Source organism: Euphorbia lathyris, chromosome 5 (assembly GCF_963576675.1).
Source record: "Euphorbia lathyris chromosome 5, ddEupLath1.1, whole genome shotgun sequence".
NCBI lineage: Eukaryota > Viridiplantae > Streptophyta > Magnoliopsida > Malpighiales > Euphorbiaceae > Euphorbia > Euphorbia lathyris.
Window position 1 is genome coordinate 7779591 of NC_088914.1, and position 72089 is coordinate 7851679.

General features: G+C 31.4%; 2 protein-coding genes, 1 long non-coding RNA gene and 8 other non-coding genes across 12 annotated transcripts; all 11 read left to right on the forward strand.

Annotated features, from left to right (window-relative positions):
* The first annotated feature begins 1767 nt into the window (after window positions 1–1767).
* Window positions 1768–3686, forward strand: LOC136228965 (uncharacterized). Its single transcript, XR_010688935.1, has 3 exons — window positions 1768–1833; window positions 2656–2724; window positions 3302–3686. It is a non-coding gene; the product is annotated as an uncharacterized lncRNA (long non-coding RNA).
* Window positions 3687–14022: 10336 nt separating this feature from the next.
* On the forward strand, window positions 14023–24367 carry LOC136228734 (uncharacterized). 2 transcript variants are annotated; one of them, XM_066017198.1, is made up of 22 exons: window positions 14036–14133; window positions 14238–14474; window positions 14573–14658; window positions 14766–14867; window positions 15112–15218; window positions 15294–15394; window positions 15917–16004; window positions 16566–16654; window positions 16732–16871; window positions 16978–17143; window positions 17264–17399; window positions 17533–17629; window positions 17816–17945; window positions 18669–18728; window positions 18813–18931; window positions 19491–19615; window positions 20419–20643; window positions 20815–20975; window positions 22460–22623; window positions 23084–23166; window positions 23254–23339; window positions 24118–24367. In XM_066017198.1, the coding sequence occupies exons 2-22, from the start codon at window positions 14268–14270 to the stop codon at window positions 24259–24261; spliced, it is 2616 nt and encodes an 871-aa protein (XP_065873270.1). In that variant the 5' UTR covers window positions 14036–14133; window positions 14238–14267; the 3' UTR covers window positions 24262–24367. The 2 variants fall into 2 exon arrangements, with proteins under 2 accessions (XP_065873269.1, XP_065873270.1); XM_066017197.1 differs by having other exon boundaries at window positions 14023–14474.
* A 15227-nt stretch (window positions 24368–39594) lies between these two features.
* On the forward strand, window positions 39595–43289 carry LOC136230477 (large ribosomal subunit protein uL22y). Its single transcript, XM_066019551.1, has 7 exons — window positions 39595–39676; window positions 39773–39809; window positions 39950–39990; window positions 42290–42520; window positions 42598–42700; window positions 42784–42851; window positions 43008–43289. The coding sequence occupies exons 1-7, from the start codon at window positions 39674–39676 to the stop codon at window positions 43074–43076; spliced, it is 552 nt and encodes a 183-aa protein (XP_065875623.1). The 5' UTR covers window positions 39595–39673; the 3' UTR covers window positions 43077–43289.
* LOC136231702 (small nucleolar RNA snoR74) lies at window positions 40181–40310 on the forward strand. The gene has a single exon (XR_010690071.1). It is a non-coding gene; the product is annotated as a small nucleolar RNA snoR74 (small nucleolar RNA).
* On the forward strand, window positions 40552–40680 carry LOC136231708 (small nucleolar RNA snoR74). Its single transcript, XR_010690076.1, has one exon. It is a non-coding gene; the product is annotated as a small nucleolar RNA snoR74 (small nucleolar RNA).
* Window positions 40822–40950, forward strand: LOC136231703 (small nucleolar RNA snoR74). Its single transcript, XR_010690072.1, has one exon. It is a non-coding gene; the product is annotated as a small nucleolar RNA snoR74 (small nucleolar RNA).
* LOC136231709 (small nucleolar RNA snoR74) lies at window positions 41103–41232 on the forward strand. Its single transcript, XR_010690077.1, has one exon. It is a non-coding gene; the product is annotated as a small nucleolar RNA snoR74 (small nucleolar RNA).
* LOC136231710 (small nucleolar RNA snoR74) lies at window positions 41331–41460 on the forward strand. The gene has a single exon (XR_010690078.1). It is a non-coding gene; the product is annotated as a small nucleolar RNA snoR74 (small nucleolar RNA).
* Window positions 41561–41690, forward strand: LOC136231704 (small nucleolar RNA snoR74). The gene has a single exon (XR_010690073.1). It is a non-coding gene; the product is annotated as a small nucleolar RNA snoR74 (small nucleolar RNA).
* Window positions 41788–41917, forward strand: LOC136231705 (small nucleolar RNA snoR74). Its single transcript, XR_010690074.1, has one exon. It is a non-coding gene; the product is annotated as a small nucleolar RNA snoR74 (small nucleolar RNA).
* LOC136231711 (small nucleolar RNA snoR74) lies at window positions 42011–42140 on the forward strand. Its single transcript, XR_010690079.1, has one exon. It is a non-coding gene; the product is annotated as a small nucleolar RNA snoR74 (small nucleolar RNA).
* Window positions 43290–72089: the final 28800 nt, after the last annotated feature.

Consider the following 72089-nt stretch of genomic DNA (forward strand, 5'->3'; position numbering starts at 1 on the left):
TTGATTTAAATAAATTTCCAGCAGAAGGAAATGAAGTTTTTGAAAACCGAGAACTACACAAGTCGTTACAATGAAGTTGAAGATTTACCTTCCTATGTTTTATTAAGAATATTAATAGTCTTTCATTTATTCTGCCTTTTATTGTTGGGATCATTTTCTTTCATGAATTTTAAGTTACTTATCTTTCTTTTTCACTTATCCATCAATTTATCTTGTTCATCCATGTTTAAGGTGCCAATTTTAATCCATTTGGGTAATTTAAGCATTTATATTTTCGGTTTTATACTTTGAATTTAGGAATAGAATTTGGATGTCCAAATGATTTTGTTATGTTTGTCCATATGAATTTTATGTGTTTGTCTAAATGATGCTGTAAATAATTTGTCAATCCAAATTTTAGTTTGCAGCATTTTAATCAAGTGCGTATGTAATGAAGGCTTGTAATTTTTCTTTAAAATAGGAATGGTCTTAGCTTTAAGTTATCTTATGAATTTTATGCCAATTTAAAATTATGTTCATCTACATAACCTTGAGGAGATCATTGTTTTGACCCTATTAATAATATTGTTTCCTCGTACTGCTAATTTAAAATTATGTTCATCTGTTCCTGAGTCATTCTCAATAGTGTGCCTTGATGTGGAGAGTGGAAATTGGAAAAAATTTAGGAATGAATTTCGTGTAGAATTGACTTTGTTAGGCTTGTGAGTGATGGAGAATTAAGGAAATTGAATTTAATTGGTGGAATAAAGTACAGTTTTTGGCATATTGATATGTTGTACACATGGTTAGAGATATTGTATTCTAAATTTCCAAGTTGAATACTTGGCACATACTGTCTAAATGCCCATCATTGCTTGATAAATGGAGTTGTGGTTTCGAGTGGTTTTCTTTTTTCCACACATGCCATTGATTGAAATTATTTGTCCAAAAACTAGCAGTCCTCTAACTTTGTCAAAAAAGCATCATCTTTTTATATTTTGATCAACAACAAAATGACATGGTTATTATAGTGTATAGTTCCATCTACATAGAGTCACACATATCAATATATAAAATGGTAAAGGGTATGCAGATAAAACATAAAAGTTGAATATTGTAGCAACCAACAACAGTAGAGGCAAGGCAAGAGCACCTGCAATTTTCTTTCGTACATTCAAATGATTACAGTAAACAAAAACACAATATTCCTGCATAAACAAATTAACAAAAAAATTATGGGATATTTTATAAGAGTAGCAAAAGATAAATTTAACTAAAGGAGAGCAAAATTTTTATTTAAGAGAAATAATTCAGTTATAAAACAACAAAAATTTAGAAGATTCATATTTTAAGAAACAAAAACAGATACAGAAGCATCAGAAGTAAAATTGTAACATCTCAATATTGTGCATTCATGACATTTAGACACATGCATTACACAATATTAATTAGAGAATTTAGAAATAATTTTACATCTTACATGTCATTCACCCCATGATAGATTCAAATAGATAGTAAAATTGGGATAACATGTAAATGTAGAAAATAAAGGTAAATGTGTCTTCAAAGCACATAAATTAGATGATTAGTTAATAAATACACAATTAGAATAATAATTGATTAAATATAGTCTTAGTGAACACTAATAATAAGCGTAACAGTGAAAGGGGATGCGGTTGGAAATACAAAAATTGGTTTGGGCAAATTCGTAAAAAGGTAACCTAGATGGATAAACATGAAAATATATATAAAAAAAAGGGGAATAAGGTTCAGATTTCTCCAGAACCCTTTAGATTAAGAACTCTTTCAAAAAAAAAAGAGAAAATGGAAGAGAAGAAGGAGGATAAGAAGAAGGTATGTTGTTCAATTGTTTTGTAAAATCAATTTCGTGTCTTTAGAGTCCGATTTTGAGAAGCTTAAAGAAGAGAAATTTGTAAGTTTATATCTTAGTTGAATTCCAAAATTCATTTCATGCTATTTGGGTAAGTATACTAGGAGATATGGTAGTATCAATCAGACTAGGTCTAATCTGAAATCTGTACTTGATTTGTTTCTTTTTGTATAGTTTGGGACATCTTAGGTTCCGAATTTGAGGAAGGTATAAAAATGAAAATTGATCCTTTATGTATTGAGTAAGGCCTGTAAAGTTTGGGTAGTATTGAATAAGTTAGTGAGAAACTCACTAAGGAAGTGTAGGTGTGCTATGTTGCATAGATGCTGAAATAGGGTCAGGTTGTAAATTTTACTGTAAATTATTTAGAGCTCATAAAATTCTGATATTTGGATATGTTATACCTCTGTATGTCTAGTTTTCGTACCAAAAAGAATCAGAGCAATAGAAGTTATACGTTTTAAGTTATGAGTAAATTAGCAAAACTGGTACATGCGAGTTGATGCTGAGATAGGACTTCAAAAGAAATTTTGCCATAAATCGGGTGGCTCTGGAAAAATTATAAAATTTTAATATGATCTTCATATATGAGTCAGGAGTACAAAAAAACAAGAATTAGGTCAGTTGGTTTAGTATAGAGAGAGTTACAAGGTTTTTGGTATTGGCGGGTTATTGAGAAATATTATTTGATATTGAAGTTTATGGAATAAAAGAATAATAAGAAAATGAAATTTGGTAAATAAAGAATGATGTCTCTTTAATCATATGTTAAACTATACTTATAGGTACTCAAAACTTTGAAGATATTCCAGAGGAAGATACAAGTCGTCGTCAAGGAAGCTAGCGGCTTAGTTGTGAGTATAAACATGATATGAATATTTTAGCTTCTGAAGTTGTGTTTGAAATGTTGATATGAATTGATACTTTGTGATATTGTGAGTTGTTTTGCTATGTTTGATGTGAATTGATACTTGATTGAATTACTTATGATGGAATGACTTAAATGCAAAGTATGTGTACATGCTGCATAAAACGTAAATGGCGTTGTGGCATACCAGTCTAGACACTTATGACTACTTGATTATATGGACTACTTGGACCTATATGGTCAGATATACGGACTACTTGGACCTATATGGTCAAATATATGGACTACTTGGACCTATATGGTCATTTATATGGACTACTTGATTACATGGACCGAAAGGTCGAATTATGAAATTACAAGGCTGTACAGCAATACATGTGTTACCGTTTACCTGCTACTTGATCCCAGGAAGTGTCTAGCTGGTGGTGTCACAACAAAATTAATAAAAGGCTTATCATTTACATATGCATGAATTTGTACGTATGTATATGTATGTGATTTGTAATTCATTGATTGTTTATATTCACCGAGTGGCGACTCATATAAATCGCTAAATTTTTCAGTTGGTTGATGAAGTAGATGAACAAAAGTTTCTAGAGGGTTCAGATATTGTAGATAGCATGGATGAAAGGTCGGTTGGCTGTGTTCCATCTCACGCTCTCTCCTCTCATTCCCAGCATGTAGAATATTTGAAGTGTGGGTTAAATATAAACATATTCTGTAATATATATAATCATAAATACAGTTTGTAATATAAATGGTTATATATATGTATGTGTTTATGTATGCTTGTAAAAAAATATCAGGCTTTGAATGACTATGAGATGTAGAATAAATATTGTCTGATATGTGTTAAAAATAACTTATATTACTTATATGGCTAGGGTGTTACAAAAATCATCACAGTAATTTGAGAGACAAAATCTAACTAAACTTGTTGTTTTGAATACTGAATTACTTCTTATACTAAGGCAGTATCACATTTGATTTGAGAAGGGAGTTCACCTCTACCTTCCAACCTTGCTTTGTTTATATGTGGAATTTTATAACTTTGGGAACCTCTTGCCTTCATGATTTCTGTCATGCATAACTGCAAGGTCAAAAATATATAATCTGATTTCATAGCAGGAAAAGATTCGAATGACTTCACTACAACACTAATTAGCTCATCAACAGTCTTTGGCGCCTCTTTATATTGCAATGACTAAATAACAGCGAAAAAATCAAGATCTAAGACATTCAAATCAGCCGAATTTGCAGGTTGACTACTTAAACGGATGTCAAAATCACTTTCTGTTGCTGCTCGGTGAAAATCGATATCATCATTAGTAATGTGTGTTTTGCATTATCTTGTTTAATAAAAATTGGATTATTCGACTCCTCCCTAGGCCATTTTTCCTTGATGGCAAGTAGTACCTTTTCAATCATATATGACTTTATAACTTGTCTATTAACTGAGGTTAGCGGCTTTGTTTCTATGGTCCCAACAACCATGTTAATGCTATTCCTTTTAGTAGGCTCTTGAGTGAGATAAGGGAACACACCAATTTTTCCATAGAAAATCTCATTTCTTTTCGCATCAAACCTTGGTCGGGCTAAAGCAACCAAAACATAACCTTTTCGATGAAGTTTTTACTCTTACATGTGCGCAACAGTTCTTCTTCAATGGGAAGCAAGTAATAATTTTCTGACTTTTTGGTCATAAAAAAACCATTTTTCATCTATATGAACCATATTATACATACCTTTGAATGTTGGTTCATGTGGTATGGTACTTGCATCAAGCATCGGCAAATAGAATTGTAATCTTGATCTTTTGTTTTCTTCTTTAAGAAAAGGCTTTATAGTATTTGAATGACATCATATCTCTCCGGACTGTAGACGCCTAGTTAATGTAGTTGTGCTTATATTTGTAGCCAAAGATAAAGATCGAAGAGTTGTTCATCTATGAAAAGGAACATTTTGAATTTGATCAAAATCAATTTCTACTCTCTTGCGACCATAATTTTTTGTCTTTATGTGCGAGTTATCAACATTCGCATCACAATCTTTTGCTTGTTTCCAAATACATTAAACAATGCGCATTAATATAGAAAATGATGATGCAACCATTGTTGTTACTTGTCTGCTCAGTTTTCCATCAACACTCTTTTGCAGTAACATCTCATAAATAGCTTGACGTTTTTCATTACTCAACATTGCTTTTGTTCTTCTAAACGTTGATAGTGTTTCCACATTTTCACTACCTTCATTGACATCTATTAAACCAAAAAAAACATAATATAATTATGCTAAAGCATCTATGAAATTGGTATCTCAACATTAATATGTACAAATAAAACATCAATATGTTAATGAATAAAAAATTAAAATGCTACAGGCCTCACACATGGTTCTTTACCTATTAAAATTTCTGAAAGATGAAAGAATTAGGATTTGTCATGAAAAATTGGAAGAGGACAAAACATATGTTGAAAAAAAAGCTAAGGCAAGTTCATCTAGTTGGTTTGTTGTTGTTAGTCAATTAAGTTCCACAATATCTCTTAATTGACACTTGAATTAGATCTAAAAAGCCAGAACCGTATGTGCAATGGAATTAAAGAAATTCAAACTCATAGTTACAGCTAGAAATATTTGTCTCGTTGTGTATTAAGGAATCTTTAATTTATGTAACTAAATGACTAATAATTCCTCGCCTTCTTGAGACCCAATTATGAGAAAGAAACTATTCCAATGTTAGATTCAGCAGACATCTTTCTTACATCATACCACTCATAACTTAATTACATTAAACATTACATACAAAAACTAGCAGCATTAATTTCATAACTTTCTATTAATTTCCACTATATCTCTTAATCAACTTAGTGCAGCAAATAATCAACTACTCCTATTATAAAGTTAGCAGTCCAGGTTAAAAGCATGAACTGATACCTCTCCATCTTTTTTTTCTTTTTTTGATTCAATAATCCAAAAAATAGTTCCATTCAAACCAAAACTCATTACAAGAATTAATTGAAAATAAGATAAACAGTGAAATCATTAAAATACCATAATTCAAATATAGTTCTCATTAGAGTCCCAAAGAATTATTAGTTCAGAACAATAACCCAAAAGAATTATTAATGCAAAATAACAATCCAATAGAATTAAAAGTTCCATTTATGGATGACAATAACCAAAAGAACTACCAATTCTAAACAATAATAGAAGAGAATTTACATTTCAATTTTAGAATGAATATAACATACCGAACTCCAAAGTTGCTTCTAATTGAACCTGAGTTGAATCACAATTTCTTCCATTGCTTAAATCCGATAATGGAGAGTTTGGACTGATGTTGAGGTCTGGAAAACTGAAATTAGAGTTTGCTTGAGGTTGCCCATCATCATTGTATTGCACATTTAAATCAATTTCTAAGAGAGGCAATCTTCTAGCCATATTTTAAGAAGGAATATTGAACATGAATTAGTAAGAATTTGTATGGAAGATTACAGAAAAAGAGATGTTTGTAGGGAAAGATAGTATCCAACTGTTTAGCTTCCCAAGTCTTCATGCGTAATACAAGTAGATGAAGATGAAAAGGCAATTAGTAAGGGTAAGAATGTAATCTGGATCAAGTATTAAAGTCCACTACGCCAAAACCCCGTTCAGACGACGGTTAGAAACCGTCGTCCCGCGAGATATAAATCTGTCACAGGGCTCGCTGCCGTCTATTGCACCTTCAGACGATGGTTAGGTTCTGTCATTTGAAGATACTATACATGACATCAGCCTAGTTTTGTACTGTCATATGAACATTGTTACGATGCATCTTTTTATTTATTAATGTCACTTTTAATGTCATCGCATGACATACTAATAATTAAAAATGTCAAGTCGCTATATGGGAAATTGGCATATTGGTATTCGCGGTGACAATTTTTATAATAATTTCTGTCGTAGTAACTTGTATCAGATGGCATAGGTCTTAATCAATCATGTCAAGAGATTTATTTTAGATGACAGATTCTTTTAATTTAATGTCTTTTTATTGTTGTTTAGATGATATTTTTTTAAACGTAAATGTCACTCCTTGCCTTCTTCTTCGAATGATTCTGGAAATGAACAATAATTTATCAAATGAACAAGAATTTCTGTATATCAATGATTTTAATTTTATTGGAGACTAATGCTCATAATCTGTTTACATTTGAACTACACAAATTTCTGAATGTAGTAAGGTAAAAAAAATAAGCAATTAATGTACATCTCCAAATCTGTCAATATGTAGTCAGAGGCGTGGTGGTGTTGATTGGAAAGCCAAATCCAACTTGAATTGAAGCATATCTAAGTCATCATCTCCTAGAATCCCCAAAGTCTTGATATCTGCAAAACCAATGGATGATGCTCATTAATTACGTACCGTATACAGATAGACCTAATTAATCTCCTTTTACCCTTTCTCCATTATGAGACCATTCACTTACCCACCCACATTATAAATAGGAAGCGTTTACCAATTCTCAATAGTCACCCATGGAAACCTAACACTATACTTACAGTTTGTTATTTCGAGCATGGATAGACTTGTAAGGAACCTATATCGTAATGTTGAGTTTCAGATTGACCAACTCCGATATGAGGCACCCAGGTGGCTTGTCAATATATATGTTCCTGACCGGCGGTAATGGATTGCCGTGATGAATGGCCCTCCAAACACCCCTTATGAAGGAGGTGTATTCATAGTCGACATGGAATTCCCTGTCGATTTCCCCTCCACACCTCCAGTTGTAAGAACATGCATAAACTTGTTAACACACATAAATCAGTTCATATCTTTGTAAATACACTCATGATATTACTATTGTTCGCATGTCATATTCAGGACCAAAATTTACCATCCTAATATCGGACCATTGGGGCATGTTTCTATGCCCCAGCTACTTGATCGCCCTGCCTATAGTATTGCCATGGTAAGATGTAAATCTATGTATTTTTTACCCGTAAATTTATCTATTCATGTTTGGGGTCTAGTTTATCTACTCATGTTTGGGGTCTAATTTAATTTATCTATACATTTTATAGCTGTTGTGGAATATTTATGGACTGCTGGTAGAGCCCTTCATTGAGGGGCCATTTCCTGGCCAAGTGCGAATTGTTGAACGATACATCAGCAACAGGGCAGGTTATGTAGCAACTGCCAGGAGATGGACTGAAGAGCATGCAATGGATATATGATGTGCAAATAGCAAGCAAGGGGGGCATTATGATGTGACGTGCGAATAGCGTACAAGGGGGGCGTGATGTGCGAATAGTAAGGAAATTTGGATGCTGGGCAACCATTGAGTTAGATTGTGTGGACTACTGGATGGGCATAGAGCCAATCTTGAAGAACAGAATGATTACTGATTACAAATGTACTTGGTAATCAATCTGATCTTCAATGTTGGCTCCATGCCCCTCCAGTATTCGACATCATTTAACTCTAATGGTTCCCCATCATCCCGATATCCTTGTTTACCATCTGCACATTCTTGAAGAAATGAGATTTGGATGTCAAAGAAACACTGAGCTGGATGGTGTGGACTACTGGATGGGCATAGAGCCATTCTTGAAGAACAGAATGATTACTGATTACAAATGTACTTGGTAATCAATCTGATCTTCAATATTGGCTCCATGCCCCTCCAGTACTCCACTCCATCCATCCAGCTCCAGTGTTTCTTTAGCATCGAAATCTCCTTTCTATTCGCGCATCATGCCCCCCCTTGTACGCTATTCGCACGTCACATCATAATGCCCCTCTTGCACGCTATCCTTTTTTGATAGGTAATACAAAGTAGACAAATTATTCAAGTAGACATATATATGTATATTCAAGTGGATCATAACATGCTATAACAAAGTAGTCAACTTATTCGTTTATGTCTATTAAATTGAATCAGTTCTACTTCCTAACACATAACATGCTAAATTGATATGAAACATATGTCTATCCCTGAATCAGTTACTTCATAAACAGAACATAAAACAAGCCAACATGCTTCATACATAGACACATAACACATAACATGCTAAATTGACATAAAACATATGTCTCATCAGCATAACTCATGTTAAAATAGAAAAGAATCAGGCAAGTTCATCATTTTCAGCTTTAAGAGTATGCATGATCAGCTACCTTCCTAAACATAATATCAAGTTCATAACTTATGCTGATAGCATCGAAAACCCATCAACATCCTAAATGGTTTCAATCAGATAACAAGCCAAGTGAAAGGTATATTGTAAACTTATCTCATCACCATCCTGAATGGTTTCATAACATTTTCAGCTTTAAGAGTATGCCTAACATGTTATAACAAATAGACAACTTATTCGTGCATGTCTAAAACTTGTTCTCATAGCATCATAAAGCCACCACTATGTACCTGCCACTTGGATTGTACAATTCATGATGAAATTAGCATGGTGATGAAGTGTATGATACTGTCACCACAAGCTTAGTCATAAACTTGTGTTGTTAGAATCATACAACTTCATCACCATGTTAAACACTTTTCCATAAGCATAACAAGCCAAGTGACATGATACATAGTAATGGAGATTTAGGAGTATGCCCAACATGCTATAACAAGTAGACAACTTATTCAAGCAGACATGTATATTCAAGTGAACATGCTATAACAAGAATACAACTTATTCCTTACTTATCATCATAGGTCATGTTCAAATAAAAAAGAGAATGGTGATATCTTATCATTTGCAAGCCATATCAATACATGCAATTAGCCTAAATTTACCCTTTAATACATGCTTCATACATGCTCAATGACCCTTTTACAATGTTCCTCTCATACTTGATGCATGATTAATAAGCTACATGCCCAAATGAACAATCGTACACATACTCATACAGAACCTCAAACATAAACATCAACAGAACATCAAACATAAACATGTTTCATACACATACACATACACATACTCAATCACTTCTATCAGTATAACTCATAGGTGTAAGAGTATTGCCAATCATAGTGAACATTCAAAGCTTTAGAGTATGCCTAATCAGCCAAATGCTTAATGATCATTCATACATAAACTCCATGAGTCCTAACTTCCTAAACAGTTATATCTAATCAATCAGTTCATACCAATCATTTCATCATCACCCACAACATCATACATATATGTAATCGTTCAGTTCAAACCCACATAACAATATATATGTATATACTCAAAATCAGGCTAGTTTCCTAAATCAATGAGTTCTATGTTCATATATATACACATACTCATTCAGATAACAATCCAAGTGGAAGATATATTGCAAACCTATCTCAGCAGCACCACCCACAACAACATCATACATGCAACCAATCAGTTCAAACCAACATAACAACAATATATACTCAATAAGTTAAAGAAATCTTCCCATATGCTAAACGTAAGAACTGATTGACAATCTCTTCAGTCAGCCTTCGCATGTAGCATTCTTACTATCCCTGCAAATATTATGTTCAAATAAAAAGAAATCAGAACATCTTCAGCAACCGACACTGTATTGCCCTAGGTTAAAAAAGATAATGACCCAAGAATTTCAGTGGTGAATCTAACAATGAATACAATAAAATCAGTATCTAAGCGAGAGATCTAACCCTTTAAATCATAGCTCTGAAAATCAATAGATCCTTATTCCAGCTGCTGAAATCGACATACACAAAAGTAAATCGGATGAGGAAAAGAGAGAGTAAGGAACAATGAAAATCAATAGATACTTACCAGTACCGTGTTTATAGCTCACCTAGTGATTGCATGTTCAAATCAGCCATGGAGATAGAGAGGGATGAGAGGGATGAAGCTCTTGCGTAACCTAAACTGGGGTTTGAGATTAGAGAGAGGATTTATATATCAGCTGAAATTTCAGTCAAACAAGAGCGCCTAAAATTTGGGGATTGGCCGCGTAAGTGAAATTTCATTTGCTGCTTTTTTGTTTTCGACAAACAATGACATTCATTTATTAGAAGTGTCATCTGTTGAGTAAGTGAACGCGTGTTTTCTTTGGATGACAGGATTATGTAATCGTAATGTCATCTGAGAATCGAGTGCATTTTTTATTTCGCTTTCAGATGACATACAGTTAAAATACTATCACGAAAAATATTCAGACGACACGAAAACAAATGTCTGTCATGTATCTTGTGTCATGTGAAAGGGAAAATTGCATAGTGGTCATTCTTAATTCATGTGCCAAAGTCTAAAACGACATGTAAATAGGAACAGAGGGAGTATAAGTATAACTTGTCAAGTGTGATTCAATTTATCACTGACATAAACTCTAACTCATGGTCGATTCGGAGATTATGGAGGTTTATGGGCGAAGTAGAAAATGAGGGGTCTAATAAATAAGTACAAGCAAAAAACAAAGTAAGAAAATCAATTATGTAAAAGCAAAAGGACAAAGTATAAAAAATAATTGTGATTTGCTCGATTTGCAAATGTAGTCACGTGGTTTAAAAACTTACAAATAGGGGTTTGTGGTTGTTAAGCTTTCAGTTGAAGCATTTGTAAGTCAATTTTTCGGTCAAACCATATTTGTGGTTTAGTAAATTTGCAAAATCAGACCTTATATATGAAGTAATTTGCAAAGTCGGACTTTTTAATTACTCAAAATCATTCTATTTTAGAGTAAATAGTCATGAATTTTTTTTTATACTGAGTGTCTGAGTTTGCAAACTGCAGAAAGCATATACCCCTATTTGAGAACTTTAAAACTACAAGACTATCTTTACAAATCACCAAACCACATGATTTAAGTTTTTACCTTTTCCAAAGAAAAATTGCTTGAAAATTACGTTTTTCTTTATTACGCTTAACAAGGGATCTAATAAAAACATTCAATCTTATATGAAAAAAATACTTTATTTCACTTTAAGTATCCAGTTACTGGTACAAAACATTGTCTACAAGCAATTCTAAATCCAAAATTATTGTATATCAATATACTTTAAAAGTAACATATATGTACTTTTTTTATATGTAAAAATGTTACTTTTGGGTCATTATCTCATTTGGATCGTGGATGTGTTGTTTAGACCTTTAAATTCTTATTGTTGCATCTTTTGAAATTTAATTTCTATATTTTTTTATAAAAATATTACTTTTGGGCCTCTCTATCTGATAACTGGTAATGAACTCTCGATCGGATTTCTTCCCTGCGGGGGGCGCCGTTGGGATCGGCGGGGGGAAACTCCGATGCCAAAGTCAGTATATAGTGATAGGAATAAACTGTAATGACAACGTAAGGTTTAGGAGAGCGTGAATGTATACCTCAATAGCTTGGGATGTAAGCTATTTATAGTCGTATAGTTGTAACCCTCGGTAACTAGAAAGTCTCCATTAATGCCTCATTAATGGCGGTTACTGATCTTATTCAAGTATGATCGTTAGCTCATTAATGGTTCATTAGTGCCTTTATCGGGAGTCGGCTCAACCGTTCATGGGGCGGATCGAGGTAGGATGGCGGGTCTCCCATAGGTTTGACTATGGATAGCGTGTAGAGGAATCCCTGTGATCCGCCACTTTGTTAGCTTGCTTGATACGCCATAGCTTTCCCGATTACTTAGATACGCGGTCGTTTTGGTTAATATCCCTTTCAGTCCCGTGGATAATATCTCGATGTTATCACTATCCCTTGGGCAGGCGCCCTCCTACACAGACCCGTGAACGTCCATACTCTAAGTAGACATTTTATATATTTTTTTGGCAATTTTTTCATAGTTGTTTTAATAAAACAGTAGACATTTTAGACATTTTTTGTGTGATTAATTTGTGTTTAGTAGACTTAAATATTAATATTTTAGTAGGTTGTTTGTAACTAAGTTAATAACAGAATAAATATTTTAGATATAATTGGTGTTTGAAATGTCAAAATAACAAGTCAAAGTAAACGTTGTTGTTTAAATTGTATGTTAGGTAAGGATAAAACCAATCTTGTTCAAGGTTAAAATTGTACTATTTCATATGTTATTGGTAAATATGCACTTTATAAAAAAAATAGGAGCAAATTTGGATCTCATCCCAGTAAACAATAAATATTTTATATTAAAATATTAATTTGGTCCTACAAATTGAAAGTGACGTCAATTACAAAGTAATTACAAGATAAAATGTTTGAAAGTAGAATTGAAATTATATTGATGTGGCAATATGGACCCATATCGTGTAATTGCGGGATGAAGATACTCTTAATTAGAACAACTAAGTTGAGCACACGGCAAAATCTAAACACACTCTTTGAAGTCCATGACATAATAGAAATCTTAAGGTTTGGAGCAATGCTCATTTTTTTGCCTTTATTATTCTTGTTTTGTGTTGTCTTCTATTTCAGATTGAAAAGTTGCACATGTGACCTCAACTTCTTCGTGAACTCCGCCTCATCAAGTTAATTAAGTCTTCTCTTACTTTTCCCTTCGATAGATTGGATCAAATTCAACTTTGATGATGCTTGTCTTTGGTCTTTTATCTTTGAGGGAGTTGGATATGTGATTCGTAAATCGTAATTCGAATGGTCAATTCTAGAAGGCGAGATCTTCTTCCCGCGCCATGCTGTTGGGATGCTTTTACTAGTGAAGTCTTTAGCTTTAAATATGCTCTTAATTTCTTAAAGAACTTTCCATTTGACAGGATTGTGTTCAAATAAAACCGCTAACTTCATGTGAATGTTATCCAAGGTAATACTATTCTTAAGTCTTATGCAGAGAGTTTTCTTGAAGATTGTAAGATGTTGCTAAATATTTTAAGTTTATATTTGTTTCTTTTGTTAGTAAACCAACAAACCATGTTACCTATTTGTTAGTGCGGGCAATAGACTCTCATTATAATAAGTTAAAATGGAATAATATTGGTGTTTAGTTTTGATGTGCTCGTTGGAATTCATTATAATCTGACTTAATATGTTTTAAATGGTTTATAAATAAATTTTGAAGAATATTATAAATTAAGATTGATTTTAATAATTACGATTCTCAAGTTGTTTAAATAAGATATTTATAAAAAATTTAATTGGGAAAAGATTAGTGGAAAAAAGCCTCCAATCATTTAAAATAATTTTTTTCTCCAAAGAATTAAAATAATTTTATTGAAATAAGATAAATTTTAAAAGGTGTAAAAAGCCTCGTATCATTTTAAATTAATTTATAAAAAGCCTCCAATAATTTAAAATGATTTTATTAAAATAAATTATGAAAATAAATTATTTTATTGAGTGAAAATGAAATTTAGAAAGATCGACGATTACGATATCCTATGAAGCCTCGAAGATGTGCACAATAAACCAGTTCCCACTTCACGCTGCAACGTTAACAATTCGCTACTTGTCAATTCCAGGGGAATTTGTAGCTCTACTCTGGTAGTTTCTTCACCGTTCTTCCTAACATTATAATATAGCCAAGCAAGTTTCTCAGCAACTTCCTAATTTTCATATTATATATATAACGAAATCTCGCACGGAAGGTGAAGTTCTAAAGAGCGAGGTCGAGAGAGATGGCGTTTAAACTTAGCTCCGGCGATGTCTCCGGATTCAAATTGCTTTTCTTCTTAGCGGTTATGTACGGTCTAATGTCGGCACTTGTTTACTCTATACTTCATATGAAGTTCATTGAGCCGCTCGGAATTGACGCTCCTCTTGATCGCTTCTCCGAGGCCAGAGCCGTCGAGCATGTTCGAGTTTTGACCCTAGATGGTCGCCAAGTGAGTCCACTTTTTGGTTTTGTTATCAGTGGTTTGAGTTAAGATGTGAAATGCATGTGTTAATAGAGTGATTTAGTATTGGTTTTGGTTATTGATAGGAAGGGCGTCCGGGGTTAAGAGAAGCTGCTAATTATATTAAAGCTCAGTTGGAGATGGTGAAGGAGAGAGCTGGATCGAACTTCAGGTTGTTGTTATTTTGTTATTGGATTTGATGTACATAGGTTCTGCTTTGGTGATTTTTGAAGTATGTTTGTTTAAAGTTCATTCAATTGAATGGTTTTGATTTTGCAGAGTTGAGATCGAAGAGAGTGTTGTTAATGGTTCCTTCAATATGGTATTTTTAGGACACAGCATCTCTTTGGGCTACAGAAACCACACTAATATAATCATGAGGTACATAATACATTCCTTGTTTTTGACAATAGAATTAAGACATTGAAGTCTCCTGAAAATTGCTGCTTATTTTGATTTTACTACATTCAGTTAGATTCAATTGCACTTTACATATATATGCAATAAATAAATAGTGTTACTATGAGATTAATGAAAAGTATATGTGGTATTAATGATTTTCAAATTAATACATGCCCGAAAATAGCTGGCAAAAAAGTGTAAGGTAGTTTCATCCTATTTTCAGGATCTCATCTGCAGATTCGAAAGACAACGAGCCATCTGTTTTAATTAATGGTCATTATGACAGTCCGCTTGATTCACCAGGAGCTGCTGATTGTGGTTCATGTGTTGGTAAGCACCTTAGGTACCCTATCTGATTATATATCTTGGGACTTTTTGTGTATAATCATTGAAATTATTCTGCAGCATCAATGCTGGAACTAGCAAGACTTACTGTAGACTCTGGTTGGATCACCCCTCGGCCCATTATTTTTCTTTTCAATGGTGCAGAAGAACTTTTCCTGTTGGTATGAATTTACAGCACCAGTTTGAAACCCAAAAATTTGTGTGTATATATTTTTCTTCTTAATGATGGAGAAGAACTTTTAGTATTGTCTGAAACCCATTATTTGTGTCCAAATATCTTTTTCTAACGATGCAGAATAACTTTTGGGCTTGGCATAAAATTATAGCATCAGTCTGAACCCAAGTATTGGAGTTTAAAGTTTTGTTTTATGATCTATGTTTGGACCAATTAAGGTCTCAGCTTTCCAGTATTTTTTTTTTTCTCAAATCTGTTGAGGTTCAACATGCATCGGTTGTATCGGAACTGTGCTTTTAGAGTTCTAATGTGGGTGAGAGCATGAATTTTAAACCACTTCACTGAAATTTGATTGAACTGGTTGCGTCATGGATTTGTTTAACCATACTACTAGAATGAATTTAGCCATCATCAGATTCATGATAGCCGAATTGATTTACTATTTTTTAGTTTATTCTCTGTCAAACTTCTGATTTGGTTAGTCTTAAGTTAACATATGATGTTTCAGGGTGCACATGGCTTCATGAACACACATAAATGGCGTGATTCAATTGGAGCTTCTATAAATGTGGAAGCATCCGGTACAGGAGGACCTGGTATTATATGATCCAATCCAGTGTTATTCTTCATAATTCTTTTAAATGATGATTCCTTTATTTTGGAAAAAGTGATGTGGATTTTGGGTCAGAAAGTGAAGAGTGGCCTGTGCCTATAATATGCAAATCAAACAAATTTTTAAGGATATTACAATTGTAATGTAAGATAAAAAAAAAAGGGCGGCCCGGTGCACTACGCGTCCCCGTTGAGCGAGGGTCCGGGGAGGGGTCCCACCACAAGGGTGTACTGGGAGCAAGCCTTCCCCTACCAATTTATTTGGCAAGAGGCCGCTCCTAAGACTCGAACCCGTGACCTCTTGGTCACACGACAACAACGTTTACCGTTGCGCCAAGGCTCGCCCTCTACAATTGTAACGTAAGATACTGCAAATAAAATGATTCATGTATATGGTCTAGTAAACAATCTGTTGTTCTTGGAAGTTAAAAAAAAAACAAAAGTGATAGGTTGAATTCATCTTCCTTTGCTGATAGATGTAGTTTTTGTTTTTTTGTTTTTCATAGAGATACTAATTTGATGTTGATTTATTGTTTTCTTAACAGATTTAGTCTGCCAATCTGGACCTAGTGCTTGGCCTTCCCTGGTTTATGCTCAGTCTGCAATTTATCCCATGGCACATAGTGCTGCTCAGGTTGTTAATTTCTTTCATTTTGTCCTACGAATATGTATTCGAATTTCAATTTTCATTAATCAACTTTCTCTGCATAGGACGTTTTTCCTGTAATTCCTGGAGATACGGATTACAGAATGTTTGCTCAAGATTATGGAGACATTCCCAGCCTGGATATTATCTTTCTTCTTGGTGGTTATTACTACCATACTTCCTTCGATACATTGGACAAACTACTGTATGCATTACATCTACTATTTTGGTATAAGATATGCTTCAGTAGGATTTTTTTATTTTTTCATCCTTAAGCACTTTTTCTGATGCATCTAATGGTCTAAAACTAGACCTGGAAGCATGCAAGCGCGTGGAGATAATCTTTTCAGTGTACTTAAAGCGTTTACAAGTTCTTCTAAGCTGCGAAATGCCCAAGAAAGAGAAACTCTCAAAGCAACTTCCAATGATTACAAGGATGAGAGGGCCGTTTTCTTTGATTACTTATCATGGTTCATGGTATTGGAAAATTTATGATGGATGTTATGTATATATTTCTCCTTGCTCTTTGATTACATTAGTATACATTCTTAGATTGAATTAGTACTGATGTCTTCCTTTTAATTGTAAATATTTCAGATATTCTACTCAAGAAGTGTGGCTCTTGTGCTTCATGCCACTCCCATTGCCATCTTTCTTCTTATGCCATTATTCTTGCGTGTGTTGGATTCAGGGTTGTTTTCTTGGTTCACAACATTCTATGATTTTGTGAAAGGTGGAGTCTTTATTGCAATATTTCCCCCTGACTGCTCATGCTTTGATAATAGCTTATATATTGCATTTGTCGAACTCTCCACTCTTAAGCCTGTTATTCACATTAGCTTAATATTCACAAATTTATTTTCCAGGGTTGATGTTACATGCGGCCGCAGTTATACTGGCAATTATTGTCCCAGTTATCTTTTCCATCATGAGATTGTTTTTCTCCGGTCATGCCATGAGCTGGTGTGTTTGTTCTCTGATTATGTTGTTTTACCATCCATGAGCTTTCCAATTCGATATTTTTCTTACCTAAAAGAGTTAGGTTGGATTCTATTGACCAGAGTAGCAAAGAATGCTTTCTCTATAAATAGATAAGTGATGGTTTATGTTGTAATATTGAACTTCCACAAATGCTGTATTCAAATGCAGGTTTGCTCATCCATATTTAGCGTTTATGATGTTCGTTCCCTGTTCACTTGTTGGTTTGTTGATTCCAAGAACAGTTTGGAAGTGTTTTCCCCTCTCGCAAAACGTTTCAATTCTCAAAAAATCAAAGGAGGTATCCTTCTGTATATGCTAAAGCAATGATAAAAGAATGCCAAGTTATTATATAATTGTCATTGAGATTTTTCTTTTCATTATTAGGAAATACTTTATTATAATCTCCTAGGCATTGAATAGACCATAGAAGCCACTCAATATCAATAATTGACTGTAAAAGTACATAGTTTGCTGATTGTTCTATCTGTTCGGATAAATTTTAGTGTTCTCTGATAAATTTCAGAACAAATCAAGAAGCCTATATGAGAACCGGATTTGGAATTTGAGAAAAACAAATATATTGGAATTAATACAGCTGACGAGGCAATATATTGTCTGCTGTGGTGCTACGATCATTGCCCGGTATATGATCTCTTTCTACTAACAGATTCTTAAACTTAATAGTTAACTAGAAAATGCTTCTTGGAATGGAAAAGGAGTTGCTTTTTTGATTAGGTCCAGGACTTGTATATTTTTTTTCAAAAGGATGATGACTTTATGAGAATTAATTTCTCAGTATCTCTTAAAAAATGTTAATTATGGGTTATACTTCCCAGAGAGCATACGGAATGCACTCATTAAAGATTATTATGATTCATGGATTGATTCTGTGATACAGTTGCGCTGAGTCAGAGTTTCTATGAGTTCATATACCTATTTTTCTTATAACTAATTAAATTGTGGTTTTTTTTACACCCGTATCACTAGAATCTAACTAACTGGTCTGACATGAATCTTGCAGGAACTATCCACTGAAGCTTGGTATTGGGGATCATTTGGATTTTATGCTTGCTTAACTTTGGTACAGAGTGCTCTAATCATTATTTTTATTAAACAAATCAATTCAGTTTCTTAAAATTTAATTAGCTGACTTTAGATAAAGTAGGTTTATCTTGTAGCTGGGCTAAGTGGAGGGTTCTTGACATTTTGCACGTCAGCTCTTATGCTTCCTGCGTGGATCTTCTTCAATTTTTATATCAAGGCTAGTGGTCATCAAACACTCAGGTCTGGTTTCAGTAGCTTGCTACTGAAGTCTTTGTGACGTATTGTAGGTTTCTTTCTATTATTCCAAACTAGATATGCTAAACCTGTGAACCTGCTTCATAGTCACTTTTCGCCTATTTGGTTCTTTGTTACATTTATTGTATTTCTTGTTTGATGTCAAGGAGCCATTTATCCCAAAAGCTTATGATGTTAGTTAAGGTGAATAGCTTAATGTCTCTGACACACACCAGATGAAAATGCTCCCTTGGGCGTGAAGAGTATACAACACGTGTCCACTTTACCATGTCTTGAAATTTCAACAGTAAATGGCATTGTTAGAATTTGAACCCTCCACCTTTTGCTCTAAGAGGCTTTGATGGACTGATACTATGTCAAGGAACCATTTAATCCAAAAGCTTAAGTTAATAGGTAAAGGCTAAAAATAGCTTATAATATCTGACATATGGGAAAGGTTTACTTTTTGTCAAACATCTGGTACTTAGCGTTCTTAATTTCTTGTCAAAACCTGTCCTATCTTATTTAAAAAACTGAAGCACTCTACTGACATTTTTTGTTTCAGGTCAGCAGCAATCTACATCATAGTTCTGATTCCAACTCTTATGTATTCGGTATATTTTGGCGGGTTCCTTGTCCAGTTTTTGATTGAAAAGATGGGCATGATGGGTTCTGTTCCTCCTCCTTATGGTTCGTTTTTCTGAACTTATACACACACATGTACAATATAGAATAGAAGTTAATTTGAGTTTTTACGCTCTGAGTATCCCTTGTATGAAAATCAGAGGCCAAGGGAGTGTTTCTTTGACTTGTACTGATTAAAGATAATCGAACTGCTAAGTTTGTTCAGTTAGCATAATACCTATATTAGGCTGATTCCAAAGATAATTGACAAATATATATATAAGTAGACACCTGATATAAATTAAAGGGCAGAATATCATTGTTAAGTTATTTCAGCAGAGCCCAACCAATGGTTCAAAACGTAACTGATAACATTGTCTCAAGTGAAAACGCCTATATCAATAAATTAGTCAAAACAGTTGCACATTTGTAATAGATTCAAGTTTGCAAGAGAACATTGACTCTTGGACTTTTCTTATCAATCTTTCATATATCCACTTTATTTGCTCTTTTGAAGGAACCTGCATTCTTTTAACCTATTTGGCTATTTCAAATATCAAGATCTTCTACGATTTTCTGGCTTGTATTATTTATTTTTCCCGTTATCCATATCAAGTGCTTTTTCTTTGAACCCTATGGATAATAGAAAATTATGTACTTCTGCGCAAGGCCCCTTCTGCATATTATATTTCATCACCATAAAACTTTTTTTCAGCAACTTCTGATCAAGATTTGATGCATTTATCTTCCAAGATCATAAATTTACTAAGGCACTTGTTAGTTTTTTTTTTTTTTTTGGTAATATTAATAGTTTGGTACCCAGTAATTATATGCTTCATTAATGACAATCATCAATTTTGTACTTGCAGGGTATTATGTTACTGATGTTATAGTGGCTGCAATAATAGGAGTTGTAACTGGTTGGTGTGCGGGCCCTCTATTACCTGTGTGTGGCCATTGGTTGGCTAGGCGTTCTATTTTGCAGTTCTTGCTGCATGTTAGCATAATCGGATTGGCCTTCTCATCACGGTTCTTTCCCTACAGCAACACTGCACCTAAAAGGGTTGTTTTTCAGAATACAATCATTACATCAGGTATGAGGAAAAGCAGTAGTCAGTAAAATATGCAAAACTTTGATCAAGTACGACAGACTGCTGCTGTCATTCATATGTTCTTTTAGTTTGTCTTTGCAAAGTATTTGAGGGTTCTATCCTGTCTCTTGTCAGTTATATTGTTTTGAGATCTTTTTGCCTTTGGATTGGCAGATGCAAGTAGGATTGTGGACTGCAGTTATGATTTTTCTGTAGTGGATTCCAACTCGCTACCTTTTCTTTTTAAACATGCACCTGAAGTGGCTAAGGAATTGCAAATTGGTTCAGATTTTTCTTTCAAAAATGCTAACCTGTCTCACAGAGAGACTTGGATGGTATGTTACTTTATCTAATTTCTTGTCAGTAGGCAACAAATTTATGAGTTTAGGCAGTATTTTGTGCCTTACAGTTACAATATCATTGCTGGTGATTAGAATTCATAACAGGTACCCTAAAGAGATAGACGGTATGCTAAAGTTACTTTCTCTTATTCCTTGTCAATAACTAACAAATTTATGATAGTATTTTGTGGGCAAAACCCATGATTAAGCAACTGAACCTTTGCTATTTCAAGGATTAATCCTCATTTATTTTTCCAGATGCTCATGCCTTACAATATCATTTATGAAAATTAAAGATCAGGGGCTTAATCATTAATGAACTTTCATTAATGCCCTGAAGTTCAGGGCTTAATAAAAATATTGTAAATATTATGAGCTTAATAAAAAAAATGAAAATATTAGGAGCTTAAATATGCTTTCCCCCTGTAAGAAAAAAGGAGATGCATTGACGTAAGGTGCGTATATACGGCGTTAGTTAGTATAGCCAATTTTATGATGTATCTTTTTATTAGTCCTTTTTGGAAGTGGAACTCTAAATTCATATTAATTCAAATGCATGAAACACAGAAGTATCTCAAAGTTTTTATTTTTATTTTTCAATTCTTTTTTTTAATTGTTGCACATATTGTATTATTCAAAATTTAGAAAAAACTGAAAGAATTAATTATTAATTCTCTTTTAAAAATAATAGGATGATTAAGTAAACAAATGACAAAATGTACGATTAAGTCCCTGAACTTTTAAGGATTAGGTCCCTGGTCTTTAATTTTCACGCACATTGTTGACGGCTTAGCTAACCCTCTTTTAATGAGGGACTTAATGTGTAGGAAAATTAAAGATCAAGTGGCCTAATCCTTAAAATAGTAAAGTGTAGCAGCTTCATCTGGAAAAATAAATGATCAAGGGTGTAATCCTTAAAGTTAAAACCATGAAAGTTTAGAGGTTTAATCATGTATTTTGCCTGTTTTGTGCCCTAGAATCTTGTTACTAGATATACCACACAAATTACTGCTTTCCCACCAAACAATGGATTCCTTATCCAATGTTTTGGAATTTGGGTGTCTGCATTAGCCTTTATTCTCTCTCTCTCCCCCCCACCTTTCTCCACACCTAGAAGCACAATGTAGTATTCTACCCCTAACCCCCTACCTCCCTAAACCAACAACAAAACACACACCCACCCACCCATCCAATATCTGAACTCCATTGTTTAAACAACCATAAAGCATTCGTGTGCATTTAGTAAGTGTGAGTCTTTCCATATCTCACACATGGAGCGCATACCAATTTCGATGTTAAACTCTAGATAATTATGCAAAGTTTTGTTTATGTTCGTAGGATCTGTGTATTTTTATGCTTTTTGGTTAAGCAAAGATTGAGTTTCAACTAAATTTTTTATTTAATACTCATATGGAAGTTCATCAATGCTATAGATATAGCATTTATTTGACAATCTTATATCTAATTTATTTTGGTAGGCACTTTTTCCAGTATCTCTGCTGTTCGCCGAAAGTTTGAAGTTCCCTACAAGTAGTGATGAAATTTTGAAGCGGTATAGATTGTTCCCCCATTTGTCTAATTACAAGCCTCATACTACTTCTAGCGGGGGATCTCGAAGAGTTCACTTGGAGCTTTCCTTAGGGTACGTGAAACCATATGATCTGCATGGAATTGCTTGAAAACTTTGCATTCCTTTAAGATATAGAACTCTGTTTTTAGATATATACATCACTTCTGTGAACGTCTAGGTGCAACATGGCTGTCATTTAATATTTCATTTCACTTATTAGAAAATTATTGAGTGATGGTTTGCTCAAAAAATATGCATTGCATCTCTATGTTGTTATGAACTTGTTGCTACTGCCTATAATTTGATCTCTTTCATTTTAAATCATGAAGCCCATCTTATGGCTTTAACGCATTACTTATTGTTATAGTATAAACATACATAAATATATCTAGCTGTAATAGAAGAATTTTCGGGAGCAATTATATTTGTCCATTTCCTATCCTCATTCTTGTATACAAACTCTTTATCTTTCAATATATGAAATGGAATGGAGTAGTTTTCTCGAGAATAACACTTATTATGTTCTTTTCAGCGACTTAGAAGAGGTCTGGGTTGCTGTCCTTAACATTACTGGTCCCTTGTCAAGTTGGTCATTTGCAGAGAACATCCTTCCAGGTATGAACTATTCTGTGCTATGGTTTCAATGTAACTGATTAGCTTTGTTATGGAATTCATTATTCATCCGGGTTGAAATTTTTCCAGCTCCTGAAGTTGTTGATGGGGGGCCGCCCTCGTATATATGTAGACTTAGCGGCGGAAGCAGGGATAAATGGACGTTCTGGTTAGAGGTGCGTATTCTGTTCCTGTTAGAATTGTCTTCCAGAGCATAAAACTTAACTCCTCTGTGTATCATCACTTCTGTAATCCTCACCCATGCATTTACTTGCATTCCTGTTCTCCGCTGAATGACACACGTACATTAGGTTTGGGAATTTATGTAGGTGGGTCGTGTCTGTGTCGTGTTAATTATCGGGTTAGTGTCAAATGAGCCAACTCTAACCATACCTAATTTTTTTTTTGTGTCCTAAGTGTCAACTCAATCAGTTTAATGTCGTTTTCATCTCGTGTTCGCGTGTCACATGTAATTTTACTACATTTGTTAATGGTGACATTTAGAAATATAGAAGGATATAGTAATACTTCTAAATATTTGTCATTTTTGGATTAGCAGGTCAATTCCGACCCTCCAAAAATTTGCCTCAAAAACTATTTAACAAACCCCTAATTTGCTGATATTACGTTAGGTTCGTGTAATGTGTTTTTCACACGTCACCTGTAATTTTACTATATCTGTTAATTAAGTATGACATGTACACATATGGTAGACTTGTGTCGTGTTTGTGTTTGTGATTAACTATTGTAATTTTATTTTGGCATGAAAAAAACACTCATGTCATTTTCGAATCAGCAAGCCAACCTTAAACCAATCCAAAAAGCTGCGTGTCAATCCAAAAAGCTGCGTGTCAATCCAAAAATGAACTATTACATGCTTAATAAAATACTAACACACTAAGTTTCTGTGTTGGGTTCGTGTCATGTAATTTCTTGTAACTGTGGGAACTGCAGGCTAGCAATCCTGGTGATTTAAAGGTGGAAGTTGCTGTGATAGAACAAGTTTTGGTTGAAGGAGCCAAAAAATTGAAAGGTCTTTTCCCTGACTGGGTGGATGTCACTGCTTATTCAGGCTTTTTGTCAAGTTATATCTTTTAATTTCTTTTTATACCTGCCAAAACTTGTACTTGTGCAACATTAATTTGGAAATCAAAATTTTGTCCTAGATAACAACTCAATCAATTTTGATTTTCTGGTTACATTAGCCGTCTTGGTCCTAAGTTTCTTTGCTAAAACTATATTTATGAGAGTATTAGAATATGATGAAAGATTCCAGCATTTTTTTCATATTATTTTCTATGAATGGTTAAACATATTTCTCATTTGAGAGCTCGTTTGGCATTGATGTGACAACGGAACCTGCTGCAGCAGAAAGTAATATGGAACTGCTGCAGCAGAAAGATGCAGAAAGTAATATGGAAAAAGATGATAAGTGTTTGATAAATACAGTAAAACCTCTATAAATTAATACTCGATAAATTAATAAACTCTTTAAAATAATAATTTCTTCTGGTCCCGACTTGGGCCAGTTCTAAAAATGATCAATTTTAATAAATTAATAAGATAATAATTTTCTGGAACAACTCCTTATAAATACATTGTATTATTAACTCTATAAATTAATAATTTCTCAAATACATATGCAAAATATATATAGATATACATACTTGGGATAAGTTAGTAAAATATGAATCTATAATATTTTGTTTTTTCTTGAAATTTAAATTTAGTTGAATTTCATCTCTAACTATTCTCATTCAAAAGTTCTGGTGTATTCTTGTCAAATTTTAACAAAAAATTGTAAAGAGTGGATGATGCTATAATTGCTTCCTTTCTTGTGACTGGTTTTAAAGGTAACAAATCATCTTCAGCTTCATCCTCAATTGAATTTTGCATAATGCTTGATACAATTTCTTCTAAATTTTGGACTTGTGAGCATTCATTGTTTTCACCTGGATAATCCAATATTTGATTGACATTCATTTGATTGCGGTAACCAAGCTGACCAATCATTCCCTCAAGTTCATGAATGTCTTCTTCCGTGATTGCTTCCTCTAAATTCGTTGTGACATATTCATCCATTGTACGAATTTTGCAATGTTTGAAACAATTAATAATTTAAAATTTATTTTAAAAAAATTTAAAATCACTCTATAAATTAATAATTATTAATTTATCGATTAATTAATATCTCTCTAAATTAATAAGAATCCATGGTCCCAACATTATTAATTTATAGAGGTTTTACTGTACATGATAAAAGTTGAAAAAGTTATTTTTTGCTATAATTTTTTTGTTTTCCTTAAAAAGTATAAATTATAGTTTTTTCTTTAGTTTTTCTTAAGGATGTGAATCCTCCAGTTTAATACGAGTTATTTCTTTCCTTAGAAAAAGTATTGTGAATGGCTAGGGTGTTCGAAATGCAACCTTTTCTTCTTATTTGACATTTCCAGGGTCATTTATGGCTAAATTATTGTACACCAGAATGTTCACAAACAAGAGACGATATGCTTATGATACTTGTTTGTAGAAAAATATTGTGCTTTGAAAAATATTAAGCCAGAATTTTTTCGTTGAAAAATAAAATATTTTAGTGTTTAGCTACGACATCCGAAAAATAATTTTTGGTGTTTATGTATGTCTTAGGAAAATATTTTTCCATTATTAACTTAAAATATATAATGTAATTTTATTTTCAACTAAAGTTTAAAAAACAGGAAACCACATTTCAAAAAAAAAAAACAAGGAAACCAACGGTAAAAAAGAATGTGAAAAAATAAGAAAAAAATCGAGATAAACATGAAAAACGAACCAAAATGAATGAATGAATAATTTCCCTTTTCGTTGTTTTTGTTTTTTTTTTACATTTTCTAGTTTTTCAATTTCATGTTTTTTTTCTTCATTTTTCCCGTTTTCTTTTTTTTTTCGTTTTCATTTCATTTCTCATGTTTTTTTTTGTTTTTTCCGTTTTCGCGTTTTTTTCTGCTTTTCATATTTTTCTCAATTTTTTTTTTATCATTTTTCATGTTTTTCACATTTTATATGTTTTTACATTTTTTACCATTTCCTAGTTTTTCACTTTTTCTCCGGATTTTTTTTTTCGTTTTCCCTGTTTAAAAAAATTATTAAATGTGTTAAACAAGCAAACCCGACTAACCCGTAAAGAACAGAGCATCTTCACGTTCTCTCCTTACCCTGTTGCAATTTCATCAATCTCACATATGCGAATACGGTTTTTCCTTACTATTGCTATCGTTTTCACATAAAAAGACAATATTTTGAACTACAACAAAATATGAACAAAATACATTATCCTTCTTTACGCATAAGTTACAAGCTATGGACAAAATTCAAAGATTTCTATGCCTGATATGGCAAGCCTTCCAATTAATTCTTAATTTTCAGTAACAAGTAAACTTAAAAATCAATGAAAATTACTTTTAAAAACCATCCTGTAATTTTCTTTTTTCTTACTTCTTCTTCATCATCATTTAAGATGATTAAATGGAATTTATCATTTTATTATTGATTGAATTATAATAATTATTGATTAATTAAAGAAATATATTTATTAAATTTGGTATTGATTCCAATTTCGATCATTAACAGACAAGCTCTTAAAAAGGAATCAGATTCCAATTCTAGAATGAACCCAACAGAATAAATAAATATTCATTCTCATTCTGATTTCACTTATTCTGATTTCGATTCCGATTCCGAAATCTGAACCAAATGAGTCCTTAGTCTGTTTATTTCGTGTTAACAACTTTAGATATCATCTCCCTTGTGATTTCAAAATGCAAAATTTTTTTCTTACTTCTATGTACTTTTTTCATTTTATATATGAACTTTTTTACAAATGTATATATATTTGTAAATTCATTGATTTGTTGTTTTCTTGATCTGATGAGTTTAAACTAAAATGGGAATTGCATGATTTAGTCTCAAGGCAGTTGAATAATTTTTAATTTAATTAAAAATACATTTTTATTAACGAAAGACTGGTAGAAGATGGATTTCATATCATACTTTGATAACTTTTGAATCAAAAGAGTAATTTGAGAAATTGAAGTATAATTTTTGAATTTCATCAAAATTGATCACATATAGATACACGAGTAAAGAATGATTTTGCTGTAATTAACTGAACTATTTTGTACATAAAGAGATTAAAGGATCCAAGGAAGATCCAAAGACTAAGGTGCAATGTTGTCATAGACGCCTGTTGATTGGCCGATATCATTTGATATGGATTGATGATGTGGCAGGAATGAAATCATCTTGGGGATTGATGTCTTATGATTGTTGGTGTCAATGAGTGATGTTATATGATTGCAAGAGAAAAAGGGGAAGAATAGAGTTGAAAGTGTGTCAGGAGGGAAGCTTGAAACGTAGCGTTTGTGTTTAGCAAAGAGGGTTGAAACATTGAAACGTAGCGTTTGTGTTTAGCAAAGAGGGTTGAAACACATCGTTTAGTATGTGTCTATTTTACTGCAGAAAGTTGCGTATCTAATGTTGACAGTTGTGACCTGGACATTAGTCAAATTGTGTTTCCGTTATTTGAATTTTATCGTTGATATCACCCCATCAAACTTGGCATGTAGACCAAGTTTGGATACTGTTGGAGTTTAGTGTCCTATAGACAATTGTTCTAGGATACAAACTTAATGTAAATGAAGTGTTCTTTATATCATTTGTTTTAATGAGATATATGTTTTATAACTATATAAAAAATCCCTTTTAAGCATTAAATAAAGTCTAATAAAAAGGAAATCCGTAAGTTTGTTTAAAGTGATTATAAAGTGTTCATACAAGCATGAAGTGAGACGAAACTTTGTAATAAACTAATAAACTTAAAACCACCCCAAGTCAAGCAATATGTTTAGGATTGACATATCGCGGTTGAGACTTGCATGTAACAATGTCTTCTGTCCGACAGAAAGCTGATCTCACAAGCTTCATATATATAGATATCTGGACAGTTACATGGATCCGATGAAAAGTAGTTCATTAGGATTGGGGACCCGACTTGAGATAACAGGATGGGTAGATTCTTCCTTGTCACCTGTTCATCTCATTAGTATTAATAGGTATAAATAATCCTCAGACTCAAAGGAATGTTAATTGGTATTCTAGATTACAGAATGTGACGCTTTGACTCTGGTGTAACACGATCCTTAACAGAGATGACTCTGGGGTGTGAACAGCAGACGTTGGGTATCACAGGAAGTGATTGCGGGATCATTATACATTGGATTGAGCATTTATCATTCCCGATAAATGGGAGATATGTCCATGGATCGCTTGTGGAAGTCTTGACTCTAAATCCTTCCAAGGTGATAGCTTAAGATTGAAATGAGATTTCTCTTAACCTATCTAATTGGAGTTGACTCGGCCAGAACAAGTAAAACGAACGTCTCGCTATATGTGACTTGACATCACCCATAGTCATAAGATTCAGTTCAAGGACGTAGTTGATAAAGGATCGAATTATACCGTAACTAATACGGAAAGGTCAACGACAGAATCAACCTGTCTTCTTATAGCTCTAGGGGAATGATTACGGACTTGCTAATCACATACTCTGTACATCATTCCGTTATGCAAAGATTAAATATAATTCTTTGAAAATTATTTAATAACGTTGCATACGGCTAGAAGCGATAAGAACCTAATGGGTCACACATAAGACTTGGAACCCAAAAGAGAGACAGATGCTAATTAATTGACGGAAGCCCAATTGAGCCCAATAAGGCCCAATTACCAAAGGGGGGTCGAAATTTATGTATGGAGATACATAAATAATTAATTTGATTTTAATCAATTCTAATTAGATTGGGATTATGAATTAAATTAATTAAAGGATAAATAAGTTAGGAGTTTTAATTAGATTAAATTACTCCTATTATTATCCAATAAGGTTATTGTTATTATCTTTTATATTTAGATATATTAATAGATAATATTTAAGAATTCTATTCCGAATTAAATTCTTATTCAATAAACCTAATTCTATCTAACTAAGGATTAGAGACAAGAAAGATTATATATACCCCTATGTAGATTTTCGAAATCTACTCCCAAGAACAAGCTAGAGAATTTCGAATTCCACCCTAGCAACAAGAGAGAGAATTTCGACCCCTAGCTCGAGGACGAGATTTTCCACCGCTTCCTTCCATTCAATTGATTTTCATCTCTTTCTCTTTATCCTTGATCTTGTGTTGATTAATTAGAGACAATCTACTTTGGTTGTTAATAAATGGTTGATTCTAACTTGATCTTCTGTTGTTTTGCTTTGTGCTCGGGAACTCGAAGTAAGAGTTGTGGGCACTTCATTTGCAACGGTAGATAGAACATCTAAAATGTATTTCTTCTTATCCCTCTTTGTATGAAATAACGGTTAACGGATCTTGGGGTTAATGGAAATAGGTTAAATTTTTTTATATTTCCGCTGCTATACGTTAGCCTATTTTTCCTTCAGATACCAGAGTGGAAAATTGAGTTGAATGTTGTGCCTTGGTGAAAAGGTTTGCAATTTGAAGTGCTGACGGAATAGACATAGGATGAATCAATCCAAGCTCTACTTTTTCTCGAACGACATGATAATCAATGTTGATATGCTTTATATGCTCATAGAATACATGATTTTGGGCGATGTGGAGAGCAGAGGTGTTGTCACAAAATAACAAGGAGGAATTTAAAAGTTTGATATGCCTAGATCTCTGATTAAGTTAAGTAATTGGTGTAACTCACACGAGGTCGAGGATATGGCTCTGTATTCTGCTTCTATAGAAGATCTAAAGACCATGTTTTGCTTCTTGTTGCACCAATAAATCAATGTTGTGCCTAAAAAGATGGTGTACAGACTGCCCAATTAAATTATATGAGAATGCTTAAAGGACCAATTTGTTGGAGGATGGGAAAAATAATCCAAGGCCTGGTGCATTTTTCACGTTTCTTAATATCTTAATACTATGTAATCTCTTTGCAAACCATATATTGTTGGTTTTGTGAGTTTTTTAGATAGGTTATTTACTATATAGGTAATTTCAGGTGTGGTATATGTGACATGGAGTAATCAGCCTATTAGGTACCTATATTGGGTGATGTTTGTGAGGGGTTTGGTATTGGGTGATGGGCTGTGATTTGGTAGAGCTGGTGTTTTGGTAGGTTTACATCCTAGGAAGCCATTTTCATTTAGAAGCTTTGGAGTCTATTTTCTTTGGTACATATGTATTCGTTTGTTACTTTTGGCAAATTCAAAGCCTCAGAAGTAATGTAATAGACCCATATCTTTAATGTTGAATAATCTATGGAGATGGTCTTTGATGAATTTAATTTCTTGAGAATCATAGCCAGAAACTATCACATCATCTAGGGCTGTAAATGAGCTGAGCCGCTCATGAGTGACTCGGTGTTCGGCTCGATAAAAGCTCGGCTCGACTCGATTCTTTAATGACCCACTTATGAGCACGATTTTCAAGCTCGGTTTGTAAATGAGCCGAGCTTGAGCAGACCAAAGCTCGGCTCGAAAGCTCGCGAGCAAGCTTGATTAGAGGCTCGTGAACAATCTCGATAAAAGCTTGTGAACAAGCTCAATAAAAGCTCGTGAATAATACAAATTATATTTACATACAATGATAATTAAATATAATAAAAATTATAATTTAAAGCCCATAGAATTAATTAGAAATATGTGGCCTTAAAATAACAACCCTAGGCCCATAGACATCATGAAGTTAGAGATAGATATGGGTAGAATTTCATTTGTTTTATTTTATCTAACCCTTACAGTTACAGCCCTACAGCTAGCCGCCTCCCTCTTCTCTTCCTATTCTCTTCTTCGCGATTCGCAAATCGGACCATCATCTTCTCTTCCTCTTCTCTTCTTCACAAATCGGACCATCCTCTTCTCTTCTTCGCGAATCGGACCATCCTCTTCTCTTTTTCGCGAATTAGACCATCCTCCATTTTCTGTCTTCCATTTTGTCTCCATTTTCGGTGAGTTATTTCTCCTTTTTTGTGTTAGCTTTGTTAGCTAGAACATGTGTTTCTTTGATATGCTATTTAGTTTAATCAATTCCTGGTGTCCTGATTTTTGATATGTTGTTTAGTTTAATTAGTCTATGTTTAGTATGTTTTAGTTTAATCAGTCCTTAGTGTCCTGATTTTGAAGCAATAAATTTCTCTGTAAGTAGGGATTCATTTGTTTTAGCTGTTCCCTTAATTACAATCTCAAATATAAAGCCATAGTTTATGTGAATAAAAATTAGCATGCTGTTTTAACTTCTTTTGCACTTGTTCGGTCTGCATTCTTTATGTTCATTTGGATTATTTGTATGGAAAGGAGTTCCTGGATTTTGAAGGGTCAGGTTTTGATCTTTGGATTTGACAGAATGAGTTCCATATTTTATTTTTTGCTTTGCGGTCTTGCCAAGTTTTGTCTTTTAGCATTTTCAGCATAGATGGAGAATGGTTTTACATTTTTCTTTGAGGTTACCTTATCTGAAAGTTTTGTTCCTCACTTGTGTGAAATTTAATATGAAATTAACTGTAACATTTACTACAAAATTAATTGTAACTCGATTGGAAATAACCTTAAACATTCTTTCATAGTTTGTAGCATGAATGGTTTGTGTAAAAATTTAAATTAAGGTAGTGTAATTTGAGATGCATTCATTCTGTTCCTTTTTCTTTTTTCCTTGCTTGGTGGAAGTCCAAAAGCTTATTTATACAATCTGATGTAAACCCCTATTAGTATGTTGAGATATCAATTTTCTATACATAAGCCCAATTTAGTAAACTATGAGGTACACTAATGTATGAGGTACATTAACTTGTTGATGTTCAAAAAGTGAGTGAACCAAAAGTTCTTTAACTATAAAAATGAAAATTTTAATAAACCACTTCTGACATGTGCATTTGTTGGCATAATGTAATATCAATTATCAATAAATTTATAATAATTTCTAATATTCATGCAATTGTTGGAGAGGTTATATAGCTTGAACTGCCTAATCTTTTGGTTGTCTGTTCCGTATGTAAATTTTATCAGTGTAATATTGAGGCAAAGTACATTTTTAAAGCCCCTAAATTTTACATGTTGGTTAATTAATTTGTGGTTGTTTCCTTTCTTTGTAGGGCATTATATGGCTAATTCGGAGCAACTTTCTTCCACTCCTTTAGAAGAAAACATCGATGAAGAAAATCTAGATTTAGTAATCCCGATTGGATCCCCATCTGAGGTTGAGACTGCAGAGAATGAGCAAGAAGTATATCCTTTTGATAAAAAGAAAAGGAAAAAAAATCGCCCACTTGGGAGGAGTTTAAAGAAGTCAAGTCTCCTGATGGGACTATACGACACGAGTGTATTCATTACAAAGCACGAATGGCCAAAACAAAGTCTAGTGCCACTACGCATTTCATTCGGCATTTGAAGGGTTGTACATTAAGACAAATCAAGTTGAGAGGGCAGAAGCAATTATCTGTGACAACCACTGCTGGCATATCAGAGAGTGTTAATACGGTGGATAATTTTGTCTATGATTTCTCTAAGGTTAGAGAAGCTTTCTCTCAGATGGTTGTTGGGCATGAGATTCCTTTTAATTTTGCTGAATATGAGTTTTTTCATTACTTTATGAAAACAAATACTCCTAATTGGGAAAAAATTGGTAGGAATACTTTGAGAGATGATTGTTTTAGTACTTATGAGTTACACAAAAAGAAAATTAAGAATCTTTTGAGTAGTGCCAATAGAGTTAGTATAACTACAGATTATGGACATCTGGTCAGAATATTAGATATATGGCTGTCACTTGTCATTTTGTGGACTTTACTTTGAGATTGCAAAAACGTATTTTGAATTTTATTGATGTTCCTTCACCACATACGGGTATTGTGCTTTCTGACGTTCTGCATAAATGTTTGGTTGCTTGGGGCATTGAAAAAAAGATATAGACAATTACAGTGGATAATGCTGGCAATAACGATGTTTGTGTGAATTATTTGAAAAAAACTTTGAAATATGTTGCTAGTCTTCCTCTTGATGGAAAGTTTTTTTCATGTGAGATGTTGTGCACATATATTGAATATTCTTGTGCAAGATGGTATGTCAAAAATTGGAGAAACAATTAGGAATGTGCGTGCAAGTGTGAAACATATTGGTAGTTTTGTTTCTCATCTCCAACTTTTTGGTGAGATTGTTAGTCAATTGAAAATGTCTAAAAGAAAGCTTATTCTTGATGTTAGTACAAGGTGGAATGCTACATATGCCATGTTAGTTGTTGCATTAGGCTATAAGGATGTGTTTTCTTGTTATGCTCAAAGAGATGTAGCTTATCATACTTTGCCTTCTGAAAATGATTGGGAAAAGGCTAGATATGTGTGTGATTTTCTTGAGGAGTTTGAAGTGGTAACTAATGTAATCTCAGGGACTGATTACCCCACCTCTAATTTATTTCTTCCTGAACTATACCATATAAAAAAGGCATTGGATGCTGCTACTTGGAGTGAAAATAATTGTATGGTAGGAATGGTTTTGAGGATGAAAATTAAGTTTGATAAGTATTGAGGTAATTGTAATTTGTTAATCTCACTTGCAGCCATCATGGACCCTAGAAACAAAATTAGATTCATTGAAGTTGCTTTTGGTAAGGTATACTCTAGTGTTGATGCAATGAATCACATGAATGAGGTGATTGAGAACTTGCATAGTCTTTTTGAAGAATACCTCTCATCTTATAAAGAAAAAATTCTGGAGAACCAATCTCAAAATGAAAGTCAATCACAATCTTCCAATTTAAGACTTGTAAAAGGTAAATCTAGAGGTAGGGCACAATTTGATAGTATGATGAGAAATGTTGATATTCTTCCAACTGAAAAGTCCGAGTTAGATGTCTATTTAGAGGAAAGAAACCATGTTCACAATGATGAAATAGACCCTCCATTTGATGGTTTGAGTTGGTGGAGAGATCACAGTTTGAAGTTTTCTATTTTGTTAATAATGGCTTGTGATATTTTATCAATTCCAATCACAAATGTGGCATCTGAATCGACTTTTAGTGCCAGAGGTAGAGTTATTTCAACTCATTGTGCATCTTTGGGCACCAATATAATGGAGATGTTAATGTGTAGTAGTGATTGGGTTAGAGCCTCACACGGTTTGAAGAAAAAGAAGGCATGTTTTTTTATTAAATTTTTGAGTTTGTGTTTGTTCTTTTGTATAAGTTATAATATTGATTTTTTTTTTTGTAATATGTAGAATTTGGAGGACGACCAAGAAGTTCACATGATTGAATATGAAATTTGATCTTGCAAGTTGCAATGGACGAGATCTAGAAGAAAAACGGGATGGAAAGAGAGAGGATTCATGAAGCCTAAGACTTTTTCATCTATTTATTGTTTTAAATCATAGTTTGCTAATTTAGGCACTTTTAAGTATTTATTTTCTAATGACTAAAGGATGTTTTATGTGTATACAATTAATATTATTTGATGTACCAAATTTGATATTATTTTGTTCGTGAACACCATAAACGAGCTCGTTCGTGAGCAAAACAAACGAGCTGCTCGTGAGCACAACGAATGAGCTGCTCACGAATAAATAAAATGAGTTGTCCGTGAGCTCGATAAACGAGCTCGGCTCGTGAGCAGATCGTGAACAATCGATCTGCTAAACGAGCCGAGCTCGAACAGCAAATTAAGCTCGAACCAAGCTGGAAGCACGGCTCGAGCTCGATAAGAAACTGCCGAGCCGAGCTCGAGCAGGCCAAAGCTCGGCTCGATTTGGCTCATTTACAACCCTAACATCATCAAGATAGATTAAGAGTGTTGTGATAGAGTTACCATTTTGTTTTGTGAATAAGGAAGGGTCTGATGGAGCTTGATTAAAGGTTGCATATTTGATGGCTTGTGTAAGCTTAATATTCTCTTGTCTACTTGCTTGGCGAAGTCCATAAAGAGAACTTGTGAGTTTACAAGCTTGATTTAGTGTAGTTTGTTCAATGTCTGGAGGTAATTTCATATAAACTTATTCCTTTAATTCCCTGTATAGGTAGACATTATTTATGTTCAATTGCTCAATGTACAAATTTTGTGCATTAGCTATATACAACAATGTTCTAATTGTTGTGAATTTTGTAACATGGGTGAATGTTTCTTTGAAGTCAATGCCCTCCTGTTGTGTGAACCTTTTTTTCCACTAGACGTGCTTTGTACCTATCTATGCTACCATCTGACTTGTATTTGATGTGAAAACTCTATTTTCATCCAATAAGTATCTGATTTGGTGGTAAGTTCATTATCTCACATGTGTTGTTACTTTCAAGGGCCATTAGCTCTTGTTGCATATCATCAATCCACGTGGGATATTTGATAATTTGTGCATATATTTGAGGTTCAAAATGGCATGATATATTTATTGAGAATGCACGTTTCTTATATGAGAATTTTTTTACAGGAAATGTGATTGTGGATGGAATGTGGTGTGGAAGGCAATGTATGTGTTGCTCTATTTATTGCCAAGAATGCATGGTGGTCTTGCGGATATGTAGGAGGATGTCTATTGCTGTGAGCTTTTTTGGTATTTCATATTTCTCTGTTATTTCTTGTTGTGTCTCATTGTCATCACAATGAGTACTTGTGTCATGAATGTTGGGTAAATGTGTGTTTATTGGTGGACTTAATGAATTTATGTCATCCTCTGTATTTTCCTTGAAACTGTATGTAATTCATTGTGAAGAGCATCAAACTCATTACTATAGTTTAGAAAGGCACTATTGGGAATTTAGCATCAAGCTCTTCTTGTAGCCATAACTTCTCATGAAAGAATCAAACTTTTTGCACCACTTCCCAAATGTTTGTTCACACTAAAAATAAAAGAAGAAAGGTATTTGAATAAACATTGTTATTGATCCAACATTCTGCAACTCTGAACACGTAAATCGCATGCCTATTTTATACGCTTACAAGCAACTAAAAAATGATAAAAATAAGTTACAATCTCAAGCTATGATCATACAAACATAGTGATTTCATTAAACTAAAAATAGTAAAATAACAAACTGATTCAATTAAACTAAAAGCAGTAAAAATATGACACTTACTTCTCGTCAATAAGCTAATCAATTTGTTTAGATTCTTATTGACTCGTCACTTGCTCCTCTAAAACATTTTACATGAGGATCAATAATACATTGTTAAAACTCCTTGTTATTGGTTGGATTTCTATTTAAGGTGATCAGAAACAAGAAGAAGAAAAGAAAAGAAAAAGAGTAACAATTTTATTTTTTTTTAAAACGCAAAGAACGTGTGATTCCTTCTTTCCCTTTCTCTGTGAGATTAAATGATATAAAACCCTTTGTTTGTTGTAATTTTTTTAAATGGAAGTTACAAAGATACCCATCTTTTAAAATATTTAAAATAATTTATATCATTATAAAATTTAAGAATGTTACAGCACGTGTCTAATTCTTTATATTTACATGATATCACTGTTATTGGTCATTTTGACATGGTTAACAGTAAAAAGGTCAATACGTTAGCAAAGAGAAAATTTTAGAGGCGGTAATATCCAATTTTAAAGTTCAGGGACCACAATGGAAGTACATGCAGAGTTAAACTACCATGAGTAAAATTTAGTCCAAAATTCTATTATTTTAGGAATAGCTTAAAGGTGCATTTAATTAGTTGTTGTTGCTGATAAATAGTTGATATTAGTTGATTTTTATGCTAAAAGCAATTGTTTCAATTTTCACAAAACACTTTTTTATTTCTTGTGTAGAATTGAAAAGCAGAAAGTAGCTTCGAAAAAATGGAACCAAATGGTAGGGCTTCAAAAAACTCCAAAACCCAATAACCAAATCGAAATTCTTGTTTGGTTTAGTAATTTTAATACTCCGGTTTAGTTTGGTTGTCAATTTTTCATTGTTTGGTATTCGATTATTGGTTCAACTATTTCGAAAAAAATTGATTTAATCGAAAACGAACCAAAATTATTAAAAAAATAATTTTACTTATATTATTTTGGGTAAATAATTATAAGGTCCCTGTATTTTTACTTAATACACTACTTAGTCCCTGCATTTTTAGAAATTATTATATAGTCCATTAGTTTTTGTTTTTGTTAACTCATTAGTCCTTATGCTTGGATCAATGGTCAAACTATACTAAATAAATTTTAAAATACCAAAATTATCATTTACTTTATGTTTTAATAATAAAACATCTGTTTTTCCTATTTTATATTTTTTTCTCTTTTTTCATACATAATCACAATCTCTTCAATATAAACTCCAATATAAAATAGTTGGTTTATTAATTTTTATATAATTATAGAACTTTAATTTAATAGCGTAAAATTTATTGACTAAACAATGAATGAAAAATATTTTAAAAATAATTAAAATAGGAGTAAGACTATCATTGTAAAAAGTTTTTACAATTCTAATAAATTTTACGAATGAAGAAAAAAATATGATTTTTAAAAAATTATAATAATATTTAATGTTAGTTTAAAGATATTATATTAACAAATAAAGAAAAAAAAATTACAATTTAAGAAAATTAATGATACATTTTTTCAAGTATATTAATTTCGATGTATATGTAGTTCAAAAACTTCATTAAAATTAATTATATTAATTTTGAAACTAAAAGATAATTTTTTTTATTTATATAACTAGGGGCAATTTTGGACTTTTATTTACAAAAACAAATGGAAGGACTAAAGAATTAATTAAGATAAAATTTATGGATCTTATAATAATATGATGGACTTACTAGCGTGTTAAGTAAAAACATAAGGACCTTATAATTATTTACTCTATTATTTTTTATATTTTAATTTGTACAAAAAAGTCCAAAATTTTAGTTTTAAAAATTATTAAATTAATTTGTAATTTATGAGGTATTTGATTAATTGCGTTTGAAACTGCAAATTCCAAATCCATGAAGCTCAAATTTAATAATTTATAACATTTTAAACATTTAAATTAGAAATATGGTAATTTAGTTATTTGGTTAGTAACTGAAGTGAAAATTTTCAAGTTGATCAAATTTGGTTATTAGTACGATTCGATTGTTGAAATTATACCAATACTGGTTTGGTTAATTCACACTTCAGTTTGATTAGTAACCAAACTCAACCTATGCTCAATCTTGACAAATGGACATTTAATTTGTTTAATTTTTTTTTGTATGAGTTCTAATGGTATTTTTTCTTGGTGTTTTTGTTAGAATTAGGGTAAAATTTACCTGTGCATTTCCCTAAGACAATATGATAAGTTTACTCCTAAAATTGTTAGAGAAATTTAGTTTTACTCTTATTGTAATATCTTGTTTGTTTGTCAAAAAATATTGTGTTTTGAAAAAATATTCGGTAAATTTTTTTTTATGTTAGAAAATAAAATATTTTTTGATATTTGGTTACAACACCCAAAATGAAAAGAAGTGGCGGATGCCTAGTATTTTAAAAAAGATAAGAATAAATGAAGCATGGTTCCAAAAGGTCAGAAAAATGTTATACTCGTTTAAAAAAGGTAAAACATTTTCTTTACTTTTTTCATTAATTTTTTTTTCCCTAACCTAAATTTTTTATTTTACTTATTTTTATAAACAAACAAACACTGGAAAATCAGAAAAAAAATTCGGCAAATAAATGAGATCTAATGACAATTCAATTTTACTTCTATAGTAATTATTATTATTATTTATAAGAATTTGGTCTTCAAAATTTTATTGGTGTTTGCTTAGAAAAAGACAAAATTATGCTACATTTTTTACTATAGAGTCAAAATATTGTTTGCTATAATAAAAGTAAAATTGATTTTTTTTTTGGTAATTTACATAGAAATTCGGATTTAAAAAATTATTTATAATTATAATTATATCAAGTAATAATTTAAACAATGTCAAATAAAGTGCATCATTATTTTTAATATATTTTAAGAATTAGGTTTTATAAATTAAAGATATTTTTTAGGGGGTCAAATACATTAATTATGTTTAATATTATAATTAAGTACAAAATTACAACTAAGTCATATCAGCAAACTTAATTCTTAATATGTCATTATTCTCTATATATTATGATTTTACACTATAATTTAAAAAATCTAGACTCCAATTCATAAATCATAACCCCTAGAAAATATATTCTAGACTTCTAATTTATAAATTCTAATCCTTAAAATATATTAAAAGTACTGATTTTACTAATTTGATATAATCCAAAATTATAATTTAACATAGTTGTAAATAGTTTTTAAAATATGAATTTCTGTGTAAATTTCCCTATTTTCAATTGGGCAAATTTCAATGGGTTTCGAGTGGGAAACTGAGACCCAAAACCATCTCAGAGAGGCCCAGCCCACTTCAGATCAACCTACGTATCCAGCGATTAGGGCTTCACCATTTTTAAAATCTTTATATACTGAAACCCTACCGTCTCATCTTCTGTCTTAGTGGAAATCTTCACTTGGGCGGCAGCAACAACAGCACAGCAACAGAAGTCATGGTACTTCCTTTTCATTCTCTTCTCTTGATCAATGGTGTGTTTTCCGTTTGAATCTCTATGTTTCTAAATCGAATTCTGTTCTGTATTTCTTTTCAGGTGAAGTACTCAAGAGAGCCCGACAATTCCACCAAGTGTGAGTTTTAGATCTCTCATAGCTGATAGTTTATCTTTTCGGATTGAGTTCTTCTTCCAATTCTCTGTTCTCTGATTTTTCGTTGCTACCTATTCTTTCCTGTTGTGTGATCTTTTGTTGTCTTTGTGTTCATTTTGCAGCCTGCAAGGCAAGGGGCTCTGACCTTAGAGTGCACTTCAAGGTATTATTTTCAGATTCCTTCTTCAATGGAATATTTCTTCCATGCTTTTGTATTTGATAATTTTTGCTTTTCGTTTTAATGTGAAATTTGAATTGGGTGTATTGAATTTCTTTGGTATGTCCGTATAGGTAGGATTTGTGTAGTTGTGGGAATTTGTTTGTAATGTTGTGATTTGATCGGTAACCTGATGAAAAAAGCAGGGTCCTGTTGCCCTTGTGAACAGGTCTCTCGTAAACTTCAGGGAAATCAGTTTCATTGTTCTTGGGTGAACCTCTGTTTTTTTTTCCGTGGCTGAAGGTTCAGTAAATGATGATACATTTTTTATCTTGCATATTCATATGTTAATGTTTTGTTAGTTTCTGCTGTTGTTTTGCTTGTAGTATTTGATTCCTCTCTTTATAATCAAGATTAGGTCTTCATTTCAGCTGCATGTTTTTCATGCAATGTGTCAGTGAACAATAATTGACAGCTATGTTACATGGTGTTCCTAGATGTTGTTTTTGAATAATGGAAAAATGCAAAAAATGCTTTCTATCTGTATAATAATTCTGAAACCTGATGAAAAAAGCAGGGCCTTGTTGCCTTGTGTGAACTGGTTTCTCATAAACCTCAGGAATATTATATTTTCATGGTTTTTGGGTGAACCTGTAAATTCTATTGACTGAAGGTTCAGTAAATGATGCTACATTTGTAGTGAGTGGTGTGGTTATGTGAACCATTCTTTCCTTCAATCAGCTTGTTGCATCCTCAGTGGAGCATTTCTATTGTGGTTTACCTAATGGAAAACTGCAACACTTTTTCTTTTCCGTTTAACAATCCCAAAACCTGATGACAAAAGCAGGCCTTGTTGCCTCTTGTGAACTGGGTTCTCGTAAACTTCAGGAAAATTTTACTTCATTGTTCTTGGGTGAACCTATGTAGACTACAGTAACTGAAGGTTCAGTAAATGATGGGACATTTGTATAGAGTGGTGTAGTACCTTAGTTATTTGTTGCTGCTCTTACTTTCTTTAAAGTGTCTTGTTGCTTCCATAGCACAGCTAGCTGATTGTGGGTTTAGGTAATGGAATTATGCAGAATTGGTTGTTTATTTAGTAATCCTAAATCCTGATGAAAAAAGCAGTCCTTGTTGCCTTCTGTGAACCGGGTTCTCGTTAACATCAGGAAAATCATATTTCCATTGTTTTTGGGTGAACCTCTTTAGATTCTATTCACTGAAGGTTCAGTAAATGATGGTACATCTGTATTGAGTTTACTAAAATAGTTGTCTGTAACCATTTCTTTTATTCAGTTGGAAATATGAATAACTGTTTGTTTATATGATTATCCCAAATCCTGATATAAAAAGCAGTCCTTGTTGCCTTGTGTGAACCGGGTTCTCGTTAACATCAGGTAAATCATATTTTCATTGTTTTTGGGTGAACCTATGTTGATTCTATTGACTGAAGGTTCAGTAAATGATGGTACATCTGTATTGAGTTCTCGCTAAAATAGTTATCTGTAACCATTTCTTTTGATCAGTTGGAAATATGCATAACTGTTTGCTTATACAATAATCCTAAATCCTGATATAAAAAGCAGTCCTTGTTGCCTTATGTGAACTGGGTTCTCGTTAACATCAGGAAAATCATATTTTCATTGTTTTTGGGTGAACCTCTGTAGATTCTATTTACTGAAGGTTCAGTAAATGATGGTACATCTGTATTGAATAAACTGTAGTTTACTGTAACCATTTCTTTCGATCAGTTGGAAATATGCATAACTGTTTGTTCATATATAATAATCCTAAATCCTGATATAAAAAGCAGTCCTTGTTGCCTTATGTGAACCGGGTTCTCGTTAGCGTCAGGAAAATCATATTTTCATTGTTTTTGGGTGAACCTCTGTTGATTCTATTGACTGAAGGTTCAGTAAATGATGGTACATCTGTATTGAGTTTACTATAGTTGTCTAACCATTTCTTTCAATCAGTTGGAAATATGCATAACTGTTTGTTTACGTAATAATCCTAAACCCTGATATAAAAAGCAGTCCTTGTTGCCTTATGTGAACTGGGTTCTCGTTAACATCAGGAAAATCATATTTTCATTGTTTTTGGGTGAACCTCTGTAGATTCTATTGACCGATGGTTCAGTAAATGATGGTACATCTTTATGGAGTGTATGATTTGTGTGTAAATCTTTTGCCCAATTGGCTAATTGTTGATTATGATTTGTTGAAAAATATTCTTGTTTTTTCTAGACATCACTTTGTTCGATACTTGTGCTGATTCTTCCTTATTTCTGTCTATGTTTTTATAGAATACAAGGGAGACAGCGTTTGCCTTGAGGAAGTTACCTTTGGCCAAGGCCAAAAGGTACTTGGAAGATGTTATGGCTCACAAGCAAGCTATACCCTTCCGACGTTTTTGTGGTGGTGTTGGACGTACTGCTCAGGCAAAAAGCAGGCACTCTAATGGACAAGGACGATGGCCTGCGAAATCTGCAAAGTTTATTCTAGATTTGCTCAAGAATGCTGAGAGTAATGCTGAGGTATGTCCTCTTGAGTTGAGCCATCTATATATTTCAAGACATATTTCTTATTCTCGTATATGTGAATGATTATACAGGTAAAAGGATTGGATGTGGACAACCTCTTCATTACTCACATTCAAGTGAACCAAGCACAAAAGCAGAGGCGTCGTACCTACAGGGCTCACGGAAGAATTAACCGTATGTTCTGATTTCATCTCTTCAAGTTTTAGTTTGCAAATTTATTAGCTGTCTCATTGATATGTTACTTCTATCTTGTTCAGCTTACATGTCCAGCCCTTGTCACATTGAGTTGATTTTGTCTGAGAAGGAAGAATCAGTTCAGAAAGAGGTAATTCACTTGCAATCGCCTTTAAAACATGGTTATTATTACTGTGGCTTTTTATAACCCGCTTGACGGCACCCATCTGATATGATTTATATAATCTCGTTTAATATATAGATCATGGTAATCCGTTCTGACACCCTACTTGTGTATATTTTTCAGCCCGAGACCCAGTTGGCAACCAGCAAATCTAAGAAGTCTCAAGCCATGAGAACAGGTGCTTCTGCTTGAGTACAGGCCAGTCATTGACCAATTAAAGGAGAAGTTTTGAATCGAATACTTTGTATTTTTTTCTTCAGTCCGAGGAATTTTGTTTGTTCTCAATTAGAATGATATGCTACTTAGATGAATTGAACAGCTTGTTTGTTTGTTTTGACCTATGTTTAGTTAATTGTTCTGAGATTTTACTTGACAATTTATATGGAAGCCTTTCTTTGCAGAGTATGATATGATGTTTAGCTTGATCAATTCTAAGCCTAATAAATTTTATCGTAGTCTCTTTTTTGGCAAGTTATGCAAATCTTGTATGGTAAACTAGGGGTAGCAACAGGGCGGGGATGTATTTCCTTCTCCGTCCCTAACACTTGTGGTGAAGGTGACTGTTTTTGAGGAGTTTTTAATGAAGATTTTGGGTATTTATTTGCACTTATCTTGCGCGATCTCCATGGGGAATCAACTAAAACATGAAATAGAAAAACATAGAAACATTCTAATGTGTTTTTGAATCTAAATAGCAAAAACAAAAATGCATTCAAGCTTAATTAAGCATTATCTTATTCCCTTCTTTGTATTCACCGGTTATATATAATTAAAATATTAAGGGTATTACTATTTTACTGCCTCAAATTACTTATTACTGCTCCCATTTGAATAATTTTGCCATTTTCATAGATATTTTTTAAAACTGATTTTTTCTTTTTTTTTTTGAGAGTTGGTTAAAATTTGGCCTAGACGGATGCCGCATCTGTCCGTGCATTTCCTTTCCGATTTGGGGCAAATTGTCCCCATTTGAATCTCCAAATATTTTGGTAATTGCTCGTCTTAGTTGGTTCAAATCCTTGCGGATGTGAACAAGTTTTTAGCAGCAAAGCCAGGATATACTCTTAGCTTATATTAAATAGTGGAGCATAGCTGGCTGCTTGACTACCCTAGTAACCTAGTGTTGTTAAACGACCCTCCAAGCATACTCAGGTGAATTTCATGTTAAATCATGACATCGTTTGAATGGGAAAAAGATCTTCTTTGCTGTTACCTTCAAGTTTAAATATTCTAGAGGAATTTGAAGATGGGAGAATACACAGATGTTAATGGAATCAGCAATCTAGCAAACAAACAAACTTTGGATACTTTGAGATCATGAGGAATCATATATATAGAATCAACAAATAAACTTTAGATACTTTGGGATCATGGGGAATTACAGAACAGACACATTGTTTTTTGAAAAGAAAAGACACGTTGTTTTGATGATTATCCTGATTCATGTTAATGGAATCAGCAAACTAGTAAACAAACAAACTTTGGATACTTTGAGATCATGATGAATTATATATATAGAATCAGTAAATAAACTTTGGATACTTTGAGATCATGAGAAATTAATTATATCTATAGAATCAGCAAACGAACTTTGTGATGTTTTGGAATCATGTTAGAGGGTGTTTGGTTGAAATTTTGGAATAGGAATTGGAATCGGAATGTTACGGAATCAGAATCAGAATAACTATTTAGTTATTTTGTTTGATTTAATTCGAATCGAAATCCAATTATTTTTAAGAGTGATTGGTTTAAATTTCGAAATTGGAATCAAAATCAAAATCGAAATTAAACAAAATTAAAATTTCTTTAAATTTGAATAAATAAATAACATATGAAAACCATTAATCATAAGTTAATAAAAAAAAAATTTAAAAAAATTTATAAATTAAATTAATATATAAATGAATATACTATATTATATAATATAGTATACAAGAACCAATATAAATATATTACATTCTAAATAGTATATTGTAGAACTATATATATATATATAGAGAGAGAGAGTGACAGTTACAAAACAAAACGAGGGTTCCTTTTTCAATTAAAGGGGAAGAAAGAGGGAATGATTGATTCTCATAGTAGAGAAACGTGATTAATTCCTATATCAAAATTTGTAAAACCAAACATTAACAAAGATAATTAACCATTGTCATTTCCATTCTCTACTGTAAATATGCCTAACCAAATACCCTTTTAATGTAATTCTGGCATATCTATAGGCTTAATACCTAATTTGACCTGAACTTGTGTAAAAAGTTTGATTACCATATACTTAATACATTTTAGTGGGCTTAATACATCATCAATTTTTTTATTTAAATTACAGGCGAGAATAATTTACCTTTTAGATTATCTACTTCCGTACTTTGCGGTTTTCAAAGCTTTTGTTTTGAACTGATGAAAAAATTTAGGATATTCTGAGAGTATATGTCAAACGAATCAATTAATGTATTTTTTTTTTGAGAGATTATAATATGTGTTATTTAGTAAACCAACAAAATTCCAAAGTAAATCAACAAAATTTCAAAAAAACCAAATAGTTCAAAATGCTCATTTTCTATCAAACTTTGTACATCAAAATCATAATTAGTTATGAAATTACAATTAAATCATACTCTTAGAATTAGTTCTCAATGTGCCACTATTTTCTATATAAACAAATAAAGTATGATTTTATATCATAATTTAAAAAATTTAGACTCCAATTCATAAGATCCTAAAACCCTAAAAAATATATTCTAAACCTCTAATTTATAAATACTAATTCTTAAAATATATTAAAAATATTAATCTACTTACTTAACATAATTGTAAATAATTTTTTAAAATTGAATTTCTACGTAAATTTCCTTTCCTATTTTAAGAGGATTTTTTTTACATGAAAATCGTATTTAATTATAAAAGTACAATTAAATCATACTACAAAACTTAATTTTCAATATGTCACTAATTTCTATATATCACAAATAGAGTATAATTTTATCTCCTAATTTATAAATTCTAAACCCCAATTTATAAATTATAAACCTTAAATAATATATCTTATATCTCTAATTTAGAAAACCTAGTTTTTAAAATATATTAAAAACAATGATTTCTTTAGTTTGAAATTATTTAAATTACTCCTTCAACATAATTGTATTTCTATGTAAATTTATCTGACATACAATAAAATCTTCATAAATTAATATTCGATAAATTAATAACCTCTTTAAAATAATAATTTCTTCTAGTTCGACTTGTGTCAGTTCAATAAATTAATACTCGATAAATTAATATCTCTATAAATTAAAAAAAAATTATGATCCGAACATTATTAATTTATAGAGGTTTTACTGTATTTGGCATCCCTCGCTCAGCGGGGACGCGTAATGCGACCGGGCCGCCCTTTTTTTTTTTTTTTACTGTATTTGGCATACTAAAGCTTAAGGATCTTTGAAAGCCTTAAAAGGCCCAATAGGTTGAGCCCAAACGCTTGCACATATCCCACTATGTTCTAATTCTCATCTAGACCAGCTTGGGGACTTCAACTCCCACTCTGAGAAACAGAGACGATTGGAGAAGAAAGCAAGCGCCGGCTAAGGCTTGACTAATCCTCTTTCTATGATATGAGTAATTGGTAATTATATGTTGGAATGGGCTATATATTGTATAAGTAATGGATAATTATTTTACCAAAAAAAGAAGTAATTGATAATAAAAAAAGAACTCACTGCATTTCCTTTCCGATTTGATGCTGCTTTGAACCATTCTTTGCAAGTTGATTTAGCGTTAAAAAGATCCGTTAAAGATGTTGAAGCTACCCTGACAAGAATATTGGATAGTAAATATGTTAAGTTGGAACGCTTTTTTTTTTCTGTGTTTGTTTGTAACTTTTTTTAAGTTCAGAATCACCATTGATGATCGAATTGCAGAAAAAAAAAACAAACAATAATAATGAAGAAGGAGATGTTTATATAGATGTTGATTAAGAATCTTTTTATTAATGAAAACCAGGGCAGATATATTGTTTTTTTTTTAAAAGAACAGCAAACTAGCAAACAAACAAACTTTGGATATTTTGAGATCATGAGGATTTATATCTATGGTAATGGAATCAGCAAACAAATAAATTTTGGATACTTTGAGATTATGAGGAATTACATCTATGGTAATGGAATCAGTAAAAATCAATCATTCTTCCATAATTAGTATCTAAAGTAATTATTATTCCATCATGTCCTTTAGAAACTATATTTGTTTTGATGATTACGAGGAATTATATATATGGTAATGGAATCAGTAAACAAACAAACTTTGAATACTTTGAGATCATGAGGAATTATATCTATGGTAATGGAATCCGCAAAAATCATCATTCTTCCATAATTAGTATCTAAAGTAATTTTAATTTTATCATGTCCTTTAGAAAATATATTTGTTTTGACATGTTCAAAATATGGTAAAGCAATAGGTTAAACCATTTCATGAAAAATTATATATATAGTTTCAGCAAATAAACTTTACACATTTTAGGATCATAAGGAATTAATTATATCTATGTAATCAGCAAACAAACTTTGTGATATTTTGGAATTATGTTAGGAGTGTTTGGTTCAAACTTCGGAATCAGAATTGGAATCGAAAACGTTACGGAATCAGAATCAAAATGACTATTTATTTATTTATTTATTTTGTTTGGTTTATTTCGGAATCGAAATCCAATTATTTTAAGAGTGTTTGATTCAAATTTTGGAATTGAATCAAAATCAAAATCGAAATTGGACAAAATGAAAATTTCTTAAATTTTAATAAATAAATAAAATATGAAAACCATTAATTATAAGTTAACAAAAAAAATTAATTATAAAAATATTCATAAATTAAATTAATATATAAATAAATAAATATACTATATTATATAATATAGTATATAAGAACCAATATAAATATACTACATTCTAAAAAAAATTATACTACATTATATTATATAAATGAATATACTCTTAGATATATATTGTATTTATGATAATTATATATTGTATTTATGGTAAGTATTCTATATTAATTGATAATTTAAGCTTAATTATATAATACTTACCATAAATACAATATATATCTAACATGTGCCTTCTCGCAATCAACTAGCCGACGTCTTCACCAAAGGACTTCCGCTACTCCTCTTTAAAGATTTTCGGTCTAGTCTCAACGTTCGTCCTCCTCCCGTTTCGACTACGGAGGTATGTTAGATATATATTATATTTATGGTAATTATATATTGTATTTATGATAAGTATCCTATATTTATGCTAATTGATAATCTATGTAGCCCGACTTGGCCCAAGTCCGAAGATACCCATTAATTTATGGGTTGTGCTTGGAATATATAATAAAAGTCCGTTTTAACTCGACCCGGCCCGTATAGTATTAGTATGTATTTATATTTTGTTTATATATTATTACAGTTTATACGTTAATTAATAAAACTCAAATATAAAACTTATTCGCATCATAAAATTTATTCATATTTACTTTTATTAATTATGTATAGTAATAGTAATAAAACTAAAAACTATTTAAACCTAATGTATAAAACATATCTAAATAGATATAATCTAATCCATCTCATGATCGTCTGTTTTTTTTCCATAATATTGTTAATTGTAATTTAATCCATCTCATTCTTCTTATAAAGGGAAAATTACAAAATTGGGTAAAATGTGAGACCCATTTACATATTTAGACTATTTTTCCAATCCATTACCTATCTAGACTATATTTTGTAACTTTCCTAAAATACCTAAATCTTTCATTTTCCCCTTCCCCTTCATCTTCCAAATCCACGATTTCTCTTCCCCTACCAGACCCGTTAACGATTCAATCTCGGTTTTGTCAGTATTGGCTCGATACCCATTTCGCTCCTATACGCAGCAGGTTGCACATCAGTATCAGCAAAAACAACAGATAATTTTTCAGGCGGGATTAGTGGATCCGAAACAGAGAAAATGAACAATACCAGGAACAACATACTTCATTGGAGTCTATTCCGTAAGGCTCGAACTTGTAGAAAGCTTCTAGGTTGAAAATGAAAGAAAGTAGAAAGCGGAGCAGTTGCAGTAATGCTTTCACCATTGTTATGATCTAAATGTTACATCTCACTTCGCATATTGTGCAATATGCGAAGCATATTGCGAATTTGCGAAGTAAAATCATTCTGCTAATTAGCATATTGCGAATTTGCGAAGTAAAAGTCATATATGCGAAGTCAGACGGAATGGAAAATGAAAAAGACTAAAAATTTTCTAAGTGTCATATATACATGAAGGGTATTTTTGGAAAGTACAAAATATAGTCTAGATAGGTAATGGATTGAAAAAATAGTCTAAATATGTAAATGGGTCTCCCATTTTACCCAATTTTGTAATTTTCCCTCTTATAAATTAAGGAGTTTTTATTAGGTAAAATGCATAATTAAGTCCTTGAATTTTGGTTGTTTTAAGGATTAAATCTCTCTTCATTTATTTTTTCATATTAAGCCATTGATCATTGATTTTATTATGGATTAGGCTCTTATTTAACTTTTTCTTCGAGTTTGGACTGCATACATCGTTTGGGCGATTCGGCTTGTTGACATGGACAAATAAAAAGAAGAATTCATTGACTAGGAGAAATAAAAATTAAAAACTAAAACGAAATTTTAGAAATTAATTTCCAGTATATTCTTCGAAACTCGATTTTCTCCTCTTCCATTTTGTGATTTTCAACATTAGAATCGTCAAATCGATCTTCTCATTTTCTAAACTTGATGGAAAAGTTAAATGATGGTCAAATCTATAACAAAATCAATGATTAAGAGCTCAATATGGAAAAATAATTGATCAGAGAATTGATACTTAAACAACATGTAAATTCAAGGACTTAATTATGGAAGTAATTTACTAGTTTGGTAGGCCAAAACCAGCCATTCTCAATTTCCATTTTCAGTGTAAAAGTTATATGAAAGTGATAATGTTTTATTTGTGATACTGTTAGACCATATTTTCTTCACTGTTAATTTGCAAAACTTTGCTGTTGGTATTTGCTGTCGTTATAGAATCCATGACAAACATTATTTTTATCTATTTTTTTAAACTTTTGTACCATCACTCTATAATCAGTATTTATAAAATTTTGAAAACTTTTTTGTAAATACATTAAAGCTAAAGATTTATTTGTGTACCTACTAGAAAACCGAAAATTAATAAATAAACGGACAAGAAAACCTCCCGGTTCTAAGCATATGACAAAAACGAATTACTTCAAGATCCCATAAACAACCATTACATGACACTCCATCATCAAATTCTTTCTCATCTTTCCATCCTATGGATTTCTTCTTTATCTCCATACAAGGTAATCTTTCGTTGCAACGACATTTCTTCTTCTCAATCTCAACTCTTCTTTTTCTCATTCTCTAACTATAAATTTATGCACCCACGTTGATTTCATAAACCTTTTCACCTTCTCTCTACATATCGATTCTGATTTCAATTCAGAAACTGACTTCAAACTTTAAATCCTATATTCCCCACCACAGCAGACAAGAATTATACAGTAAACATATTTTGCTTCCCCAATGCCTTTATCACTTGCTTTTCTCAGGTACTCAAGTTCGGAATCAACAGGTTTTAAATCGCTGAAATATTCAATCATTCCTTGTCGGAATAATGTTGCTGGATTTCTGACTTTTATGCACTTCTCCATTAAAGAGGAGGCAGATTTGCTCATCTTCTTCCGTGGATTTATGGAGAAATAATCCATTGAAACGTGCTCAAAAATATAATCTTCTGATGCTGCTTTGAACCATTCTCTGCCAGTTGATTTGGCGTTGAAAAGATTGGTTAAAGACGTCGAACCTATTCTGGATAGTAAATATGTTGGTAAGTTGGAATGCTTCTCTTTTCTGTGTTTGTTTATAACTTTTTTTTAGTTCAGAATCACCATTAATGATTGAATTGCAGAACAAAAAAACAAATAATAAGAATGAAGAAGGAGATGTTTATATAGATGTTGATTAGGAATCTTTTTATTAATAAAAACTAGAACAGACACATTGTTTTTTTTTTGAAAAGAACAGACACATTATTTTAATGATTATCCTGATTCATATTAATGGAATTAGCAAACTAGCAAACAAACAAATAAACTTGGATACTTTAAGATCATGAGGAATTATATATATAGAATCAGTATATAAATTTTGGATACTTTGAGATCATGAGGAATTAATTATATATATATAGAATCAGCAAACGAACTTTGTGATATTTTGGAATCATGTAAGGGAGTGTTTGGTTCAAACTTTGAAATTGGAATCGGAACGTTACCGAATCGGAATGACTATTAATTTATTTTGTTTGGTTTAATTCGGAATCAGAATCCAATTATTTTTAAAAGTGTTTGGTTCAAATTTCGGAATTGGAATCAAAATCAAATTCGAAATTAGACAAAATTAAATTTTGTTAAATTTTAAAAAATAAATAAAATATAAAAACATTAATTATAAGTTAACAAAAAAAATTAATTATAAAAATATTCATAAATTAAATTAATATATAAAGGGAAAATTACAAATCTGGGTCAAATGGGAAGCCCATTTACATATTAAACCCATTTACTAATTCTACTACATATCTAGACTGATTTTGTGTGACTTTCTAAAAATACCCATGACCTTACCACTTCCACCACTCGCGAATCACCGCTCCCCCCTATCTCCTTGGTTATGCGAAAAGTTGCTCCTGCATTAATGATTTCAAGACTTTTGATCTTCCTTTCTTCCTTTAAATTGCACGAAATCTGCACCATTTAGTCAAAATCATAATGAATTTCTCTTTTTCATCTCTTCATCTCTTGATTCTGCAACTTCCCAACCCTAGAAAACGAGGAAATGGTTTTTCATCTTCCTGTTCGTTGCTTGGTTTCTTTCTTCTTGTTACCATCAAAGAAATGGTTTTTCTACGTTATTTCCTTCGTTCTTCCCATGTTATCATATTGTTATTGTCGCTTTTGGGGGTGAAAGGGGCGAAAAATGTAAGTATCTGTTTTTTTTCTGCGTTTTTTCATGAATTCACTTCGCAATCGATGGTTTCGCTAAGCTTTGCGAAGAGAACGAGCCTGGAAAGTGATGATCTACTTCGTGAATGGATGATTTCGCGAAGTTCTGCGAAGAGAAAGAGTGAAACGTATGGATCTACCTCGCGAATCGATTAGTTCGCGAAGTTTGCGAATAGATCCTCACGTTTCAGACCTCGCAGACTTCGCGAAAGCATCGATATGCGACGTAGATAGTCACATTTCAGACCTCGCAGACTTCGCGAAAAAATAAATATGCGAAGTAAAATCACCTCTTCCCCTGCACATTTACATTCGCATGCTTCGCTAATTTTCATTTCGCGAATTTTCATTTCGTACTGGACTGCAGGGAATATGATTTTCCTTCCTGTATAGGGATGAACTTCCCCAAGATTGACACATTCACTCCTGAAATGATTCGTTAGGAGAGGTTGTGTCAATCTCGAGGTGCACCATGGGACACGTCCATCCCATGATGCCAATCTTCAAAGTGGACCTAACTTAATCCGGTGCCAATTTTGAAGCGGATGCGTAATCTTGGTACCGGATTAGTTAGTTTCACTTTAAAATGATTGGTTAGTAGAGTTCATTGTGACAATCTTGTTGTAAATTTTGACAATGTTATGATTTGAATGTTGTTATTGTGGCAATCTTGTTGTAAATTTTGATAATGTTATGATTTTAATGTTCGAATCCGTTGTTGTTTGCCAATTTTTGTTATATACCACTTCGCGTATTAGCTTCAAATCATATCCAGCATTCGCATATGCGAACTAAATTCATCAAGCAAAACAAACTTCAGCTTCGCAGGCTTCGCATATGCGAACTAAATTCATTAAGTAAATCAAAACATTAACTTCGCAAGCTTCGCATATGGGTGAATATGCGAAGTTAGACGGGATGGGGCGAGCTCCGCGTAAATATTGAGGGTATTTTTGAAAAGTCACACAAAATTAGTCTAGATATGTAGTAGAATTAGTAAATGGGTTTAATATGTAAATGGGTTTCCCATTTGACCCAGATTTGTAATTTTCCCATATATAAATAAATATATTATATTATATAACATGTCATATACGAACCAATATAAATATACTACATTCTAAAAAAAATTATACTATATTATATTATATAAATTATATAAATGAATATACTATATATATATATATATATATATATATATATATAAATGTTAGGAATAATTGAAATTACGATAAACGAAAAAATAAGCAAACACATAAGAATTGTTAACCCAGTCCGCCACTCGATTAGAATGACTACGTCTGGGGGCACTACCAAGCCAGGATATTTCACTATAATGAATGAGATCCGGATTACAGAGAAAGAGGTTACATTTATACTCCTGAAACCCTAACCGTCTGAAACCCTAATCGCCCAACAATTAACTATATAAGGATATTTCACTATAATGAATGAGATCCGGATTGCAGTTGGGCCCATCGCTTCAGTTGGGCCTATATATATTAGTCTCCATAAGTCCAACAATAAATATATATATATATATATATATATATATATATATATATATATATATATATATATATATATATATATAGGGATGATTAAAGAGGAAGGAAGAAGGAATTTTAGAAGAATAAAATTGAGGTGAGAATAATTTACCTTTTAGATCATCTATTTTCATACTTTACGGTTTTTAAGGCTTTTGTTTCGAATTAATGAAAAAATTTAGGATATTCCGGAAGTATATATCAAACGAATCAATTAATGCCACATGTATACATTTTTTTTTCTTACATCAATCATCTCTTCTGTAATGGTATACAAAACGATTTTTATTGGTCGGATAAATTACTCTCGGACTACACAAGCCCATAGAGGTGAATTGAGGAGCGACCGTCCAGAGACCCTCAATTAAGTGACACAAATTCTTAAAAAAAAAAAGAGATAAAATCTAAATTTCCCTCTATCGTTAAAAAAAATGTAAATTCATGTAACGCTTAAAATGGTAAATTTTGTATACCACTACATGATTCAATTTTTTATATATATAAACTTATAAATGTAAGAATAATAATTTTTACTTATTTGTAAACCTATAACTTTCTAAGCAGTTTGTTTTTCTAATTAAAATCTCAAAATACATAACTTTCTGCGTAGTTAGTTTTTCTAATTAAAATAGGATAAATAATTTATTAGTCCCCTTGTTTTTACCTAATAGCCTGTTTGGTTCTTCTATTTTGAAAAATATATTTTAAGGTCTTTATCTTTTGCCAATATTAACTCTTTGGTGCTTTTATCTATTTTTTTAGATTTTTAACCGAGCATACCTTAACTTTTAGGACAGCCACAACACAATACAAAATGACCATGTTATTCTGTTATTTTATATCTGTCTGTTTATACCAAATATAACGGTTACAAGTCCAAAAAAACTAGACAAAATGACCAAAGGGTTAATATTGGCAAAAGCTAGGAACCTCATAATATATTTTTCAAAATAAAGGAACTAAACCGTGTATTAGGTAAAAAGTAGGGAACTAATAAATTATTTACCCATTAAAATATTCTAAAATAGTTAGTTTTGCAGATCTCGTTCTTGGCTATAGATTTCATCTAACATTCAATTTGACTTTTGCAGATCTCAACTTTCAATTTGACTTTAATGCTTCAATTCAGCTCCAAACTCCATCTCTGACCCAAAACAGCTCCAATTCATTACCAAAATGCTCATTTTTCCTCAATTAGTCCCTATAAGACACAAAAACAAGCAAAATAGCCCTAATAGTGATCAATTCACCTGCATAATTTAGCATTAAAGTGGGGATTTCACTGTCGAATTCAATGCATCAAGCGGCATGAATAATCTTAGGTGGCAATTGAAGCTTTCCATATATCACGCCAATAAGGGCTGGAATTAGATGAGTATGTATATGTTAAAGATGTTAAAGCTACTCTGGCGAGAATGTTGGATAGTAAATGTGTTGGTAAGTTGGAATGCTTCTTTTTTTTTTTTGTGTTTGTTTGTAACTTTTTGAGTTCAAACTCACCATTGATGATTGAATTGCAGAACAAAAAACAAATAATAAGAATGAAGAAGGAGATTTTTATATAGATGTTGATTAGGAATCTTTTTATTAATGAAAACCAGAACAGACACATTGTTTTTTTAAAAGAACAGACACATTGTTTTGATGATTATCCTGATTCATGTTAATGGAATCAGCAAACTAGCAAACAAACAAACTTTGGATACTTTGAGATCATGAGGAATTATATATTATATATATATAGAATCAGCAAATAAACTTTTGATACTTTGGGATCATGAGGAATTAATTATATCTATGGAATCAACAAACTAACTTTGTGATATTTTGGAATCATGTAAGGGGGTATTTGGTTCAAACTTTGAATGGAATCGGAACGTTATGGAATCAGAATGACTATTTATTTATTTTGTTTGGTTTAATTCGGAATCGGAATCCAATTATTTTTAAGAGTGTCTGGTTCAAATTTCGGAATTGGAATCAAAATCAAAATTGGACAAAATTAAAATTTCTTAAATTTTAATAAATAAATAAAATATAAAAGCCATTAATTATAAGTTAACAAAAAAAATTAATTGTAAAAATATTCATAAATTAAATTAATATTATATTCTAAAAAAATATATACTATAATGAATAAATGAATATAAATATACTACATTACATTCTATTGAAATGAAATATGAAGTTATATGAAGTTTAATGATCTTATTTGAAAGAAAATGGAGTGTATTAACATTATAAAACATATCCTAAATTTTAAGGACATTAGTGCACTTGACCTGAAAACGCAAAAATTTTAATCATGGAATTGAATTTCAAAGTCAAAAGCATCATCAATATCAACTCATATTTAACTCCTGACACCTTTTTCTGAATATATCTAAATAAAAGCCTAACTCACCTCAAAATATATCTTAAAAAGAAAATGTTCCCTTATCTATATATAATATAAAACAGTAACGATGGAACTGAGGTGTCACTTCCTTATTTTTTAGTGATAAAAAAATTAATATATTAATTTTAATTTTATTATGTATATTTATCTATAAAAAGATTATTTTATCCCATATATCTAAAAGTACTACAGAATTTAAATTAATCCCTAAAATCTCTCTAATTCTCTACATATCTATATCTATATATAATATAAAACAGTAACGATGGAACTGAGGTGTCACTTGCTCCTTTTTTACTGATAAAAAATATAATATAATATATAATATATTAGTTTTTATTTTATTATTATATTTATCTATAAAAATATTATTTAAAGTAAATGTGAAAATCAAATAATAATATTTAATTTATATAACACATTTATGTCATTAATTGTAATCTATCTATATATATATAATATAAAACAGTAACGATGGAACTGACGTGTCACTTCCTCCTTTTTTAGTGATAAAAAAATTAATATATTAATTTTAATTTTATTATGTATATTTATCTATAAAAAGATTATTTTATCCCATATATCTAAGAGTACTACAGAATTTAAATTAATCCCTAAAATCTCTCTAATTCTCTACATATCTATATCTATATATAATATAAAACAGTAACGATGGAACTGAGGTGTCACTTGCTCCTTTTTTACTGATAAAAAATATAATATAATATATAATATATTAGTTTTTATTTTATTATTATATTTATCTATAAAAATATTATTTAAAGTAAATGTGAAAATCAAATAATAATATTTAATTTATATAACACATTTATGTCATTATAATCTATCTATATATATATAATATAAAACAGTAACGATGGAACTGACGTGTCACTTCCTCCTTTTTTAGTGATAAAAAAATTAATATATTAATTTTAATTTTATTATGTATATTTATCTATAAAAGATTATTTTATCCCATATATCTAAGAGTACTACATAATTTAAATTAATCCCTAAAATCTCTCTAATTCTCTACATATCTATATATAATATAAAACAGTAACGATGGAACTGAGGTGTCACTTGCTCATTTTTTACTGATAAAAAATATAATATAATATATAATATATTAGTTTTTATTTTATTATTATATTTATCTATAAAAATATTATTTAAAGTAAATGTGAAAATCAAATAATAAGATTTAATTTATATAACACATTTATGTCATTAATTGTAATTATTAGATTGTATTTTTATTAATATTTATATATTAAGATGAATCCGTGCATCGCACGGGCCAAAAACTAGTATATATATATATATATATATAAAGACATATAACTTGTTATTTAAATAATATGTGTTATTTTTTTTGAGAGATTATAATATGTGTTATTTAATGTAGGTAATTATAATTAGTTAAATTATAAAATTATAAAGTAAATCAACAAAATTTGAAAAAACCAAAAAGTTCAAAATGCTCTTTTCCTATTCGACTTTTTACATCAAAATCATAATTAGATATAAAATTACAATTAAATCATACTACCACGATTAGTTTTCAATATACCATTATTTTCTATATAACATAAATAAAGTATATTTTATATCCTAACTTAAAAATTTTAGACCCTAGTTTATAAATCCTAAGCTCTAAAAAATATTTTCTAGATCTCTAACTTATAAACCTTAATCCTTAAAATACATTAAAGATAATAATTTACTTATTTTGACATAATTAAAATTATTATTGATATAATTGTAGATAATTTTTTTAAACTGAATTTATATGTAAATTTTCCTTTCCTATAGTAAGAAGGGTAAATTACATAATAGTCCTAATTGAGTGAATTATTTACAAGTATCACATATTGTGAAACAAATTTATCTAAATGTCAAATCTATTGTTTTTTTTAATATTGTTTTTTTCCTTGAGTAACAGGAAAATTAAAAAAGTAAAAGATAAAGTTACAATATGTTAGAATTTAAAATCATATAATGATAATTTTTTTAATAAATATAAATAAAAAAGTCAAAGAAATTTACATAGTAATTCATTTTTTAAAATTATTTATAACTATATTAAGTAATAATTTTAATTATGTCAAATTGAGTAAATTATTGTTTGTAATATATTTCAAAGACTAAGGTTTATATATTACGACTCTAGGATATATTTTTTTATAGTTGAAAATTTATGAATTGGAATCTAGAATTTTTAAATTAGGATATAAAATCATATTTTATTTAAGATGTATAAAAAAGTGACATAGAATTAATTTTGATAATATAATATAAGTTGTAATTTTATATTTAATTATAATTTTCATATAAAAAGCTCAAAAATTAAAATCTGATTTTTAACGTAACGAAGTGATGAGGGCATCTTGTCCGCAAACATGAACCCGGATACTAAAAATGAGGCACGAGAGGAACCATTGGAGGAAAGCAAGGGCAACAACGTTCAACCAAGCACGCGGGGCGTGTTTAAAGGCGCGCGGAGCGTGGAGACCCCTATTTCCGAAGGGAAGCCCAGCGACTCAGCCACGCGGGGCGTCCCAACTAGTACGCGAGGCGCGGGTAGCAGTTTCGAGCGAGAATCATCCCAGGAGGTCAAGTACGCGGGGCGTACACCTAGGACGCCACACACAGATTCCAACCAACAGGGCCACCAAGTCTAGGAGCTCAACTACGCGGGGCGTAATCCCGAAGACGCCACGCCTAAATCCCAACCTACGGAGCCACCAAATCCAGGAGCTCAACTACGCGGGGCGTAGTCCCGAAGATGCCACGCGTAAAGGCCATCAACGAGCATCCCCAAGTTCTGAGACTCAAACACGTGGGGCGTAACTCCAGGCACGCGGGGCGTACGACACTAGAGACCGCTTCTCCTCCAAGTTCTCACCATGTAGGGGGGATCATTTCTACTCTTGATAATTACTATTTTGTCATCACTCCTTATTTACTAGACTACCATTACTCCCTAACCTTCCCATATTACCCTTGTTCCCATGCTTTGCTAAGAAACCTTGTTCAAGGGTTTTTAATCTTTATTCACATGTTTAGAGGAAGTATTTAAGCCTCTCTTTTTGTAATGTTGAACAACTTTGATAATATTGAAATTGAAAGCCTCCATTGGAGCACCAAGGTCCATCCTTGTGTGTTTATTCAACCTTCTAGTTAAGCTAGAGAAGTTTGTAATCTTTGTTGGTTTACGATTAAAACCTTCACTCGACTTCAATCTATATCACGAAGTCACCCATAAGAGGAAATTACATATAAGTTATATAATTATTAAACATAAGCAATGATTAAGTGCTCACTCCTACTGTATTTTTGTAATTTTGATGCTGTAAACAACTGATATTTATTCAAGTAATAATAATATTAGTGGAAGCCAGCTCAACAAATTCTGTAACTTATCAATTTTTCTTTTGGATTTCTATTTTTATTTACTGAATAAATGAATACTTACCTTTGTCTGTTGTTTTCCATGTGAAGCATTCTAAAAAAATACATATCCATTTATACTACAAATATACGTAGTGATAGTGATAGTAATATACATAATACATTATACATTTTATTAGTAACAAATTTTTATTTAATCAATCCAATTTTTACAATTCTGTTTTCTTTTATCTTATTTGCTTACTGATATTAATTAAACTGAATGCTCTTTAATTAATTAGAATTTCTTTTTCACTACAGTCATGTTAAGAAATGTATATATAATACTTACAAATAAGCGAAAGAGATAATAAATAATTATATTTAATTTTCACATCCAATCTTTTAATTGTGTCTAAAATATTTATATTTAATTAATCTTTACAATTTCATTTTTTTTATTTGCTTATTGACATTAGTAGGGATGCAAGTGGGGGGATTCTCTGTCCCCGTCGGTGACCCGTCCCGACGTAGATGAGAAATCACCGATAAGAATCCTCATGGGACGGGGATGGGGATACTTTTATCCCCCGTGATGGGGATGGTGCGGGGATGGGGAATGGTGTCCCCGCCCCATGGGGATCTCCGACCCCACCCATTAATCCCCGATATGGATCCCCAATTATTCCCCATTATAATTAAAATTATACTTTAAATGTTATAATTTATAACATTTAACTTAGATTAAATAGACTTATTTTCAAATAAAAAATTAAATGGGATAAATAAAATATTAACCAAGGACTAAATGGATATTTTCTTAACCTAAACTAAACTAGTAGCTCTACCATTCTTTCAAACAAAACCTAGAATTAGAAAGGAGAATAGAAAAGAAATATATACTAATTTTGTTTTAGATATAAATGGTGATTCCCCGTAGGGACGAGGATGTGGAATAGGGAAAAAAATGTTTTTAAACGGGGATTCCCCGCAGGATAGTGATGGGGGACAAATCTGTCCCCGTCTAACTCGCGGGATTGGGATGGGGAATCCCCGACTAGTCGAGGACGAGGATAGGAAATGCATTCCCTCTCCGTCCTGCACCGTTTGCCTCCCTGGACATTAGTTAAACCGAATGCTGCTTAATTAATTAAAATTTATTTTTTTATTAAAGGTTTTTTTATATGTTAAGAAATGTATATATGGGGCCATGATGTGAAACACTCATACCTTAAGAAATGTTGATGGTGAAGTTTGCAATTGAACATAAACCATGGTGATTATACCTTCTCCGGCACTTCATGTTATTCTCTTGGCATATGCTTTTAAACAGAATGGCAAAAATTCTTCTCCAAAACTATTTTATAATTCTTCTCCGGTACTTCATTCTTCCTCCTCTCGTCAGGTTGGGTTTATTATTTTTTCTTTCTGTTTAGTCTGTGTTTCTATATTTTATTAGATCTCTTTATTCGTTTGAATTGTATATATCTCTATTATTCTGCTATTTATGCATTTTTCAGATTTAGCAAGAGCGGGAATGATTTATTTTATACGTGTATCAATATATCTGTGTGGTTGCAACAAAAGAAAGGACTCAGATCTGAATGTTCGGAAGGACCTAAATGATGAAGATTCGATTGCAGTTGTTTTTCTGTGGATTAGAATTTCAATGATGTTTTATTGTTTTTCTGTGTGTTTTATACATTTTATAGCTTTTTATACTCTTTGTAGTTATTTTCGTCTCATTGTGGATTTTGTAAGGTTTTTTACCTTTTCCTTTTTTTTATTGTACTTGTTCTTTTCATATTTAATGAAGATGGGGGCATTTTCATGAAAAAAAGAAGAAAAAAAGGTAAGTATCCATTTTATTTAGTGAATAAAAGCAGAAATTAAAATTTTTTTTGGTAAGTTACAGAATTTGTTCAGCTGGCTTCTACTAATATTATTATTACTTGAATGAATGTCAGCTGTTTACAGCATCAAAATTACAGAAATACAGTAAGAGTGAGCACTTAATCATTGTTTATGTTTAATAATTATATGACTTATATGTAATTTCCTCTTGAGGGTGTGACTTCATTACGTTAAAGATTAGATTTTAATTTTTAAGCTTTTTGTATGAAAATTATAATTAAATATAAAATTACAAGTTATATTATATTATCAAAATTAATTTTGTGTCACTTTTTTTTATATATATCACAAATAAAATATGATTTTATATTCTAATTTAAAAATTCTATATTTCAATTCATTAATCTTAAACTATAAAATGTATATCTTAGAGTCATAATATATAAACCTTAGTCTTTGAAATATATTACAAACAATGATTTATGTACTTAGTTTGACATAATTAAAATTATGTATCAGTTATAAATAATTTTTTAAAAAATGAATTTCTATATAAATTTCACTAACTTTTTATTTATATTTATTAAATTTTTTTTATCATTATATGATTTAAACATAAACTTTATTTTATACAGTTTCAAATTTCCAGATACTCAGAGAAAAAGACAACATTTAAGGGAAAAACCCAACATATTTAACATTTAGATAAGTTTGTTTGACAGATACTTGTAAATAATTCACTCATTGTGACTATTATGTAATTTACCCTCGAAAGAGGTTAAAGATCTTCGAAAGCCTTAAAAGGCCCAATAGGTTGAGCCCAAACGCTTGTACGTAGCCCACTATGCTTTGCACAATTCCAAGATTATATATTCTTTTGAACTTTGATACATTTTACGCATATTTCTAAGAGTATATTTAGATCTTGGATAAATTATATTCATTGGGTTAGATTAGTAATTAATTCATAATGCCAAGAGCAATTTTACTCTTTAATAAAATGTAACGCACATGTAAAGTATAGATGACAACATTCATGACCTAGACAATTCAATGAATTATTTCTCAAATTGACCTAATTTATCAACAATAAAGGTAAAATTGCTCTTGGTCGCCAACATCTGAAGTAAAATTACATCATTTTTTATGTTAGAAGTAAAATTGTTCCTTGTTATAAAAAAAAAGGGCGGCCCGGTCGCATTACGCGTCCCCGCTGAACAAAATTGTTCCTTGTTATAAATCATTTAAATTGTTAACATCTCTTTCTGCAAACACATCATATTGTAAAGGTATTTGAGTTAATTTATTTCAATATTAAAGCAGAAATTGAATGAATCACATCAAACAAAAAAGAAATTGTTACTTCTTAAATGAAATCAATTGCTAAGCAAAAGTATACCTGATACTGATACAACATAAATATTCCTTAATTAGAAAATTAGTGAAAATTATACAAAATTTTCCAGATTTGTAAGTGAAAGAGTGAGCAAAAGACTAATTACTGCTAAGACAGAGTTATGATACACTAAAATTGAGAATTATTACCAATGAATTCTCCTTTTGCATCCCATGGACGATCTTCATACGACTTGCCAACAATACTGCGTTTTGCATTCACATTCCCGTTCTCACACCGGTATTCTGGAAAATAAGGATTTCTGACTTTTATGCACTTCTCCAGTAAAGAGGAGGCAGATTTGCTCATCTTCTTCCATGGATTTATGGAGAAATAATCCATGAAAATGTGCTCGAAAATATAATCTTCTGATGCTGCTTTGAACCATTCTCTGCAAGTTGATTTGGCGTTGAAAATATCGGTTAAAGATATCGAAGCTACACTGGCGAGAATGTTGGATAGTAAATGTGTCGGTAAGTTGGAATGCTTCTCTCTTCTGTGTTTGTTTGTAAACAAAAAAACAAATAATAAGAATAAAGAAGGAGATGTTTATATAGATATTGATTAGGAATCTTTTTATTAATAGAAACCAGAACACAGACACATTGTTTTTTTGAAAAGAACAGACACATTGTTTTGATGATTATTCTGATTCATGTTAATGGAATCAGTAAACTAGCAAATAAACAAACTTTGGATACTTTGAGATCATGAAGAATTATATATATGGAATCAAAAATTAAATACTTTGAGATCATGAAGAATTATATATATGGAATCAAAAATTAAACTATGGATACTTTGAGATCATGAGGAATTAATTATATCTATGGAATCAGTGATATTTTGGAATCATGTTAATGTAATCTTGATATATCTATAGATCTTGGGTAAATTATACTCATTGTCACTCAACTTTGTACATATTAACATTATGGTCATTCAATTTTAAAACCTAAATGGTTGTCAAAATTAAGCTGGTCAAAGAACTGAAAACAAATAAAAGGAGGTTAGAGGTTCAACCGTAGTCAACCAGAATTCCAAAAAAATCGTGTGAAACGTTATATTTCTATTCACAATTAAGTTTATATTTAGTAAAAATTATACTGATATAATATTTTTTAATACCAATTCATGATATTTTAAATTTAATATGATAAAACTAAAAATTTAATAAATTTACTATATTTAAAATTTAAAATTTAAACTAAAAAACTATTATTATTATTATCACGTAAATATAATAAAATAATATGATATGTATTTTATAATTGAATTTAAATTATAGAGTATATTTTCGGGTGGTTTGGTTTGGCCTAGGTTCGGGTTCCTAACCGGGTTCTCCTTCCTATCGCCTTTCTCTTCCCCTGAGTTTTTAATAAAAAAAACTTAAATTATAGAGTTTATTAAACTTTTAAATTTTGTGTTTCAAAAAAAAAAAACTTTTAAATTTTGTTATGTACATTTAAAGTTTGGATACCAATTAGTTAATAAATATTGAAGAGATTAAATAGTTTTCTTATAATATTTATCCAAATATAAAATAAATAATATATATATATATTATTAAAATTTTAACGTAACGAAGTCACACACAATGATTAGGTGTTGATTAAGTGCTTACTCCCACTGTATTTCTGTAATTTTGATGCTGTAAACAGGCGGCATTCATTCAAGTAATAATAATATTAGTGGAAGCCATCTGAACAAATTCTGTAACTTACTAATTTTTCTTTTGAATTTCTGCTTTTATTCAGTGAATAAATGAATACTTACCCTTTTTTTCTGTTGTTGTTTTTTTTTTTAAATTTGCGCAATGTGCTTACATTAAAGAAGAAAGAAAAATCTCCACCACATCCGGATGTGATTCGAACCCATGATCTCCCTAGGCATAGGTAACCTCTCAACCACTAGGCTACTTTTTTTTTTTTAATTTGCGCAATGCGCTTACCCTTTTTTTCTGTTGTTTTCCATGTGAAGCATTCTTAAAAAAATACGTATCTATTTATACTACAAATTATATACGTACTGATGGTAATATACATATAATACGTTTTATTAGTAACAAATTTTTATTTAATTAATCTAATTTTTACAATTCTGTTTTCTTTTATTTTATTTGCTTACTAGTATAATAAGTTAAACTGAATGCTCCTTAATTAAAGTCATGTTATGAAAACGTATATATATATACAAAATACTTAAAAATGAGTGAAAGAGATAATAAATAATCATATTTAATTTGGATGTCCTATATGAATATCACAATTAAATTTAAAATTACAACTAAATCAGATTATCAAACTTAATTATGAATATATCATATATAACAAATAAAGTATGCTTTTATCTCTAATTTAAAAATTCTAAACTCGAATTCATAAATCCTAAACTCTAGATAATATATTCTAGATCCTCAATTCATAAACTCTAATTCTTAAAATAGATTAAAAGTAATGATTTTTATTAATTTAATATAATTCAAAATTATAACTTGACATACTTGTAAATAGTTTTTTTAAAAGTGAATTTGTATATAAATTTCTCTATTTAATTTTCACATCTGAAATTTCTCTATTTAATTTTCACATCTGATCTTTTAATTGTGTCTAACATATTTATATTTAATTAATCCAATTTTTATAATTTCATTTTTCTATTTGCTTACTGACATTACTTAAATCGAGTGTTGCTTAATTAATTAAAATTTCTTTTTTATTAAAGGTTTTTTTTTATGTTAAGAAATGTATATATGGGGGGCATGATGTGAAACACTTATACCTTAAGAAATGTTGATGTTGATGTATGCAATTGAACATAAACCATGGTCACTGGCGAATACGGGATTACTCAGTTGGGGGTTGATTTTTACACGTGCGTTCGCAAAAAAAAAAAATCTTGCTAAATCGAACTTGTTCATTTTTTTGTATATATGCGTGGTAGAGAGAGGCTTAACAGGCAAAAAAAATTAGAAATTTGGATTTAGAGAGGCCTAACAAGCCCAAAAAAAAAATTAGAAATTTGGATTTAGAGAGTAACTAAAATTTTGAATTTTGGACAAGCCTAACACGTAATGGGCCATTTTGGGAGGCTAATTCAACACCCGGGTAATTTGTTTTGACAGAGGGCCAAAACTATCCGGGATCAAGGTGGTTTCGGCGGTCGGAGGGACCCAGGCCCCCCTGTCTACGCCCCCTAACCATGATAATTATACCTTCTCCGGCACTTCATGTTATCCTCTTGGCATATGGTTTTGCATGTGCGGTTACATGATTGGTTAATGATCTCAGTCTGTTATGCCTTTTAAACAGAATGGTATTTCGAAACAATTGATAAGAGAAAAATTCTTCTCCAAAACTATTTTATAAGGGGACATATTTCAGTGTTGAAAATTAGGACAACAGAAAAAAAAGGTAAGTCTTCTTTGCTCTAAAAAAACTTCTGTGTAAAAATTGCATTCCTTCGTTTCTTCTATTTTCTTACTATTTTTTTTTGTTAAAGTCTTCAAATCTTCCTCTTTTTTGTGATCTACTTTGAGGAGGAAAAATGAAGTCTTTCTTCCTCCTCTCGTTGGATAGGTTTACTGTTTTTTCCTTTCTTTTTAGTCTGTGTTTATATATCTTATTAGATTTCTTTATCCGTTTGAATTGTATCTACTCTCTATTATTCTGCTATTTATACCTTTTTCGGATTTAGCAAGAGCAAAAACAATTTATTTTATACGTGGATTAATATATCTGCGTGGTTGCAAAGAAAGGACTCAAATCCGAATGTTCAGAAGGGCCTAAATGATAAGATTCGATTGCAGTTGCTTTTCTGCGGATTATGATTTCAATGAAGTATATGTTTTATTGTTTTTATGTGTGTTTATACCTTTTATGGCTTTTTATGCTCTTTGTAGTCATTTTCGTCCCATTGTATATTTTGTAAGGTCTTTTTACCTTTTCTGTTTCTTATTGTACTTATTCTTTTCATATTTAATAAAGATGGAGGCATTTTCATAAAAAAAAAAAAGGTAAGTGTTCATTTATTTAGTGAATAAAAGAAGAAATTCAAAAAAAAAAAAAGAGGTAAGTTACATAATTTGTTCAGCTGGTTTCCACTAATATTATTATTACTTGAATGAATGCTAGTTGTTTACAGCATCAAAATTACAGAAATACAAGGAGAGTGAGTATTTAATCATTGTTTATGTTTAATAATATACAACTTATATGTAATTTCCTCTTGAGGGTGTGACTTCGTTGCGTTAAAAATTAGATAATAATTTTCGAGCTTTTTATATGAAAATTATAATTAAATATAAAATTAAAACTTATATTATATTATCAAAATTAATTATATATCACTTTTTTTATATATTACAAATAAAGTATAATTTTATATTTTAATTTAAAAATTCTAGATTCCAATTCATAAATCTTAAATTATAAAAAATATATCCTAGAGTCATAATGTATAAATCTTAGTCCTTGAAATATATTACAAACAATGATTTACTTAGTTTGACATAATTAAAATTATTACCTGATATAGTTATAAATAATTTCTAAAAAATGAATTTATATATTTATTAAATTTTTTTATCATTATATGATTTAAACATAAACTTTATTTTATACCGTTTCAAATTTCCAGTTACTCAGGGAAAAAACATTTAAGAAAAAAAAACCTACATATTTAACATTTAGATAAGTTTGTTTGACAGATACTTGTAAATAATTCACTCATTGTGACTATTATGTAATTTACCCTAAAAAGACCTTGGGCTTTCTACATGAATATCATAATTAACAACAAAATTACAACTAAATCATATCAGTAAACTTATTTCTGAATATACCATTATTTTCTATATATAACAAATAAAGTATAATTTTATATCCTAATTTAAAAAATTTAAACTCCAATTCACAAATCATAACCCTAGGCAATATATCCTAGACCCTTAATTTATAAATTACAATTTTTAAAATTAATTAAAAGTAATGATTTTATTAGGTTGACATCAGGGGCGGAACCAGGGGCTCGAGCCCCGGCAGGCCACCGGAGAATTGAGAATTTTTTTTTAGTAATGGTGTCTGGTAATATTTTGGAGAGATTTATATTGACTCTATGCAGTATTATTTCAATATTTAAAGGTAGATGAGATGGTTAATGATGCTTATTTCTATTTGAGAGGTTTTATGTTCAACTCCCTTCAACCTCATTTTCTTTTAAAAAGTTTTTATTTATTTTAATTTTATTTTTCAATAATTATAAAAACATGTTACTATTATTAATTACTTTAAATGGACTCTTTATTTTTATTTTGATAACACTTTTGAATTCATTTTTAATATGTCTTTACCATTAAAAAAAGTAAACATATTTAATATTCATTTTTATTATATCTTTACCATTAAAAAAAATAAACATGTTTAATTTTCTATTAGTTCAATGCTAGTTTCTAAAAAAAATGATAACATTTTTACAGTTTTAATGCGTCAAAAGTTAAAAAAATTTTGCCCTGTCCTAACAGGCTAAACTTTGAAAATTTACCGTCAACCGCACAGTTAATTTTGATTTTTTTTTATGTTTTGATTTTTTTTTTTTACTGATATGTTTGAGCCTCGGGTCTTGGTTCCGCCACTAGTTGACATAATTCAAAATTATGACTTGATATAATTGTAGATATTTTTTCAAAAGTGAATTTCTATGTAAATTTCCCAAAGAGGTTAAAGATCTTCGAAAACCTTAAAAGGCCCAATAGGTTGAGCCCAAACACTTGTACATAGCCCACTATGTTTTGCGCAATTCCAGTTTCCATTTCTCATCTACCAGCTTGGAGACTTCAACTCCCACTGTGAGAAACTGAGACGATTGGAGAAGAAAGCAAGCGCCGGCTAAGGCTTGACTAATCCTCTTTCTCTACATCCCTGTTCCCTTATTCTACTTTCTCCACTATTCAAATGCTATAAACACTAGTCAATTGGTGCTCATCGAACCTGTAATGGCAGGAATGTTCCCTTCTATTTGTATCTCATCTCATCTCATCTTGTGGAAGTAATTTACTAGTTTGGGTAGGCCAGAACCAGCCATTCTCAATTTCCATTTTCAGTGCAAAAGTTATATGAAACTGATAATGTTGTTTGTATTTATTTGTGATACTGTTAGACCATATTTTCTTCCTCAATTTGCAAAACTTTGTGGTTCGTCTTTTGTACTCCTTCAAATATCCATCACTATAATCAGTATTTATAAAATTTTGAAAACATTTTTGTAAATACATTAAACCTAAAGATTTATTTGTGTACCTACTAGAAAACCGAAAATTACTAAATAAACGGACAAGAAAACCTCCCTGTTCTAAGCATATGACAGAACTGAATTACTTCAGTATCCCATAAACAACTTTCTGAAGAATATGACTAATAATAGGGAAAATCAAATAGCTTATCTGGATTATGTCGTGGCGTGATCGAAATCACTGCCCTAAAGTCGAATTTGCCCCGTTAATGCACACACGGACTCTTAGCAATCAACCTCCAGGGATACACGACTCCAATTCCACAGTGTACTATGGAGAATCAGATTGAGAACAGTAATGAACAATACCCAGAAAACAGAAATCAAAAATTGCCTTCTATTTTTGAGGATTTTCTGTTCTTATATAGGAAAAAGAACCATCCGCCTTCAATGGGGAACGGCTCTGTGATAGTGAGGGCGTGAAAATAGCAAGCAGGCGTAACAACCCATGACTGCAACATTTATAATTTATGACTAAGTCTAAAAGGCCACAAACTACCAAGCCCAAGTCCAAGCCCGAAAAGTATTCTTTTGAAGCATAAAAAACCAACAAACCCAACAATCCCCCACATGATTCAAAAGAATATAATTTTTAGAGAAGAAAGAAAGTTTCTGGGTAATGGATACTAAGATTTAAGGCATCAATGTCTTGTGGACTTGAATTGACACCTAGTGCATACAAGAATGTCCTACAGCCACTTAGGTGGATTTAACCTTGAACCTTTCCATGGAGTTTGTAAAGACACAATTGAGCACTCACCTTTTCTCAAATCAATACATGTTCTCGCGACCAACGCATTTTATTGCGCTTTCAGATGTGTACTCAATTACACATTCCAATTAGATGCCCCACAAAACCTGGATTTTTTCATGAATGCTCTAAAGGTTCAAGCCTAAGAAACCTCATAGGGGATTGGGCGTAACCCCCACATTCACATAGGTAAGTTCATCAAGTTTGTACTGTCACAAACCACCTCAAAAGAGACTATGAACTTATTTAAGAGTTTCCAAACTCAACCTCATACTCATGACAGTATTAAAAACTACTACATTACTTTATTAATAGGAATGGTTTGTAGTACATCACACGAGCACTTTGTAACTTCGTTTGACCCATTTAACTTAGCTAATTTCTAAGTTGGGTATCAATTACAAATTACTCCTCAATAGGCTTTAAACCCATTCCATGTGCTGATTCCAACACTATTTTCCTACAAAGGCCTTTGGTCAGAGGATCTGCAATATTTCGCTCTGATCTTACAAACTCGAGTGATATCACATTATTTCTGATCAGATTTCGGACAATAGCATGTCTCAAACGAATATGTCTTTTTTTCCTATTATAAGACTGACTATTCGCCACCCCAATTGCAGCTTGAGAGTCACAATGGATTGATACTGATGGAGTTGGCTTCCCCCATAATGGAATATCAGCTAGCAGGCTCCTTAGCCATTCAGCTTCACTACCTGAAAACCATTAGACATAATAGTTTGATGGAACTTATCATACCACTGTTTAGGTGCCTGTTTCAGCCCATATAGTGATCTAACAAGTTTGCATACCTTGTTTTCCTGTCCAGGAACTATACAACCTTCTGGTTGCTTCATGTAAATCTCCTCATTCAAATCACCATTCAAAAAGGCTGTTTTCACATCCATTTGATGCACAACAAGATTATAAATAGATGCAATTGCAATCAAAGCTCTAATCGTGGCTATTTTAGTAACAGGAGAATAAATGTCAAAGAAATCAATACCTTTCTTTTGACGATGTCCGCCAACAACTAGTCTAGCTTTGAATTTATCAAGAGATCCATCAGTTTTATATTTCTTTGTTAGGATCCATTTACTACTTAATGCCTTACACCCTCTAGGAAGGTCACAAAGAACCCAAGTATTATTACTCATGATTGACTCAATTTCACTATTTATGGCCTCCTGCCAAAAACTAGAGTCAACTGATCTCATAGCCTCATCATATGTCTTAGGTTCAACCTCTAAAATGAATGCACACACATTATGCTCATCTATATGCTCAATAAAGAAAGTAGTAATGAAATTGGGTCCAAAACTAGTATTTGTCCTAGCTCTTTTACTCCTTCGAGGTTCTAGAACCTCACTAGATGATGCAACATCACGCTTCAAATTAGAAGACGGCAAAACATAAGGTACACAAGATTGAACATTCACTTTCATGGGAAAAATATGCTCAAAAAACTCAACATTCCTTGATTCTTTAATAGGACCAAAACCAGATGCATCTTTAATAATAAGTCTATATGCAACACTATTAGATGCATAACCGATAAAAATAGCATCCATAGTCTTAGGTCCAATATTACTCCTTTGGAACTCAGGTATTCCAATTTTGCCCAAACACCCCCACACTTTCAGATAATTCAAGTTAGGCTTAAAACCTTTCCATAATTCATAAGGAGTTTTATCTAACTTTTTATGGGGAACACGATTAAGAACATAGCAAGCAGAAAGAATAGCTTCACCCCACATGTTATTAGGCATACCCGAACTAAGAAGCATAGCATTCATCATATTTTTAAGTGTTCTATTTTTCCGCTCAGCTATTCCATTTTGTTCAGGGGTATAAGGAGCGGTAATCTCATGAATAATACCATTTTGTTCACAAAATTGTTTAAGTGAAGTCCCATCATATTCACCACCTCTATCCGATCTTAATCTTTTGATTTTAAGGTTTAATTGATTCTCAACTTCGGCCTTATAAATAAGAAATTTTTCCTCGGCCTCATTTTTAGAACTCAACAAATAAACCTTAGTGAAACGGGAGAAATCATCAACAAAAGTAATGTAATATCGTTTACCCCCTCGACTCATAGTATTCCTAAAGTCACCCAAATCACTATGTATTAACTCAAGCAAAGAAGAGGATCGATATACATTTTTTGAAAAAGGTTTCTTAGGGTGTTTAGCCTCAACACACACTTCACATTTATCAAAAGAGGTACTGCTAAAGTCTGGAATAAGACTAAGTTGTTTAAGACGCTTAATGGATGCCACATTAACATGACCTAGTCTCGAATGCCATAAAGAAACAGACTCAGCAATATAAACAGAAGAAGATGCATTGTTATTATTGTCAATCACAACATCCAAAACAAACAGACCACTATTACAAAAACCTTTACCCACAAAAGCTCCATTTCTGGTGAGTAAAAGTTTATCAGATTCAAAGGTTAACTTAATACCAGCCTTGTTAAGTAAAGCACCAGAAA

Excerpts from the sequence above, each read along its gene's own strand:
- LOC136228734 (XM_066017197.1), top strand. The coding sequence starts at position 14,268 with ATGGCGTTTAAACTTAGCTCCGGCGATGTCTCCGGATTCAAATTGCTT. Across the intron at positions 17,400-17,532 it reads ATTCTATGATTTTGTGAAAG|GGTTGATGTTACATGCGGCC; the intron begins GTGGAGTCTTTA and ends TTTATTTTCCAG. Across the intron at positions 22,624-23,083 it reads CACTTGGAGCTTTCCTTAGG|CGACTTAGAAGAGGTCTGGG; the intron begins GTACGTGAAACC and ends TGTTCTTTTCAG.
- LOC136230477 (XM_066019551.1), top strand. Across the intron at positions 39,991-42,289 it reads ACCTTAGAGTGCACTTCAAG|AATACAAGGGAGACAGCGTT; the intron begins GTATTATTTTCA and ends ATGTTTTTATAG. Across the intron at positions 42,701-42,783 it reads GGCTCACGGAAGAATTAACC|CTTACATGTCCAGCCCTTGT; the intron begins GTATGTTCTGAT and ends TATCTTGTTCAG.